Below are 72,089 nucleotides of genomic sequence, written 5' to 3'. Positions count from 1 at the left end.
AAGGAAAGATTACGAGAGGTAAAAAGAGGTCGTGAATCATGAAGAGTTTATTGCAGACAGAGTGGGCATTCCAGAGTGATCCAGAGAGAGGGAGCAGGGTGGTGGGTGTCAAGGGCATGGATTTGAGGTGGGCAAGATTTCAGGTGTTTATACTGGGTTGGGAGCGATAGGAGGGGGTAATAATGGGAGGCATGAGATGTGGGGGTCCAGGATTGGGAGATATGTCTCCAGCAGTGAGGAGAAGCTGAGAGAGACAGCACAGGTGGGAGAAGACGAGTGGGTGGCTTGTTTTGTGTTTTATTAAAAGAGATCTGAGGTTGAGGAGCAGGTCAGCGGAGGAGGTCAGGTGGGTGGGCAAGAGTCAAGAAGAGATTATTACTTGGTTAGAGGGTGCTGGGGCTTGCAGATAGCGAAGGAGAGTGAGCAGTAATGGACACAAAACTGTTAGAGCGCATGTAAGCATGATGAGAGTAAGTGTGGAGGAAAGAGAAAAATTTAGTACATTTAATAACAGTGGTTAGTCGTACCTTCTGTTCACTTCTGGCTCAATTCTGGCATATTTCTGCTGTATCTTTAAAGAGCCATACTTATGGAGCCAGACCACGGTCAGACAGACCTGAGTCTCTGCATTTATAGCAAGCTAACAAGTTTCTTTTGCTCATTTCATCTTCAAAAAGTGTAATGGCTTGTGCAGACAATTGTATTTTTGGTCCTAGTTCGAATCGACAAAACAGATCACACTCAGATCAATGTTATGCAATGGGGCCATGTACTTGTTCAATTTTTGCCTCGAACCGAGACTATCCAAGAAAAAAGTTGCAGTGTGCTCAAGTTTGATCCCATATTCGGATCACACTCAGCCATGCAAGTCAGTGAGTGCGAGAAAAAAATCAGACTACTCTCGGATGACATCTGTGTGCAGTCTGATTTCCGCCGCCTCACAAAATGGAGAAGATGGAGTGTGGTGCTTATAAAAATATGGATATCTTATAGCCTACATATTGTAATATATTGTTTATATGTTTTGATATAGTGTGGTCATTAGACCAAGGGTGGAATGTATTGCAAATAAGAAATATGGTTGTTTAAATCCAAACACTATATATTGCAATATACTATGGTGTAATATCATTGATGCTGAACTTTGATAGTGAGCCACAAAGCGTTTGCTCTGTGTTAATACCGTAAGACAAGGTTGATTGTTCTGTGGTCTTTGAAGCTATGTGTTTCAAAGATTCATTATCCTGATTTGCACACAAGTGACCACTGTGATATTTGCTTTGACACACAGTGATACTGAATACTTTCTCTTTTCTATACCCTGCCAATTGGTGGAATTGGGGGGTTGTTGATGGGAATTCTACAAGGAGCTTTCCAACTAATTCTGTGTGGCATTCTAATATATATAGGGGTAAGAGTTGTGTGGTGTATTCTTACACATGTGCTGGGAAAAATTACAAAGACAATAGGAAAAATAACAACTGTACAGATAATGAATATTTATGCTACTTGAACAAGGAAGTCTTGTGTTCAATAATAGTATGATGCTCGGAGACAAGGGAGACCAAAATGTTTTGATGGTCTCATGTAGCAATGGTCATGCATGACATCAATAATCAAGGACCGATTGTGATATAAATGAGACAAGTATGAGTGTGTGCCTGGGTTACGATAGGTATGCAGCTTTCAGAATAGGTGATTATGGAAGTCATGCTGCCCATATAGCTACCATCTTAGAGCGTTATGCTATGATCATGAAGAGTTAACTTCGTGACAAGCAACATATGTTGAACTTTGAACAGTGCAACATTGATTGCTAGAGGCAAACAGATCTTGGGTTGTAATCAGTAGCAGACAACCTTCAAGCATTGTGCTATTGTTAAGAGACATACCAGTGGCAAATAAATCTTGGGTTGGTGCAAACAAACTTTAAGATTGTAGGAGTCTATAACAAACAGACCTTGAAGTCTTGTGCTGTTCTCAAGACAACAACCAACTATGCAATTGCAAGATACTGATGATTCAGCCTAAACATACTGCACAGATGTAATAGGGGAGGATGTGGAAGTTGTGTATAAAAAGGTGGACCCTGTGTCAATGAGGTAGGGACATTTCCAGAAGGTATCGTGGGTGCACGGTTTCTGTGATGACAAGACCAGAGTATTTCCTTCTCGCTGACACTGTGGTCCCTCCAGTGGAGAAGTGATGTTGCAATACTTGGTAATGTATAGTATTGATGCTTATTTCTCTATGTACTATAATTCATATTAATTGTATGATTCACATGAAAAGAATTAACACAAAATAGGGTAATATTATATCTGCCATTCCATTAATTTGGTGTTTTATGATTTAAATTAATCATTGTATGATAAAACTGTATCCAAGTGGTGCCTTCTTTAAAGCCGTATCAGAACCTTATTGCTAAACAGTTGGCAATACATGGAGACATTTTTATCTCCAGCTTCTCATCTGAGAGAATCAGAGCACAATATGTTGACACACTGATCAGAGTTTGATCAGTGTCATTTGCATAATTATCTGATTCTCTTAGATTAGAGAATATATGGATGTCTGCACCTGCCCTAATAGAAAGTGATCAAGTACTAATATATAGCACAAAAAGGTACCAGTGAAATTGTCTTCCAAAAAAATAAATCTTCACAAAGCTCCATTGACAGAAAAATGTTCAATCCTTCTAATCCATCTATATGGGCAAGCAGATACCTTGATATATCTATAATATATCTATTGATATATCTATAATAATCTACTGTATGTGATTATTGTTATACTGTAATGTCTATTGTCTGTACAAATCCCCTCTGAAATGTAAAGTGCTGCGGAATATGTCGGCGCTATAAAAATAAAATTTATTATTATTATTATATTTTTGCTCTATCTTATTCCAGAGAAATCCATACTTTTGTTAATATGGAAATGAGCTGTTAAGATCTATCAGCCAGACACAGATCTACCAGGTAATCTGCCTATTTTGAATGAAAGGGGTCTTACCAATGTAAGACATGTAATGACTGACAGTCTGCTCTCCTAATCTCACTGCAGAGTGGTGTGTGATTATAAAAACACTTCTTTAGATTCTATCTCCCAGGCAGCCAGTGTGGGGGAAGGGAGCACAGCTGAGCTGAAGCTCTATGAGGAGAGAAGTGTTTCTAATAAGACAAAACTCAGTGAGATCACGATCTCACTTCAAAGCTGTATCTGAGTACAAATAACACCTTCAGCCTCCATTTCACAGGCAACTAGTGTGGGGAAAGGCGAGTACAGCTGAGCTGACAGCACTATGACAGGAGAACAGCAGCTGCAGATATGTTTCTTGTCAGATAAAGTTCAGTTCAGCTGTACTGTGTTAGTTTATAATCACTCTGCAGTAAGATCATCATAACTGAAGACAAGAAGCCAAATTAGGATCTCCATTTGCAAACACATGTTTCTGAATGTTTGCCCCTTACCATACAAAAGCAGGATAACTTATTGGGCTGTGTGAGAGGCCTTTCACAAGTGGTCTAAGGGATACATTTTCTTCTGGGGAGTGCTAAGTTAGTGTAAAAAGTCAAGCCATGCATGCCTCTCTGGGAGCTAAAATATGCACATAGCCTATTCGGAGAGAAAAATAACAGTAACTCTGGTGCCAACTAAGGGTGTTAGGCACCGGGATTCTCCCGGGATAGATCCCAAGCCTTGTCTTACATGTGTTACCAGCCTTTGTAGAACTATATTATATGATGTTGTGATCCTTTAGTGTAATTCTGTATATAATATAATGTGATGATGTGTAGTAATGCTCATGTACAGTTTAGAGAAAGTAAAGTGCATCCTTTTGGGACATTAGAAGAGGGCACCTTAGTACTATAGTTCTTATAGATAATGGTAGGTGTAGTTCCTTTGTGGGCCACTAGATGGGGGCATACTAGTGTGCACTGTAGGTATAGTTTATAGTATGGTTATAGGGGGTTAAGTGTAGGAGGGACTGCCTGGTGGTAAGACAGGAGTTTCTAGGATGTTAGGTCAGATGGGGCCAGGGTGCCCAGAGTGTCCACATGGGCTGTAGGCCCTGGACAACTGGGCAGCCACGTAATATTAAAATATCTGCTGCCCACTTTATCCACGGCCACTGTGCATCATAGCAGTGGGCCAGAACAGGGAAGCAATGATGTGGCGACTCATCGCCTGGGCAGATGCCTTTAGGGCAGGAGTCAGATGGACTGAAGAGATGAAGGAAGTTGGAGCTTTGACGAGAACGGTACAGATGGGCTGGATGCTTTACCAGGGCAGCCAAACCTGCTGACTGATGATTTCGAGTCTGGGGCGAAACAGGCAGAAGGAATTGTCATCATGGCGAGGTTAGATCAGGAAGCCCTGGGGAGCAGTCTAGGATGGTCCGGGCGTGTGCTGCACAGAAGCAACAGCAAAGCAGGGAAAGATGAGGAAACAAGTGAATTCTATGATGTGCCAACTGTGGATGTAACGTGTGAAGTATTACGTAAAGAGAATGTAAAAACGAGAGAAAGAGACATACTATGCACCAGGGATCACCAATATGTACAAATTGTAACATTCTTTATTCAGTTGATCACAGAAAATACGCACCACAAGGTAATAAAAAACAATTAAAAACAAGGACACAAAGCCCCCCATCTGGTGTTACAATCCCCCTGAACACTGAATGGCTGGAAACACAATGTACCTGGTTATAATCCCATGTGAACTAATATGGTCAAATGGACCAAAAAAGATTTTTTATATACAGAGAAATTGATAAGCAATTAATTATATTTATGCAATGGTCACCATATTATGCTCATAAATCCCCCAAAGGCCTGAGGATAAGATATAATAACAATACATAAACAGGGATATAAATACAACTGCTGCAGCAAGGCTCCAATATAGTAGATAATTGTCTGATATAATGACTGGCCACTAGATGGTGTCTGTGGAACCAATATGAAGATAGGACTATGCTGACCTGCAGAGAGCTACATGCAGCAATGAAAGGAAACAATTCTATACACAGCAAAATAAATAGATCAGACCAATAGAATGCCAAGGCATCAGAAATAGATCAATGCAAATAGCTCAATAATAAAAAGAGCCAAGCACGATAAATTCAGCATGAACAGGGTGTTTACCAAACCGGAGGGTTAGGGGGCAGAAGCCCAACACGCGTCGCCACCTCCGTGGCGTCGTCAGGGGCAAAGGTGCTAGTTTAACCAGAGAGCTGAGTATTTATAGCAAAATAATTAACAAACTTACAGCAGCTGCATGGAGCTTTCACATGGAGACATCCTGGTGGAGTTGTGCAATAGCAAGATGGCGCCGAAACCGGAAGTGGGGAATACAGGAAATATAATGGGAAAAAAAAAATCAACAATGTTGTACAGCACGTCTCCCATACCATTATTAGCCTCACCTCCAGCTGCTTAGTAACTGCCTCTGGGCAAGAGCAATCTCCAATGACCGAGGAAGGACAGATATTCACAGTCTATGACAAAAGAGATTGTACCAATATGGCCAATTGGTTAGAAGAGCGCAGATAATAGCTGCTATAGAAACACAGCACACTGAGCCCAGACTGCGCCGACGCCACTACCCAGAGCAAGGACACAGACTGCCACATCCAAGACAGCACAGCATCCCAATAAATGCACGTTTTTCAAATAAAGGAAATATCCATACCACAGTTAGTCCCATGGAGGATACAGCACCATTTTATCACCACATTAATTATTAGTGCACATGCTCATTTCAATCATACATGCGGTGAAGTTTTTCAATGATTTTTATTCTCAATAATTATGCGCGCTGTATAAAGGGTCCATCTTGTATGTTCCTTTATAGCAAAAAGAGTATGTACCAAAGATGTTAAGTGGTCATACAACATGCCTATGTAACATGCCCTGATCAGCAATGTTGTACGTCAGGTCTCCCATACCATTATTAGTCTCACTTCCAGCTGCTTAGCAATTGTTTCTGGGCAAGAGCAATCTCCAATGACCGAAGAAGAACAGATATGCATAGTCTATAAAAAGAGATTGTACCAATATAGCCAATTGGTTAGAAGAGCGCATGTGCCCAGATCCATAGAGGAAGTAGGCAAAAATGCTGAGATGAGCGTGTACAAAGGCACATACGTCACCATATGATTCCAGCTTGACCTGTCAGATAATAGCTGCTATGGAAACACAGCACACTGAGCCCAGACTACGCCGACGCCACTGCGCAGAGCAAGGACACAGACTGCCACATCCACGACAGCACAGCATTCCAATAAATGCACGTTTTTCAAATAAAGGAAATACCCATACCACAGTTAGCCCTATGGAGGATACAGCACCATTTTATCATGTAATGTAAACATAATTTAGATGCCGCATTAATTATTAGTGCACATGCTCATTTCAGTCATACATGCGGTGAATTATTTCAATGATTTTTATTCTCAATGATTATGCGCGCTGTATAAAGGGTCCATGTCCATAATGTATGTTCCTTTATAACAAAATGAGTATGTGCCAAATATGTTAAGTGGTCATACAACATGCCTATGTAACATGCCCTGATCAGCAATGTTAAACGTCAGGTCTCTCATACCATTATTAGCCTCACCTGCAGCTGCTTAGTAACTGTTGCTGGGCAAGAGCAATCCCCAAGAGCCAAGGGAGGACAGATATTCACAATTTATATATCACACCAAAGGGATGGAGGAAGTAGCAAATAAACAAAACAAAAAAAAAATTATATATATATATATATATATATATATATATATATATATACACATATAATGCATTAATACAAATTAGAATAAATAACAAAAAATTATATCCATTCATGAAGTCTAAGAGATAGACCCATGATGTAGAGGCGTTACAACTGTGAGGAGCCGTGTGAAGTATTAAGTAAAGCGAATGTTCACGTTATCCTGGACTGTGCGTCCATTACTGGGGGTGGCCTGAAAGAGGCACCGTCATCGCCTGGGAAGTGCTCAGGGGACCTGAATTTGGAGATGCAGGTATGCTGAGTAGAACAGTACAGTTTTCTGTAGGGGAAGGTCGGGACACAGATGCTTCAGTATCTCTGGTCATGACTATAGTTCTGACCTCCCATTACTGTTGCTCTGGTGAAGTGGCAGCTTCTGATTGGTCCATAGGCAAGGTCCTGTCTGTCTGGACATGAGCCTAGTGTATAAAAGGCTTTCAGTGGCGCACACCGGTATCTTGCCTATTTGCTGTGTGTGTAGGTAGGGCAGTTACCACCCTTATCGGCACACGTGCGTACATAGCACTGCGAGTGTGTTTCTAGACAGGCAGTGTAGGGTGAGAACTCCCGCTTGCACTTAGCAGCTGCATCGGGCGTCCTTAGGCGCAGGCTCAAAAGCCACCATGTGTCAGTGCAGGTTCAATCACCAGTGTGGGGAGGTCAGTTATGTGATGTCTAACAGGGCATAGTTTAGAGTGCTCTCAGTTTTCGTACTGCTCTGTGGAGTAACAGAGTCAGGCGCCTTGCACTCTGTTCACATTGAGTGACGTTTAACTCGGTGTGTTTACGGTGTTTACTCATGGCTACGCTCCACCATTGTCCTCTAGCTGTGGATTCGCCATTGGGTTGCGAACGCACCTTATTATAATTTACATTTGGTGCGTTCCGCCAATCCTAACAGTACACTAACGCCAGGGTTTGGCTAGCATTGGCAGATGATCAGCGGTTTGTCCAGCAGCTTGAGAGCAGGTTGACAACTCTTGAGCGGGCTACCTCAGCTGTGGACTTCGCCGCGATGGTAGCACAAGCAGCCGCCAAAGCCGCTACTAAGGTTGCTGCTGCGGCTACTGTTTCCTCAGCTCCGCGTTTTTCCCTACCCGAAAAATTTTCCAGGGAAAACAAGACTTGTAGAGGGTTTGTGAATCAATGCTCAATCCACCTGGAGTCACTGGCTTCACAATACCCAACAGAGCGCACAAAGGTGGGGTTTATTATTTCCCTATTGTCAGGCAGGGCATTGGAATGGACTACGCCACTATGGGAATGAGATGATCACCTAATCCTTAGCGCCACTCATTTTTTGGGGGCCCTGAAAGAGGTTTTTTTGGAGCCACAAGTAACCTATGATACCGCACTGCAGCTCCTGGCTCTAACTCAGGGTTCATCCATGGTTAGCCAGTTTGCCATCAAATTTCGTACTTTGGCTACTGAGTTGGAGTGATCAGATAAAGTCCTAATTCCTATTTTTGGAGGGGCTTAGCAGATCATTTCAGGGATGCTTTGGCCACTAGGGAGATACCAACTTCCCTGGAAGAGTTAATATCAGTGGCCACTCGCATAGATCTGCGGCATGCTGAGCGTGATTTGGAGCAAGCTCATACTAAATCTAGGGTTCTGTTGGCACTGTGCTTCGCCAATCCCATGTGTCCCCCAACTCAAGTTGACGACCCTCTAGAGCCCATGGACGTCTCTCGAGCGGAGCCAATCTCTCACTCTGTACATCCGCAGCTGACTTGCTTTGCCTGTGGGCAAGTTGGTCACTTTGCCAATAAATGTTACAAACGTCAGAAAGAGTCACAGCGTCAAGTAGCCTTGGGGAGAGGTTCACTAGTTCCTGTTGAGGTGTCACACATGTTGGCTTTTGGGGTTTCTCTGACATTTGGGCTGGCTACTCTCACAGTGCAGGCTTGCGTGGACAGCGGGGCTGAGGGCAATTTCATGTCCGCTACCTTCTCCCAATGGCACGCTATCCCATTAGTTATGCTTCCTAAGCCCATGTCTTTTTGGGTAGCTAATGGGTCTGTTTTGGCAACCCCAATTTCCCGTCGGACAGTACCCCTTTCACTCACTGTGTCTCCAAACAGGAGATAATCTCTTTCTGGTTATTTCAGAGGGTATGGATGAGGTACCTTTGGGGATACCGTGGCTGTGCCTCCATTCCCCCAGATTGATTGGGCAATGGGGAGCATACAAAAATGGGGCAGCCTTTGGGAGTCTGTGTCTGAAGGCCCAGGTACCCCCAGGCAAGTTCTATGTACCATCTAGAGCTTTAGCTGATCAACAAAACCACATCCATGCCTCCCAGCATATGGTGGCTTCTAAGCATGGCAAACATCACAGAGGAGGGAGTGTTAGAGGGGGGGTAATGTTAGGCATCGGGATTCTCCCGCTGCACGGGATAGATCCCAAGCCTTGTCTGGTGCAGCGCTCTCCCATTCGGGCTCGGTCGCTGGGATGACTGCTCAGCACAGACTCCGGACCCAGCGCCTTGCCAAAGCTCATGGTGCATGTGTAGTTGCTGCTGGCTCTCCAGATAAGCCTATGGTGACTACTGGTATACACGTGCAGCGTTGTGCACTGGAGACTAGGTCCGGATTTCACCCTACTGAGCATGTCCATGATGTGGCGCCTTCTCTTTGGTGCTCGGAAGTCAGCTACACTGGTGAGGTGGCAACTTCTGATTAGTCCACAGACAAGGTCCTGTCTGTCTGGACATGAGCCTAGTGTATAAAAGGTTTTCAGTGGCTATCTTGCTTATTTGGTGTGTGTGCGTGCGCATGTAGGTGAGACAGCTACCACCCTGTGAGCACGTGTACTGCTAATAGCACTGCAAGTGTGTTTCTAGACAAGCAGTGTAGGGTGGGAACTCCCACTTGAACTTAGCAGCTGCACCGGGCATCCTCAGGCGCGGGCTCAAAAACCACCGTGTGCCAGTGCAGGTTCAACCACCAGCGTAGTGGGGGGTGAGGTAAAGGGACCCCACTAGCGTCAATTCCTCTATGCTCCTGTGACATCTAACAGGGCATAGCTTAAAGTGCTCTCAGTTTTCGTACTGCTCAGTGGAGTAACAGAGTCGGGCGCCTTGCACTCTGTTCACACTGAGTGACGTTTCTAGGGGGAGGGGGCAGCCATGACACATGCAGGTGCGGGCTAGCCAGGGAGGGGCAAAAAGAAACTAGGCAGCTGATTCGGCCTGGTGGCGGCCGGCGCTGTCCTATATGTCCTCGCCAGCTGCATCACAGTGGACCAGACATGCCCACTGCTCCCTGTGTGCAGCGTCTGCTGAGGTAGAGGGAACATGGCTGCATCTTCTTCCTGCTGGAGAGGAGCTGGTGGATGGGTCAGACTGGAGAAATCAGTGAGTAAGAACTTCAGCTCTCTCTGTGGTGAGGAGGAGGATGTTGCTCACCTCCCGATAAGTCCAGAGCCGTGTGTGTCCTGTATCAGCGGCCACTCTGCTGATGCGCCCAGATTTATTGCAGGAGTCGGGTCACCCTGACAGTGCAAGGTCATCGGCTCCAGCGCCACCAGACTTCAGGAAAGTTCAGTCTGCTGCAATAAATCTCCCTATACTGAGAGTGACCAGAGACTCTATACAGAATCCAGCACTGGAGTGATCAAGCCTGAACCAGGTGACTCGACATCACATGCTATATACATAGCCCTGTATATATGTATATATACAGTGTATGTATGTCCTGGACAAGGTGCAGGATTGATCCATCCAGTGTATATAACATTGTACTGTATATCTGTGCACATAGTATACCACTATAGTATAAAGAATAATCCAGACATCAGCTGTTATACAGTATACACACTGTCATATATCTGTATACATACACCAATGTGTATACTGTATAACAGTATATCAAATGCCAGTCATACTATCTTGTATGTGTTAGGGTATGTTTCCACGTGGCATATGTGGTCTGTTTGGGTATGTTTCCACATGGCGTATGTGGTCTGGATTTGCTGTGGATTGAACGCTGCGTACAGCCGCAGCATTCAATCCACAGCGTCCAGATGTTATAGCATAGTGGAGGGGATTTTATGATCTCCACTATGTGGACATGCGGCACATCTTTCCAGACCACAGCATGCCTATTTATCTTGCGTAGACGCTCCGTCTCTACAAGATAAATAACCGAGTCTATGAATACGATGCGGTGATTCCGCATGTGTTCAATGAACACATGCGGAATCACCGCGCCCTTTGGGGTGGCGCTTTGGGCGGAGCGGGGTTTCCCCTGCGTCCAAAGCGCAGGGATTACGCCCCGTGGAAACTCACCCTTAGGGCCTGTGCACAATTTGCAGATTGTCGCAGATTTTTCTGCACAAATTTGTCACCAAACCCGAAGGGTTTCCCGAAGCCAGCAAAGTGAATGAGAACCCTGAGGTCTCATGCACACATTGCTTATTTTTGCTTGCGGATTTAAATCTGGGGCCGGTATCTCGTTTGTTGTGGGAGGCTGCAGGAATCTGCACCACAAACTCCTGCCTCCCCCCCAGAAAAGTGTGGGTCAGCAGGAGACACGATGTGGCCACAATAATGAAGGCTGGAAAAGTCATCGCTGGCAGGAAGCGTATAGTCCATTCATCACAGACCCTCCATGCACAGCGCAGACCGAGGCCGTCACCCCAACGACTGCACTATTATCTCACCATAAGACAACATGTGCACCATATGGCGGCATCATTTAGTAATGGCATGGTGTTATTATTTCACCTCTGATTTATAGCATTACTTGGTTACTGGGTGATATTATATAGTGGTGTTATTTCAGCACTTCATAGGGGTAAGCACTCTGTGGTGGCTTTCTTTAGGCGCTGTCTGGTTGTATAATAATATATTAGTACTATTTATGCATTCTATAATGGTATTATGTATGCACTACATAGCGGTATTATATTTGCTCTGTATAGTGGTTTTAATTATACCAGCGGTGTAACTACCACTACCTACTACCAAAAATTAGTCCCATGAAATAAGATTTCTTCTAGAAGGAGGAAATATCAGGATGGGGCACCGGATAGTTACACCACTGAAGTTAGACTATACAACATTGCAACCAAGCTATAGTTTTAGAAATGAATAGGGAAAATGTGAATTTGGGTGTAAAATATTTTGGCATGGGGGGCCCCATTTGAAAGTTCGGGACCATAACTTTGTAGTTACGCCATTGTGTGTGTGCGCGTGTGTGTGTGTGTGTGTGTGTGTGTGTGTGTGTATATATATATATATATATATATATATATATATATATATAAATATATAAATCCAACAATGTAGACCAGCTCACTCCTGTGAACCACCTGGAACCTCAGCTGACCTGGTTAATTCCGTTGTGCCCGGATCTGGATGTAAGAGTCCATCCATACAAATGTGAACAACGACAAAGCAAAGTGCAGCAATAACGTGAGCAATCCAGGATGCTGTTAAAAAATTTTTTCTTTTTATTCATAAATCCATTAAAATGCAATGGTCCAAGCAGTTCAAAACAGCAATAATGCAGGAAAGTCGTGCAGATAGGACTACGCGTTTCAGCGGTAGAACCCGCCTTCTTCACGGTCCAAAATCTCAAATCTCAAAAAAAAATTTAACAGCATCCTGGATTGCTCACGTTATTGCTGGACTTTGCTTTGTCGTTGTTCATATATATATATATATATATATATATATATATATATATATATATATAGTTCCACCATGTGAGTATGTGAGTGGATGGGGATTACTCACTTTGCAGGTCTTTAAAGTAAACACCGGCATGCTCAGGGTTAAAAAGAAGCCATTCAGTTTATTACTAAGACAGTTCCAGCAGCCATTTTCACTGTCTGTTAAACATTCAGCTTTAAGAAATGAATACAGATACAGTCTCTTACTAACCCCGGTCAGTATAACACGGACACCTGTCCGTTACCTGCTGGTGTCGGACACATAGGTTCCCTGATCCCTCTTGTCGTCAGAGGTAGCCGTAAACATGGAACAAAATACAGTCTTTTCCTGAACAATACTTCTCACTGACCCCGGTCAGTATCACACACAGTTGTCAAGACCGTTACCTGTTGGTGTCAGCCACACAGGTTTCGAATTTCTCTTGTCCTCAGAGGCATCCGATAAATGTCCATCCACACACACTCTCTTTCTAACCCCGGTCAGTATCACACGGTTTTCAAGACCATTACCTGTTGGCCACGCAGGTTCCCGGATCCCTCTTACTGCACAGGTATCCTGTACACATTTCTCTCTGACCCATGTCAGTATCACACGGTTTTCAAGACCGTCCGCTCTTTTTGACTCGAAGTCGTCGGCACTACTTCCCCGGGCTATGCGAAGTACGAGCCTGTAGCATGGGAGCTCTGTCCACACTGACAGACTCCTAGCACACTCTCGCACCTGTGCTACACACCTTCCTTAGATAGCCTGTAACCACTTCCAGTTGCCAATCACATGGCTAGTCACATGTTCATGACCTCATCACAGGTCTGCAAATTCACAACCACACACATATCTTCAGACAAAATGGGGTACAGTGAGCCCCCTTACCATGGAGTGAGGAACATGGGTAGCCAGACCCTCCCAACTCTCATAGCTACCCGTAGCCTGGACACAAATGTGAACAACTATTTAAAAATCTTAGTACACTTAAGAAAAAAACTCTGGGCTGTCATCCCTGTGACACGCACCTTCCATTAACCACTTGACCAACAGTCACACCACAAAATATTTATGTGTATATATATATATATATATATATATATATATATAGACACACACAGTATATATATATTATATATATGTATATATATATACTAGGGATCCTACTCGCTTAGGTGCGACGGGAGACAACCAAGAGGCACGTTCCTTTTAAAAGTTCACAGGGTTTATTGCTCCATAACCCATAAACCAGCACATAACATAAGGAATAGCCTTTAGCTCAGGCGAAAGCAAGTATAAATGTCCATGATTTCAGGCTCAGTCCTGGAGCCTCAGCAAAACACAGGAGGCTTATCCCTCCTCACATACAGCCAATATACGTAGGCCGCACCGGGTGAGCAGCCTCAGCACGTGGTCTTCAGGAAGGTAGCACACCTTCCTCCACTTAGGCCTACCGGGACCTTCCACATGGACCAATCAGATCCATGCACTCTCTCTCATTTGACCGGACCTCAGGTACCTTATATGGTCCATAACCACACCCACAGATGATCACATGGATATGACCTCACTAAAGGTCCTATTACACACAGCCACACATATACTTTATTATGACACTCTTAAACACACCCCTGGATGGGTTTGTAGGTAACCAGGCATGCCCATCTCTCTAGTTACCTGGAGACTTCTCCCTTATACACTGAAGCAACACCTCAGCAATATCATTGCTGAACAACACATACTGTAAGTCTCCATCCCAAAGCCACCCACTTTGGGATACATAACGGCCATTCCGTATTCTGCCATTCATCCTTTCTCCTGGGACATCCACACAGCACCCCCTAGCGGACTCAGTGGTAACTACACCACATACCTTCCCCCTCTGTTCAAACTTGTGGGGTTGAACACATAACATCACATCAGGGTCTCGCGACCGGGCACTCACTACACCTTTCCCCACAGGTCGAGAGAACCGTCTCCATCAGTCATACGGCCTCGTTCCTACATTAGACCTCCCCCGCCTCCAGCAGTCAGAATATCGGTCATTGGCTTTGACCCTCCAGTCACGGTCTGTCTGCGTCGTCAGACACTGGTTAGTCACCATCCTTTTTCTATCTAAGCGTCTTGTAACAAATGGTACCCCACCACATCTAAGTTTACTTTTCAGTGCCTTAACCTCACAGTTCTTTGCATCTGCTGTCTCTGTAGCAACCTCCAGTTCACACTGTAATCTACAGTGCAACGTATTGGCACATTGAGCCTCTTTCACTGCTTCTTCCATCTGGCGTTTCAGACGCACATCATTTCCCTCCGCCAGGTCTTGGTACTGCTCAGAATTACGCCTTTCATCATCCATTTGCCTTAGTGCAACCTTCAGTTTTTTCTCTGTACGACGTACTTGTTTGCTAGCAGATTGTCGCACTTTAATTTCTGCATCAAGCTGTTCCTCCAGTAGTGCAACCTTTGCTTCTAAGTCCTTATTCTGGCAAGCTAATTGCTGACAGGCATTCTCATACTTCTGAGCATTACTACGTTCTGTCTTCAGATCAGCATCCATCTGGTCAACCTGAAGTGTGGCCTTTCTCAGCTTGTCATTGGCTATTTCAATGTTGCCGTGTTCTTCTTCCACTTCTTCTTCAAGCTGAACAATGCGAGACTCTAACCGCCTCTTTTCTTCCAAAGCCAGAGCACTTTCACCTCTGTTGTTGTCAATCACATCAGCCAGTTCATCTTTTTCCTGCTGTGCTTGTCTTTTAGCACACTCTGCAGCAGCAAGCTCCATCTGCAAACGAATCACCTCTGCTTCCATACTTTTCAGTTTCTTTTTGTCTTCACACTGTTCCTTACTCAGGCCTGGCCACTGTAAGTCTTCGTTCCACTTCTTACAGTTTCTGTTAGTACTCCTACCTCTTCTCTGAGGGACTTTTTCAGACCTTGCCACAATGCCAGGTGACCTTTGAGCTCGAAGACTTCTTTCTCTAGCTCATCCAGTCTGTGCTCCCTTTCTCTCTCAGAGCCACAGTCACCCCTAGAGTCTGAGTCACGCTGATCATCTGAGTCAACCCTCCAGTTACCCTCTGACCGTGTGTCCACTCCAGTCGCCTCATCTCCCAGCCCACCATCTGTCTTGTCACGAGACGTCAGGTCCGTCAGTTGGGCAGATGTACTTCTTTTCCCAGTCAGTTCTACTTCTGACCTGTCCACTTTAAGAGGCGTCACCGTCTCAGCATCCGCTGGCCCCACAGTCGAAACGTTTCCATCGTCCGACCATATGTCATCAAACAACACAAAGTCCCGGCCCCTCTCCAAGTCATAGACTAAGTCTCGTGGTATCCCACCCCCTTTGCACACAACACCTTTGGCCCCCTCAAACATTACTCGGCCTACTGCATAGTTCACCGTGACCCCATGTTTACAGCGAACCCTGGCGTTTTTCTCGGTCAGAGATAAAAAGAGCGGAGTTCCTGTCAGAGTCACCTGACTCTCTGAGTCCAGTCTACCAGAGACTCCTTCCTGGTGCAGCATCACGGTACACACCTGTGACCCATTATTATCTGGAAAATACATTCCACACTCCTCAAAACTCATACAGACACACTGCGGTTCCCCAGACATACCCACTGAGGCAACCAGTGCTGTCATTTCCTGAACCACCCCAATTTGGGTCACCGCCCCCTTTTGGGACTCTACCCCCTTTTGAGCTACCACCCCGATTTGGGCCACCGCCCCCTTTCGGGATTTCCCCATGTCCGTTCTGCAGAACTTCTTATACCACAGTTCACACAGTACAGTTTGTCTTTTTGGGCTGGTACTGGCCCTTTAAGCACGATACCACACCAGTTCCTTCTGGCGCTGCCACAACTACTGCTGTCATAAATCACCGACACCAGTTCCTTCTGGCGCTGCCACAGCTCCTGCTGTCACAAATCACCGACACCACCGACTGCTGTTCACACACAGCGACTGGTGTCCTCTTCGTAACCCCGCCGAGTTACAGGAAGCCGCTTGTCCCCTTCGTAACCCCGCCGAGTTACAGGAAGCCGCTTGTCACCTTCTTGACTCCCACTGAGCCACCGCAGGCTGAGTCAAGAACAGAAGAGAAAAAAAAAAACACACCACAAAAAAAACTCACGTGTCCTGACTGTGTGCTATTCAAGACGTACCGTCTCCGCCTGAGACTGTCCAACACAGTGCACCGGGTGCTATTCAGGGAGCTGACCCTCCTCCCAGGGTTTCCCAACACACCGGCCTCACCAGGTCCAGGGGCTCGGTGGGTGCTATTCAGGACATCCGTCTCCACCTGAGAATGCCCAACACTCACACCTCACCAGGTCCAAGGTCATACCACGTGCTCCAGGGATCCGATTCTTCTCCTAGAACCTCCCAACACTGACCCTCCAGGACCTTGCTCACTGAACGCTCTAGGTACACAGTCTTACTCACTGATTCTGGTCAGTACAACACGGATTCCTGTCCGTTACCTGCTGGTGTCAGCCACACAGGTTTTCGGGTACCTCTTCTCTGCAGAGGCACCCTAGCACAATTCACAGTCTCTTTCTCACTGACCCCGGTCAGTATTACTCACGATTTTCCAGACCGTCTGCTCTCCTGGCTCAGAGCCGCCAGTACGGCAACATGTGCTTTTTGGAACCACTGCCCGCAGTCTGTCACCAATTGTAGGGATTCTACTTGCTTAGGTGCGACGGGAGACAACCAGGAGGCACGTTCCTTTTAAAAGTTCACAGGTTTATTGCTCCATAACCCATAAACCAGCACATAGCATAAGAAATAGCCTTTAGCTCAGGCGAAAGCAAGTATAAGTGTCCATGATTTCAGGCTCAGTCCTGGAGCCTCAGCAAAACACAGGAGGCTTATCCCTCCTCACATACAGCTATTATACGTAGGCCTCACTGGGTCAGCAGCCTCAGCATGTGGTCTTCAGGAAGGTAGCACACCTTCCTCCACTTAGGCCTACCGGGACCTTCCACATGGCCTAATCAGATCCATGCGCTCTCTCTCATGTGACCGGACCTCAGGTACATTATATGGTCCATAACGACACCTGTTGTGAGTTCATTCTCCGGTTCACCAGTTGTGAGTTCTCCTTCCAGACTCCCTCTGATGGTAACAGGAGGTAGTGAGGCTGATTTGATCGGTGGAGATCTGCCACCTGAGAATGAGGATGACGATTGGACCTCAGGAGTCTCAGATTGGATTTAAGACAGCCAACGCCCTATTCAGATGCTGGTGATTCCTTCTGGCTTGTCAGCTCTTGGTTTTCAGCTCTGTTCCAGTCATCTAAAGCTAAGTTTTTCTGCTAATGTTCACACTTGATTTTGTTGGTCTATTCAGTTTTTTGTGTGGTCAGCCAGCCCCAGCTGGGGGCTGTGCTGAATTTCCACTCTTATTTATCAGTATTTTGCCAATTTGCTTTTTGTCACTTACTAGTTTGGTCTCTTTTTGCTCTGTCTCAGAATATTTCAGAGTGCTGATATAGTGGGAGAAGTCTAGTGACTTCAGGGTTAATTTTGCTATCAGAAGTGTTGGACATTATTTTTGTAGGACTTTTTGCAGGTTGCAGACAGTGTCTTTCCTTTCCTTTCTAGTTAGTTTGGGCCCCATTGTTTGCTCAGCCTATTTTCCTGCCTGTGTTTGTGCCTTCATCTTGTTTCACCGTCAATACATGTGTGGGGGCTATCTATTCCTTTGGGGTCTGCTCTGGGGCAGTTAGTTTTCCCCTTTTCATGCTTCAGGCTTATTTAGTCCTCCGGCTGTGACGAAGCATCTAGGAACATCGTAGGTGCGCTCCACGGCTGCTGCTAGTTGTGTGGTAGGATCAGGGATCTGCAATCTGCATAGTTACCAACCTCTCTGGTTTTCTGTGACTTAGCTTGCTTTGCTTTTTTCTCCTCTGTGACCCATTCATAACAGAATCACCAGCCATACCGCAGATTCTAGGGTACTCAAAAGCAGGAAAAAGTTGTTAAAAAAAATAAAAAAGTGTCAGAATTTTTTTTTTATATATTTTTTCCTCTTTATTCTCTCGGGCCGTAGGAGGATTTTTTTTTCTTTTTCCTAATGGAGATTAAGCAATTGTCTGATCGTGTGGAGCAGCTGGCTGCTGAAGTGCAGGGAATTTCCACCTACCTTATTCAGTCACATGCTGCTGAACCTAAGATCCCTACTCCTGATAGGTTTTCTGGGGATCTGTCTAAATTTCTGAATTTGAAGAATAATTGTAAATTATTTCTGGCCTTGAAGCCTAACTCATCAGGGAGCTCTGTGCAGCAGGTTAAAATTGTCATCTCCTTGTTGCGCGGCAATCCCGAGGACTGGGCTTTTTCTCTGACACCTGAAAATCCTATTCTGACTAATGTGGATGCATTTTTTCAAGCCTTGGGGTTGTTGTATGATGAACCTAATACTGTTGATCAAGCTGAGAGAACCCTGTTGGCATTAAACCAGGGTCAAGATTTTGCAGAGTTATACTGTCAAAAATTCCGAAAGTGGGCGGTCCTTACTACATGGAATGATAGTGCATTGGCAGCTCTCTTTCGGAAGGGTTTATCAGAGACCGTAAAAGATTTATGGTGGGATTTCCTGTTCCCTCTGGACTGGATGATTCTATGTCATTAGCCATTCAAGTTGAATGCAGTTTACGTGAACTTAAAACTACACGGGAGGCGCTGCCACCTTTTGAACAAACGTCTGAACCTATGCAATGTGGTGGGGTTTTGTCTAGGGCGCAACGTCAGGAGTTTAGAAGGCGTAATAAGCTGTGTTTTTTCTGTGGAGACGTTTCTTATACTATTTCTGTCTGCTCAAAACGAGAGAAACATTTTGCACACACATTTGCTGTGGGCAGTATACAACCTAAGTTTCTTTTGGCAATTACTCTGATCTGCTCCTTATCCAAGTTTTCCACGAAGGCTTTTGTTGATTCAGGAGCAGTGTTGTTTCTGATGGATTTGGACTGCTAAACGTTGTGGTTTTTCCATGATGCCTCTGTGGACGCCTATTCCTTTGAAGGGTATTGATGCTACTCCTTTGGCGGAGAATAAACCTCAGTTTTGGCCCAGGTGACAATGCAAGTTGCCCCAGACCACCAAGAAAATTGTAAATTTTTGGTGCTGCATAATTTGCATGATACTATTGTTCTGGGTTTTCCTTGCTTGCAAACTCATAATCCAGTTTTGGATTGGAAATCTGGGTCTGTGGTGAGTTGGGGTTGTCAGTGTGTTCTCCTGTTTTCTCCACCTCTCCTCAGTCTCATGATATTCCTGATTATCTAGCCGATTTTTCTGATGTATTTAGTGAGAGCAAGTCTGCGTCTTTGCCTCCTCATAGGACTTATGACTAGTGTTGAGCATTCCGATACTGCAAATATCAGGTATCGGCCGATATTCGCTATATCGGAATTCCGATACCGAGTACCGATATTTTTTCAATATCGGATATCGGAATCGGAAGTTCCCATAATGCAAAGAGCCACTGCTGTGGCTCTGATTGGCTGCCGAAATGATGTCATCATGATGCGCGGTCAGTTCGGGCCTTCCGGGGGGTCTATGCCGACTGCCCGGGGTTCTGTACCAGCCTGCCGGGGGTCTGTGCCGACTGCCCGGGGGTCTGTGCGGACTGCCGGGGGTCCGTACCGGCCTCCCGGGGGGCTGTGCCGGCCTGCTGGTGGTCTGTACCGACTGCCCGGGGGTCTGTGCCGACTGCCCGGGGGTCTGTGCCGACTGCCCGGGGGTCTGAGCCGGCCTGCCGGGGGGCTGTGCCGGCCTGCCGGTGGTCTGTACCGACTGTCCGGGGGTCTGTGCAGGCTGCGGGGGTCTGTACCGGCCTGCCGGGGGGCTGTGCCGGCCAGCCGGGGGGCTGTGCCGACTGTCTGGGGGGCTGTGCAGGCTGCGGGGGTCTGTACCGGCCTGCCGGGGGGCTGTGCCGGCCTGCCGGTGGTCTGTACCGACTGTCCGGGGGTCTGAGCGGACTGCCGGGGGTCTGTACTGGCCTGCCGGGGGGCTGTGCCGGCCTGCCGGTGGTCTGTACCGACTGTCCGGGGGTCTGTGCAGGCTGCGGGGGTCTGTATCGGCCTGCCGGGGGGCTGTGCCGGCCTGCCGGGGGGCTGTGCCGGCCTGCCGGGGGGCTGTGCCTACTGACCGGGGGTTTGTGCAGTATGCGGGGGTCTGTGCAGGCATCGTCTGATGGGACTACAAGTCCCATCGGGCGATGCCTGCTACCATGACGGTGATTGACACATTAGCCAATGATGGGACAGTAGTAGTCCCATCATCCGGCCTATGTGTTGAATGTAAAAAAAAAAAAATACATACTACATGCTACATACATACTACATACATACTACATGCATGCAACATACATACAAACTACATATATACCACATGCATGCAACATGCATACTACATATATACCACATATATACTACATGCATGCAACATACATACAACGTATATACTACATGCATGCAACATGCATACTATATATATACCACATATATACTACATGCATGCCACATACATATATACTACATGCAACATGCATACTACATATAACATATATACTACATGCATGCAACATACATACATACTACATATATACCACATGCATGCAACATGCATACTACATATATACCACATATATACTACATGCATGCAACATGCATACTACATATATACAACATATATACTACATGCATACTACATATATACCACATGCATGCAACATACATACATACTACTAGTGTTGAGCATTCCAATACTGCAAATATCGGGTATCGGCCGATATTCGCTGTATCGGAATTCCGATACAGAGTACCGATATTTTTTCAATATCGGAATCGGAAGTTCACATAATACAAAGAGCCACTGCTGTGGCTCTGATTGGCTGCCGAAATGATGTCATCATGATGCGCAGTCTGTGCACATCATGATGCGCCGTCAGTTCGAGCCTTGCGGGGGGTCTATGCCGACTGCCTGGGGTTCTGTACCGGCCTGCCGGGGGTCTGTGCCGACTGCCCGGGGGTCTGTGCGGACTGCCGGGGGTCCATACTGGCCTCCCGGGGGGCTGTGCCGGCCTGCCGGTGGTCTGTGCCGACTGCCCGGGGGTCTGTGCGGACTGCCCGGGGGTCTGTGCGGACTGCCAGGGGTCTGTACTGGCCTGCCGGGGGGCTGTGCCGGCTTGCCGGTGGTCTGTACCGACTGTCCGGGGGTCTGTGCAGGCTGCGGGGGTCTGTACCGGCCTGCCGGGGGGCTGTGCCGACCTGCCGGTGGTCTGTACCGACTGTCCGGGGGTCTGAGCGGACTGCCGGGGGTCTGTACCGGCCTGCCGGGGGGCTGTGCCGGCCTGCCGGGGGGCTGTGCCGACTGTCCGGGGGGCTGTGCCGACTGTCCGGGGGGCTGTGCCGACTGTCCGGGGGGCTGTGCAGGCTGCGGGGGTCTGTACCGGCCAGCCGGTGGTCTGTACCGACTGTCCGGGGGTCTGAGTGGACTGCCGGGGGTCTGTGCCAGCCTGCCGGGGGGCTGTGCCGGCCTGCCGATGGTCTGTACCGACTGTCCAGGGGTCTGTGCAGGCTGCGGGGGTCTGTACCGGCCTTCCGGGGGGCTGTGCCAGCCTGCCGGGGGGCTGTGCCGACTGTCCGGGGGTCTGTCCAGGCTGCGGGGGTCTGTGCAGGCATCGTCCGATGGGACTACAAGTCCCATCGGGCGATGCCTGCTACCATGATGGTGATTGACACATTAGCCAATGATGGGACAGTAGTAGTCCCATCATCCGGCCTATGTGTTGAATGTAAAAAAAAAAAAAAAAATACATACTACATACATACTACATGCTACATACATACTACATACATGCTACATATATACTACATGCATGCAACATACATACAACATATATACTACATGCATGCAACAAGCATACTACATATATACTACATGCATGCAACATACATATATACTACATGCAACATGCATACTACATACACTCACTGGCCACTTTATTAGGTACACCATGCTAGTAACGGGTTGGACCCCCTTTTGCCTTCAGAACTGCCTCAATTCTTCGTGGCAGAGATTCAACAAGGTGCTGGAAGCATTCCTCAGAGATTTTGGACCATATTGACATGATGGCATCACACAGTTGGCGCAGATTTGTCGGCTGCACATCCCTGATGCGAATCTCCCGTTCCACCACATCCCAAAGATGCTCTATTGGATTGAGATCTGGTGACTGAGGAGGCCATTTGAGTACAGTGAACTCATTGTCATGTTCAAGAAACCAATCTGAGATGATTCGAGCTTTATGACATGGCGCATTATCCTGCTGAAAGTAGCCATCAGATGTTGGGTACATTGTGGTCATAAAGGGATGGACATGGTCAGCAACAATACTCAGGTAGGCTGTGGCGTTGCAACGATGCTCAATTGGTACCAAGGGGCCCAAAGAGTGCCAAGAAAAAATTCCCCACACCATGACACCACCACCACCAGCCTGAACCGTTGATACAAGGCTGGATGGATCCATGCTTTCATGTTGTTTACGCCAAATTCTGACCCTACCATCCGAATGTCGCAGCAGAAATCGAGACTCATCAGACCAGGCAACGTTTTTCCAATCTTCTACTGTCCAATTTCGATGAGCTTGTGCAAATTGTAGCCTCAGTTTCCTGTTCTTAGCTGAGAGGAGTGGTACCCAGTGTGGTCTTCTGCTGCTGTAGCCCATCTGCCTCAAAGTTCGACGCACTGTGCGTTCAGAGATGCTCTTCTGCCTACCTTGGTTGTAACGGGTGGCAATTTGAGTCACTGTTGCCTTTCTATCAGCTCGAACCAGTATGCCCATTCTCCTCTGACCTCTGGCATCAACAAGGCATTTCCGGCCACAGAACTGCCGCTCACTGGATTTTTTTTCTTTTTCGGACCATTCTCTGTAAACCCTAGAGATGGTTGTGCGTGAAAATCCCAGTAGATCAGCAGTTTCTGAAATACTCAGACCAGCCCTTCTGGCACCAACAATCATGCCACGTTCAAAGGCACTCAAATCACCTTTCTTCCCCATACTGATGCTCGGTTTGAACTGCAGGAGATTGTCTTGACCATGTCTACATGCCTAAATGCACTGAGTTGCCGCCATGTGATTGGCTGATTAGAAATTAAGTCTTAACACACAGTTGGACAGGTGTACCTAATAAAGTGGCCAGTGAGTGTATATACTACATGCATGCAACATACATACTACATATATACCACATATATACTACATGCATGCAACATACATACAACATATATACTACATGCATGCAACATGCATACTACATATATACTATATGCATGCAACATACATATATACTACATGCAACCACATTGCTCTGTGAGAAATTTCCCACTCAGCTTTTGCCATAAAGTGAGACTAGGAACTTTTTTTTTTTTTTTTACAGTGGCGGAGGAATACAGGGCAGAAGGATACCTACCTCCCGACACTGGTTTCCTGGAGCCCGTAGAGAACGGTAGCATCAGCTGATGCTGCTGTTCTCCACGCAAGATCGTCGTGGGACACTCGTGGACTTCTGCGGATCAGGGGTAAGTATATTGGTGCTTTGTTATTTTAATATTTATTCCACATATGACAATGGCTTCGGGGATCAAAGTGACAAGTGATGGTGAGTATGTAATCTATGTTATATGTACTGTATGTCTATATATATGTATTGTATGAATGTATTGTATGTAGTATATATATATGTTGCATGCATGTAGTATATATGTGGTATATATGTAGTATGCATGTTGCATGCATGTGGTATATATGTAGTATGTATGTTGCATGCATGTAGTATATATGTAGTATGTATGTTGCATGTAGTATATATGTATGTTGCATGCATGTAGTATATATGTAGTATGTATGTTGCATATAGTATATATGTTGTATATATGTATGTTGCATGCATGTGGTATATATGTAGTATATATGTGGTATATATGTAGTTTGCATGTTGCATGCATGTGGTATATATGTAGTATGTATGTTGCATGCATGTAGTATATATGTAGTATGCATGTTGCATGCATGTAGTATATATGTTGTCTGTATGTATGTTGCATGTAGTATATATGTAGTATGCATGTTGCATGTAGTATATATGTATGTTGCATGCATGTAGTATATATGTAGTATGCATGTTGCATGCATGTAGTATATATGTGGTATATATGTAGTTTGCATGTTGCATGCATGTGGTATATATGTAGTATGTATGTATGTTGCATGCATGTAGTATATATGTAGTATGCATGTTGCATGTAGTATATATGTATGTTGCATGCATGTAGTATATATGTTGTCTGTATGTATGTTGCATGCATGTAGTATATATGTAGTATGCATGTTGCATGTCGTATATATGTATGTTGCATGCATGTAGTATATATGTAGTATGCATGTTGCATGCATGTAGTATATATGTGGTATATATGTAGTTTGCATGTTGCATGCATGTGGTATATATGTAGTATTATGTATGTTGCATGCATGTAGTATATATGTAGTATGCATGTTGCATGTAGTATATATGTATGTTGCATGCATGTAGTATATATGTAGTATGCATGTTGCATGCATGCAGTATATATGTTGTATGCATGTAATATATATGTTGTATGTATGTTGCATGCATGTAGTATATATGTAGTATGCATGTTGCATGCATGTGGTATATATGTAGTATGTATGTTGCATGCATGTAGTATGTATGTAGCATGTAGCATGTATGTAGTATGTATGTAGCATGTAGTATGTATTTTTTTTTTACATTCAACACATAGGCCGGATGATGGGACTACTACTGTCCCATCATTGGCTAATGTGTCAATCACCGTCATGGTAGCAGGCATCGCCCGATGGGACTTGTAGTCCCATCGGACGATGCCTGCACAAACCCCCGCAGCCTGCACAGACCCCCGGACAGTCGGTACAGACCACCGGCAGGCCGGCACAGCCCCCCGGCAAGCCGGTACAGACCCCCGGCAGTCCGCACAGACCCCCGGGCAGTCGGCACAGACCCCCGGAAGGTCCGTACACCCCCCCAAGAGGCTGTACAAGGACAGAAAAGGGTTTTTCTTATTCCGATACGGGAAGTCCCATAGACTTGAATGGGACTTCCGGTATCGGAATCGGCGATACCATCCGATCCGATATTTTAGGGTATCTGATGGTATCGCTCAACACTACTTATGACTGTGCAATTGAGTTGATGCCTGGGTGTAAATTTCCCAAGGGTCGGCTTTTCAACTTATCAGTACCCGAACATGATGCTATGTGATCCTATATTAAGGAGTCATTGGAGAAGGGTCATATTAGACCATCCTCGTCACCTTTAGGTGCTGGGTTTTCTTTTGTGGCCAAGAAAGATGGTTCATTAAGACCGTGTATTGATTATCGTTCCCTTAACTAGATGACGGTTAAATATCAGTACCCGTTACCTCTGATGTCTGATTTATTCTCCAGAGTTAAGAGTGCCTGCTGGTTTACTAAGCTTGACCTCAGGGGGGCGTATAATCTTATTCGCATCAAGCACGGGGATGAATGGAAGACGGCGTTTAATACTCCGGAGGGACATTTTGAGTACCTGGTGATGCCTTTTGGGCTCACTAATGCCCCTTCTGTCTTCCAGTCCTTTATGAATGATATTTTCCGTGACTTTGTGGATAAGTTTTTGATCATCTATCTGGATGATATTTTGATCTTTTCTAGTGATTGGGATTCTCATGTGGAACACGTCCGGACTGTGTTCCGGATTTTGAGGGAGAATTCCCTGTTTGTTAAGGGATCGAAATGCCTTTTTGGTGTACAAAGGATTTCATTTTTGGGATTTATCTTATCTCCATCGACTATTGAAATGGACCCGGCCAAGGTACAGGCCTTTTATGATTGGGTTCAGCCTACTTCTTTGAAGGCCCTCCAGAAGTTTTTGGGTTTTGCTAATTTCTATCGTAAATTTATAGGTAATTTTTCTGGTATTGTCAAACCACTGACTGATCTGTCCAAGAAGGGCGCTGATGTGCTGAATTGGTCTCCTGAGGCTATCTCAGCATTTCAGGAGCTTAAGCAGAGATTTACTTCAGCTCCAGTTTTACGGCAACCTGATGTCTCACTTCCATTTCAGGTGGAGATAGATGCTTCTGAGATTGGTGCAGGAGCTGTTTTGTCCCAAAAAGACAAAGTGACTTCTAAGATGAATCCCTGTGCCTTCTTTCCTCGAAAGTTCTCCCCATCTGAACGCAACCATGACGTGGGGAATCGGGAATTGTTGGCCATGAAGTGGGCATTTGAGGAGTGGAGACATTGGTTGGAGGGAGCTAGACATCAAGTTGTGGTCCTCACCGATCACAAGAATTAGATTTATCTGGAGTCGGCCAAACGCTTGAATCCTAGACAAGCTAGATGGGCCTTGTTTTTTTTCACGCGTTTTAATTTTGTGGTCTCTTTTCTTCCGGGCACTAAGAATGTTAAGGCAGACGCCCTTTCTAGGAGTTTCTTTGCCAATTCTCTTAGTGTGACCGAGCCTACTACCATCCTAGGTGAGGGGGTAGTTCTTTCTGCCATTTCGCCCGATTTGAGACGCGCCCTGGAGGAATTTCAGGAGGATAAACCTGAGCGTTGCCCTATGGGAAAATTGCATCTTCCTGACCAGTGGAGAAAGAGAGTGATGTCTGAAATTCATTGCTCCACATTGGCTGGTCATCCAGGTATTTTTGGTACCAGAGATTTGGTGAGTCGGTCCTTTTGGTGGCCTGCCTTATCTCGTGACGTCAGGAATTTTGTACAGTCCTGTGGGACTTGTTCTTGGTCTAAACCCTGTTCTCATTCTAGTGGGTTGCTGATGCCCTTGCCGGTGCCCAAGAGGCCATGGACCCATATCTCAATGGATTTTATTTCTGATCTTCCTGTCTCTCAGAGAATGACTGTTATCTGGGTGATTTGTGATAGATTTTCGAAGATGGTCCATCTTGTACCCCTCCCAAAGTTGCCATCTTCCGCTGAGTTTGTGCCCTTGTTTTTACAACAGGTGGTTCGGTTACATGGGATTCCTGAGAACATTATGTCCGACAGAGGAGTCCAGTTTGTTTCCTGATTCTGGAAAGCCTTTTGTTCCAATCTGGGAATTCAGTTATCCTTCTCCTCCGCGTTTCATCCCCAGACCGATGGACAGACTGAGAGAATAAACCAGACCTTGGAGTCTTATTTGAGATGTTTTATATCTGCTGATCAGGATGATTGGGTCTCATTTTTGCCCTTGGCCGAATTCGCACTGAACAATAGAGCTAGTTCTGCCACTTTGGTGTCACCCTTTTTCTGTAATTTTGGGTTTCATCCTCGATTCTCTTCAGGGCAAGTGGAATCTTCGTCCTGCCCAGGTGTGGACACTTTGGTTAAGAGAATGCAGCAGATATGGGACCAAGTGGTGGATAAGTTGTCACTCTCTCAGGAAAAGGCCCAGCGATTTTCCAACCGGCATAGGACCATTGGTCCCCGGTTTAAAGTGGGTGATATGGTTTGGTTATCGTCTAAGAATATTCTTATGAAGGTTGCATCTCCTAAATTTAAGCCAAAATTTATTGGTCCTTATAAGATTTTGGAAATTCTTAATCCTGTTTTGTTTCGATTGGCTCTTCCAGTTACGTTCAAGATCCATAACGTATTTCACAAATCTATGTTGAAGAGGTTTGTTGAGCCAGTGGTTCCTATGGCAGCACCTCCTGACCCTGTGTTGGTTGAAGGCAATGTGGAATATGAGATAGAGAAAATATTGGATTCTCGTTTGGTTAGACGGAGACTCCAGTATTTGGTCAAATGGAAGGGTTATTGTCAGGAGGATAATTCTTGGGTCTCTGCCTCCGATATTCACGCCAATAGATTGGTTCGTGCTTTTCACCGGTCCCATCCTGATCGGCCTGGATGAGGGTTCGGTGACCCCTCCTCAAGGGGGGGTACTGTTGTGAGTTCATTCTCTGGTTCACCAGTTATGAGTTCTCCTTCCAGACTCCCTCTGGTGGTAACAGGAGGTAGTGAGGCTGATTTGATCGGTGGAGATCTTCCACCTGAGAATGAGGATGACGATTGGACCTCAGGAGTCTCAGATTGGATTTAAGACAGCCGACGCCCTGTTCAGTTGCTGGTGATTCCTTCTGGCTTGTCAGCTCTTGGTTTTCAGCTCTGTTCCAGTCATCTAAAGCCAAGTTTTTCTGCTAATGTTCACACTTGATTTTGTTGGTCTATTCAGTCTTTTGTGTGGATAGCCAGCCCCGGCTGGGGCTGTGCTGAATTTCCACTCTTATTTATCAGTATTTTGCCAATTTGCTTTTTGTCCCTTACTAGTTTGGTCTCTTTTTGCTCTGTCTCAGAATATTTCAGAGTGCTGATATAGTGGGAGAAGTCTAGTGACTTCAGGGTTAATTTTGCTATCAGAAGTGTAGGACATAATTTTTGTAGGGTTTTTTGCAGGTTGCAGACAGTGTCTTTCCTTTCCTTTCTAGTTAGTTTGGGCTCCATCGTTTGCTCAGCCTATTTTCCTGCCTGTGTTTGTGCCTTCATCTTGTTTCACCATCAATACATGTGTGGGGGCTATCTATTCCTTTGGGGTCTGCTCTGGGGCAGTTAGTTTTCCCCTTTTCATGCTTCAGGCTTATTTAGTCCTCCGGCTGTGATGAAGCGTCTAGGAACATCGTAGGTACGCTCCACGGCTGCTGCTAGTTGTGTGGTAGGATCAGGGATCTGCAATCTGCATAGTTACCAACCTCTCTGGTTTTCTGTGACTTAGCTTGTTTTGCTTTTTTCTCCTCGGTGACCCATTCATAACACACACCCACAGGTGATCACATGGCTATGACCTCACTAAAGGTCCTATTACACACAGCCACACATATACTTTATTATGACACTCTTAAGCACACCCCTGGGTGGGTTTGTAGGTAACCAGGCCTGCCCATCTCTCTAGTTGCCTGGAGACTTCTCCCTTATACATTGAAGCAACACCTCAGCAATATCATTGCTGAACAACACATAAGTCTCCATCCCAAAGCCACCCACTTTGGGATACATAACGGCCATTCCGTATTCTGCCATTCATCCTTTCTCCTGGGACATACACACAGCGCCCCCTAGTGGACTCAGTGGTTACTACACCACAACATATATACACACACTGCATATACTCGAGTATAAACCGAGTTTTTCAGCACAGTGAGGTGTCCAGAATATGGAGGGGGAGGGGAAGCAGGGGAGCAGCTGGTCACAGAGGTAGAAGACGGCTGCTGCAGCTAAAGCCTGTGCCAGCTGCTAAATGGTAATGAACATTCAAGGCACTGGCAATTAATATTCATTTCTCTGTAATAGCATGCACAGTAACAGCCATAGCAGCCAGCTCCTGCAGCTGCCAGGCGGTCACGTGTGCTGCTACTTAAGAAAGGTGAATATTCATTTCTCTTAACCCCTTTGCTCCCAAGGGTGGTTTGCACGTTAATGACCTGGCCTATTTTTACAATTCTGACCACAGTAATAACTCTGGAACACTTCCATGGTACCAGTGATTCTTACATTGTTTTTCTCGTGACACATTGTACTTCATGTTAGTCATAAAATTTCATTCATATGACTTGCATTTATTTGTGAAAAATACGGAAATTTGGCAAAAATTTAGAAAATTTCACAACTTTCAAACTTTGAATTTTTATGCCCTTAAATCACAGAGATATGGCACAAAAAAACTTAATAAGTAACTTTCTCACATGTTTAATTTACATCAGCACAATTTTGGAACCAAAATTTTTTTTTGGTTAGGAAGTTATACGGGTTAAAATTTGACCTGCAATTTCTCATTTTTACAACACCATTTTTTTTAGGGACCACATCACATTTGAAGTCAGTTTGAGGGGTCTGTATGATAGAAAATACCCAAAAGTGACACCATTATAAAAACTGCACCCCTGACGGTACTCAAAATCACATTCAAGAAGTTCATTAACCCTTCAGGTGCTTCACAAGAATTTTTTGAATGTTTAAAAAATGAACATTTAACTTTTTTTCACAAAAAAATTATTTCAGGTCCAATTTTTTTATTTTACCAAGGGTAACAGAAGAAATTGGACTGCAAAAGTTATTGTGCAATTTGTTCTGGGTACGCAGATACCTGATATGTGGAGGGAACCACTGTTTCAGCGCATGGCAGAGCTCAGAAGGGAAGGAGCGCCGTTTGACTTTTCAACACAGAATTGGCTTGACACCATATCGCATTTGCAGAGTCCCTGATGTGCCTAAACAGTGGAAACCCCCCACAAATGATACCATTTTGGAAACTAGACCCCTCAACGAACTTATCTAGATGTGTGGTGAGAACCTTGAACCCCAAAGGGCTTCACATAATTTTATAACATACAGCAGTAAAATTAAAAAATCATATTTTTTCCACAAAAATGATCTTTTCACCCCCAATTTTTATTTTCCCAAGGGAAACAGGACTGCAAAAGTTATTGTGCAATTTGTCCTAAGTACACTAATACCCCAAATGTGGGGGTAAACCACTGTTTGGGTGCATGGCAGAGCTCGGAAGAGAAGGAGCGCCGTTTGATGCAAAATTGGCTGGAATTGAGATTGGGCGCCATGTCGTGTTTGGAAAGCCCCTGATGTGCCTGAACAGTAGAAACCCCCCACAAGTGACCCCATATTGGAAACTAGACCCCCCAAGGAACTTATCTAGATGTGTGGTGAGCACTTTGAACACCCAAGTGCTTCACCGAAGTTTATAAGGTAGAGCCATAAAAATAAAAAAAATCATATTTTTTTCCACAAAAATGATATTTTTGCCCCCAATTTTTTATTTTCCCAAGGGTAACAGGAAATATTGGACCCCAAAAGTTGTTGTGCAATTTGTCCTGAGTAGGTTGATACCCCATATGTGGGGGTAAGCCACTGTTTGGGCGCATGGCAGAGCTTGGAAGGGAAGGAGCACCGTTTGACTTTTTCAATGCAGAATTGGCTGGAATTGAGATTAGACGCCATGTTGCATTTGGAGAGCCCCTGATGTGCCTAACAGTGGAAACCCCCCAATTCTAACCCCAACTCTAACCCCAACACATCCCTAACCCTAATCCTAACCCTAGCCCTAAACCTAGCCATAGCCCTAATGGGAAAATGGAAATAAATACTTTTTTTATTTTACTATTTTTCCCTAAGGGAGTAATAAAAGGGGGTTTGATTTACTATATATAGCGGGTTTTTATGTTTGGCAGCTGTCACATGCTAAAAGATGCTTTTTATTGTAAAAATAGTTTTAGCATCACCACATTTTGAGAGTTATAATTTTTCCAGATTTTGACCCACAGAGTCATGTGAGGTCTTATTTTTTTTGGGATGAGTTGATATGTTTTTATTGGTACCATTTTGGGCATGTGACATTTATTGATCGCTTTTTATTCCAATTTTTGGGACGCAGAATGAACGAAAACCAGCATTTCATGAATTTCTTTTGGGGGGTGCGTTTACACTGTTCCGCATGTGGTAAAATTGATAAAGCGGTTTTATTCTTTGGGTCAGTATGATTACAGTGATTCCTCATTTATATTTTTTTTATGTTTTGGTGCTTTTATACAATAAAAACAATTTTATATAAAAAATAATTATTTTTGCATCGCTTTGTTCTGTGAGCTATAACTTTTTTATTTTCTCGCTGATGATGCCGTATTGAGGCTCGTTTTTTGCGGGAGAAGATGACATTTTCAGTGGTACCAGGTTTATTTATATCTGTCTTTCTGATCACGCGTTATTGCACTTTTTGTTCGGCAGTTGTATACTATGAGTTATTTTTATATGGTTTCAATCAGTTTAATATAATATATACTGTATCCTTCCAGGGAGGTAAGCAAAAAAGGTCACTGAAACTTACTTAAGATAAAGGAATGTAAATTACTTGTCATTTGTTTATCCATCAACAAAGGACCATTGATATTCAAGGCAACTACCCTAATTAGATTGGGTGTGTTAACTTTCCCCATGGATTGTCACCTGGTGAAATCTCCTCTATTTGACCTCAGGGAGTCATCTCATTAGCATTCAAGGACAGATCAAAGCTTTTTAACTAAGACACATTTGGATGCTTTTGGGGGATATATAAAAAGGGGACTGATTAGCAGAGGGGAGAGAGAGAGACAGAGGGATGTGTACAGACAAGAGAGGACACTGAGAAGAGACTATCTGAATAATGCAACGTATGAATAATGCCTGTTTCTTACTAATGCATATGTATTTATAGTTTTATATTTTAATCTTATCATTTATATAGTAAATCAATTTAATAAATTCAGTTCTTGTGTGAGCATTTTCTTATTCATTACAATCCATTGGAAACCTTACAATACAAATTGGTGTCAGAAGTGGGATTGTTTTGAATAAAAATGTTTGCAAAATTGAATAAGTTTGTTAAGAGTAGGAAAGCAGTTGAGAGTAGTGTCAGATCTTTGCCAGAATGGGTGTTACCAGGAAAGTGGACCCCAATGGAACAGGAATGTAACAAATATATGGAGGGACAGCACTTATCAAATCCCCAGGATGTGGCTGCCAAATTTGATCTCTCAAGGTATGATGCAAAAGAGCAGAAAGCTGCAGCAGCCATTGGATGGATCTGTGTGCAAGTGTCTCAAAGCTTACAGGAGACTCTTTGGAATAAAATTCTTGGACTTAAAGTGCGCTGCCAGACAAAATATCAGATCCAAATCATGTAGATGAATTAACCTTTTAATTCCCAATGCATTTAGAAGTCCATAATACTTCTTCCTCAGGGGCCCTGTTGAAGAAGTATTATGGACTTCGAAATGCGTTGGGAATTAAAAGGTTAATTCATCTACATGATTTGCATCTGATATTTTGTCTGGCAGCGCACTTTAAGTCCAAGAATTTTATTCCAAAGAGTTTCATATGGCGGTCCCTGTGTGGACCGTTGGACGTGCAGCAGGCTGACAAACTGATCTTATATGCTTGATTCTCTCCTGGAAAGGGTGAGTATATTTCTTTGTTATCCCTTTTAAATCACCCGGATAAGACCCTATTGTGCTCTTGTTTCACCTATAGTTTGGACAAAGCTTACAGGAGGAGATAGATAATTTGCGTTTAGAGCTGCATACAGTTTTAGAGCAAAGGATTAGCTTGCAATCAGCCTTGAGAGACCAAATGAAACAGCATGACAATATGCAAAGGAATTTTGAAGCTTCTGTAATGAAAAATGTGAATAAGAATAGGCGCAGGAGGAGACAGCAGCCAGTGTCAGATATTTGTACTGCACAGATTAGAACCATGATTGCACGTGAGAAATGGTCAGATTTGCTTGAATGTGATGGCTGTGACAGTGAGACAGATGAGGAAGAAAAGCAAGCCAGACCAATTGTGACTACTAAAATTAGGAGAGAAGTCACACAGCATAGTGGAGATAGGATGGATGCAGGAAATGCAGCTACAGGAGCAGAAGCTTCAATGACTGAGGAAACTAGGAATTATACAGCAGGAGAATTAACAGAATTAGCTACCAGGTACAGGCAGCAAGCAGGAGAACCTTTGTTAGCATGGATTCTCAGATTATGGGATCAGGGAGCCGATACTATAATCTTGAACCGTCTTGAGGCAGTAGGACTTTGTAGTATTTGTATTGATCCTATGGTGCGTCTAAAAATGAGACGTGCAAGGGACACTACAGAGACTTTCTCTTTGCTGAATTTGGAGAGGGATTCTGTGGCACAAGTGTATGACTCTCCCATGGAGTTAATACCACAGACACGATGAGAGACTCTTGCAGATGGAGTTCAGAGATTGAGAGAAATTGCATGCATAGGAGGTATAACTCGCAATCCTTTGCCAGATCTGAATGATCACTTTGCTGTTGTAGAGGATTGGAAGGGACCAGATGCTGCAATATTGACAGTATTGATGAAGAATAAGTTCATAGAAGGTGCCCCAGCTGCTTACAAAGCCCCATTGTTCACTATGTTCAGTGCACTTATGGGAAATTCCACTAATGTCTACACAGCATGCAATTTAATCTCCCAGCTTTCTGCTCTAGAGAGAGCAAAAGTATAAAAAAATATCACAGTAGAGAGAGTAGATCAAGAAAGAAGAAAAGAGGAGGATACCCAAATTAGAAAGAGCAGGAAGGAGTTGTTTTGTGACCTGATAGCTAGTGGGGTTCCATTCCAGGAGATAGATGGGATCTCTACAAGTGACCTGTTGAGAAGATGGCAAGATCTGAGGAGAAAAGGTAAATTGCAACTCGCCAGACCCAAGAGGGTGGCGACTAATGAGATAGGGGGTTGGAAAGATAGAGGTGGTACACCTGATGGAGGCATGCAAAGCCCCCACTGTAACCACCCCTTGCACTCTTCCAATACCATGGCATACTGCACCCCCTGCTAAGATTCCCTCATGGACTAATTTTAAATGCAGATTTTAGATAAAAGTTGTGGAATATCCTGAAAATTGTTGTTTGAACAGTTTTGCCATTTTTTGATGTCCAATGATGTTTGTTTTCGTTCTAGAGTTTCTTAGAGAAATATTCTTTGTCACTGTATGTGCTTTGTGTATTTGTCATGGATATCCCTTGTTAAAATTGGTTAAAATTGGTTCACAGCCAAAGAAAAAATCCACGTGGTATTTTTATTTTTACTTTTTATTTGGTATATTTTTATTTTTTATGAGCTCATTTTCTGAATTTTAATTGTACTGTGTTTAGCATTCTTGGTTTTTAAAGGAATTGTTTTTTTTTCTCTTTTCAGTCCACTACATGTTGGATTGGGGGGTGGGGGGTGTAATTAACCTTTTGTTTGCAGGAGTAAAAGTAGAAACCTTGGCCATTTAATTAACATGTAAATACAGTGCAAAGTAAAATAGTTCATTTCTGCAGTAGTGAAAAAGGAGTCCATCTACCTAATATAAGATGATATTTTATGACTTATTTTTGAGTTTTAACATTTTTTTATTTTTTTGGGAGCTCCCGTGCAAATTGGGTTTTGAAGAACATATATGTTAAATGATTTCAATGAATGCTAGTTTGTTGATGTCAGTCTTTTGTTCTTGATATAGCTTTGTTCACCTACACCTGAGTCATGCAATGCAAATGTGTGGGTACCCAAAGTGTGTGTTTGTCTATATGTAAATGAGAATCTCTCCTGCTTACTGAATGAATGCATTAGGTGAAGCCAGAGTGTGTGTTGATGTAATGTGTATATTATTATGTAAAAATAATAATTTGCTAGAATTGAGTTAATAGCAAATTGGTTTGGGTTCTGTTTTCCTTAACATGTAATTGTACTGATTCTGATTAGTAGTAACATTATTTTGTGATCTCCATGAACATGATTGTACTGGTAATTATGATCATCGTTATCTTGCAAATGTGATTGACATGAATTTGATGTGTTTGATAACTGGTATCTGATATTTTGATATTATGATTTATTTCAGTGTATAAGTCCATAGACATATGATATATTTTATGTAGTAGTTATTATCTAGAGTAGAAATATTTGCTACAGTAGAAAATTTCAAAGGACATTCTGGGCACAATTAATTTGGACCAACAAACCTACAGTAATTTTGTTTGATTCATTTGATCAAGGGGTGGAAAACAAGCCACGAGGACTGAGTTATATTGAACAAGTTATTCTATCTTGGACTGTGAATATATCATGGACTGAGTTATTTTGGACTGTTGCTTTGGACTGAGTTAGCTCTGCCAAGACTTTGGAACTTTTTCAAGTATGACTTTGAATTTCACTTTCCCACAGTGCAGGTTGTGTCTTGTGTGTAGACTGAAGATGTCCAATTGAGCACTGAGACTGAGCCCAGATGATGCTGAACCGTCACCAGGGTGAATAAGGCCCTGAACAGCGGCAGCAATAGAAGATAAAGGTACTCTTATGCTCAGCCATTGGACACCTGCATTGAGGAGATGGCAAGATCTGAGGAGGAGAAGTAAATTGCAATTCGCCAGACCCAAGAGGGTGGCGACAAATGAGATAGGGGGTTGGAAAGATAGAGGTGGAACATCTGATGGAGGCATGCAAAACCCCCACTGTAACCGCCCCTTGCACTCTTCCAATACCATGGCATACTACACCCCCTGCCAAGATTCCCTCATGGACTAATTTTAAATGCAGATTTTAGATAAAAGTTGTGGAATATCCCTGAAAATTGCTGTTTGAACAGTTTTGCCATTTTTTGATGTCTAATGATTAGTGTTGAGCGATACCATCCGATACCCTAAAATATCGGATCGGATGGTATCGGCCCGATACGAAAAAAGTATCGGGTATCGCCGATTCCGATACCGGAAGTCCCATTCAAGTCTATGGGACTTCCGGTATCGGAATAAGAAAAACCCTTTTCTGTCCTTGTACAGCCTCTCGGGGGGGTGTACGGACCTTCCGGGGGTCTGTGCCGGCCTGCCGGTGGTCTGTACCGACTGTCCGGGTGTCTGTGCAGGCTGCGGGGGGCTGTGCCGGCCTGCCGGTGGTCTGTACCGACAGCCCGGGGGTCTGTGCGGACTGTCGGGGACTGTGCCGGCCTGCCGGTGGTCTGTGCCAACTGTCCGGGGGTCTGAGCAGACTGCGGGGGTCTGTGCAGGGTCGTCTGATGGGACTAAAAGTCCCATCGGGCGATGCCTGCTACCATGACGGTGATTAGCCAATGATGGGACAGTAGTAGTCCCATCATCCGGTCTATGTGTTGAATGTACAAAAAAAAAATACATACTACATACATACTACAAACATGCTACATACATGCAACATATATACTACATGCATGCAACATACATACATACTGCATATATACCACATGCATGCAACATGCATACTACATATATACCACATATATACTACATACATGCAACATACATACTACATATATACTACATGCATGCAACATGCATACTACATATATACCACATATATACTACATGCATGTACCGGCCTGCCGGTGGTCTGTACCGACTGTCCGGGGGTCTGTGCAGGCTGCGGGGGTCTGTACCGGCCTGCCGGGGGCTGTGCCGGCCTGCCGGTGGTCTGTACCGACTGTCCGGGGGTCTGAGCGGACTGCCGGGGGTCTGTACCGGCCTGCCGGGGGGGGCTGTACCGACTGTCCGGGGGGCTGTGCAGGCTGCGGGGGTCTGTAACGGCCTGCCGGGGGGCTGTGCCGGCCTGCCAGTGGTCTGTACAGACTGTCCGGGGGTCTGAGCGGTCTGCCGGGGGTCTGTACCGGCCTGCCGGGGGTCTGTGCCGACTGTCCGGGGGTCTGTGCAGGCTGCGGGGGTCTGTGCAGGCATCGTCCGATGGGACTACAAGTCCCATCGGGTGATGCCTGCTACCATGACGGTGATTGACACATTAGCCAATGATGGGACAGTAGTAGTCCCATCATCCGGCCTATGTGTTGAATGTAAAAAAAAATAAAATAATACATACTACATGCTACATACATACTACATACATGCTACATACATGCAACATATATACTACATGCATGCAACATGCATACTACATATATACCACATATATACTACATGCATGCAACATGCATACTACATATATACCACATATACCGGAGGGCTGTGCCGACTGTCCGGGGGTCTGTGCCGACTGCCCGGGGGCTGTGCCGACTGCCCGGGGGTCTGTACCGGCCTGCCGGGGGGCTGTACCGGCCTGCCGGGGGGCTGTGCAGGCAGCGGGGGTCTGTAACGGCCTGCCGGGGGGCTGTGCCGGCCTGCCAGTGGTCTGTACTGACTGTCCTGGGGTCTGAGCTGACTGCCAGGGGTCTGTACCGGCCTGCCGGGGGTCTGTACCGGCCTGCCGGTGGTCTGTACCGACTGTCCGGGGGTCTGAGCGGACTGCCGGGGGTCTGTACCGGCCTGCCGGGGGGCTGTGCCAGCCGTCCGGGGGGCTGTGCCGACTGTCCGGGGGTCTGTGCGGCCTGCCGGGGGTCTGTACCGGCCTGCCGGGGGGCTGTGCCGGCCTGCCGGGGGGCTGTGCTGGCCTGCCGGGGGGCTGTGCCGACTGTCCGGGGGTCTGTGCAGGCTGCGGGGGTCTGTGCAGGCATCGTCCGATGGGACTACAAGTCCCATCGGGCGATGCCTGCTACCATGACGGTGATTGACACATTAGCCAATGATGGGACAGCTGTAGTCCCATCATCCGGTCTATGTGTTGAATGTAAGAAAAAAGAAAAAAAAATACATACTACATACATACTACATGCTACATACATACTACATACATGCTACATACATGCAACATATATACTACATGCATGCAACATACATACTGCATATATACCACATGCATGCAACATGCATACTACATATATACCACATATATACTACATGCATGCAACATGCATGCTACATATATACCACATATACCGGGGGCTGTGCCGACTGTCCGGGGGTCTGTGCCGACTGCCTGGGGGTCTGTACCGGCCTGCCGGGGGGCTGTGCCGGCCTGCCGGTGGTCTGTACCGACTGTCCGGGGGTCTGTGCAGGCTGCGGGGGTCTGTACCGGCCTGCCGGGGGGCTGTGCCGGCCTGCCGGTGGTCTGTACCAACTGTCCGACGGTCTGAGCGGACTGCCGGGGGTCTGTACCGGCCTGCCGGGGGGCTGTGCCGGCCGTCCGGGGGTCTGTGCCGACTGTCCGGGGGTCTGTGCGGCCTGCCGGGGGTCTGTACCGGCCTGCCGGGGGGCTGTGCCGGCCTGCCGGGGGGCTGTGCTGGCCTGCCGGGGGGCTGTGCCGACTGTCCGGGGGTCTGTGCAGGCTGCGGGGGTCTGTGCAGGCATCGTCCGATGGGACTACAAGTCCCATCGGGCGATGCCTGCTACCATGACGGTGATTGACACATTAGCCAATGATGGGACAGCTGTAGCTACATACATGCAACATATATACTACATGCATGCAACATACATACATACTGCATACCACATGCATGCAACATGCATACTACATATATACCACATATATACTACATACATGCAACATACATACTACATATATACTACATGCATGCAACATGCATACTACATATATACCACATATATACTACATGCATGTACCGGCCTGCCGGTGGTCTGTACCGACTGTCCGGGGGTCTGTGCAGGCTGCGGGGGTCTGTACCGGCCTGCCGGGGGCTGTGCCGGCCTGCCGGTGGTCTGTACCGACTGTCCGGGGGTCTGAGCGGACTGCCGGGGGTCTGTACCGGCCTGCCGGGGGGGGGGCTGTACCGACTGTCCGGGGGGCTGTGCAGGCTGCGGGGGTCTGTAACGGCCTGCCGGGGGGCTGTGCCGGCCTGCCAGTGGTCTGTACAGACTGTCCGGGGGTCTGAGCGGTCTGCCGGGGGTCTGTACCGGCCTGCCGGGGGTCTGTACCGGCCTGCCGGGGGTCTGTGATGGCCTGCCGGGGGGCTGTGCCGACTGTCCGGGGGTCTGTGCAGGCTGCGGGGGTCTGTGCAGGCATCGTCCGATGGGACTACAAGTCCCATCGGGTGATGCCTGCTACCATGACGGTGATTGACACATTAGCCAATGATGGGACAGTAGTAGTCCCATCATCCGGCCTATGTGTTGAATGTAAAAAAAAAAAAATAATACATACTACATGCTACATACATACTACATACATGCTACATACATGCAACATATATACTACATGCATGCAACATGCATACTACATATATACCACATATATACTACATGCATGCAACATGCATACTACATATATACCACATATACCGGAGGGCTGTGCCGACTGTCCGGGGGTCTGTGCCGACTGCCCGGGGGCTGTGCCGACTGCCCGGGGGTCTGTACCGGTCTGCCGGGGGGCTGTACCGGCCTGCCGGGGGGCTGTACCGACTGTCCGGGGGGCTGTGCAGGCAGCGGGGGTCTGTAACGGCCTGCCGGGGGGCTGTGCCGGCCTGCCAGTGGTCTGTACTGACTGTCCTGGGGTCTGAGCTGACTGCCAGGGGTCTGTACCGGCCTGCCGGGGGTCTGTACCGGCCTGCCGGTGGTCTGTACCGACTGTCCGGGGGTCTGAGCGGACTGCCGGGGGTCTGTACCGGCCTGCCGGGGGGCTGTGCCGGCCGTCCGGGGGTCTGTGCCGACTGTCCGGGGGTCTGTGCGGCCTGCCGGGGGTCTGTACCGGCCTGCCGGGGGGCTGTGCCGGCCTGCCGGGGGGCTGTGCTGGCCTGCCGGGGGGCTGTGCCGACTGTCCGGGGGTCTGTGCAGGCTGCGGGGGTCTGTGCAGGCATCGTCCGATGGGACTACAAGTCCCATCTGGCGATGCCTGCTACCATGACGGTGATTGACACATTAGCCAATGATGGGACAGCTGTAGTCCCATCATCCGGTCTATGTGTTGAATGTAAGAAAAAAGAAAAAAAAAATACATACTACATACATACTACATGCTACATACATACTACATACATGCTACATACATGCAACATATATACTACATGCATGCAACATACATACTGCATATATACCACATGCATGCAACATGCATACTACATATATACCACATATATACTACATGCATGCAACATGCATGCTACATATATACCACATATACCGGGGGCTGTGCCGACTGCCTGGGGGTCTGTACCGGCCTGCCGGGGGGCTGTGCCGGCCTGCCGGTGGTCTGTACCGACTGTCCGGGGGTCTGTGCAGGCTGCGGGGGTCTGTACCGGCCTGCCGGGGGGCTGTGCCGGCCTGCCGGTGGTCTGTACCAACTGTCCGACGGTCTGAGCGGACTGCCGGGGGTCTGTACCGGCCTGCCGGGGGGCTGTGCCGGCCTGCCGGTGGTCTGTACCGACTGTCCGGGGGTCTGAGCGGACTGCCGGGGGTCTGTGCCGGCCTGCCGGGGGTCTGTGCCGGCCTGCCGGGGGGCTGTGCCGGCCTGCCGGTGGTCTATACCGACTGCCCGGGGGTCTGAGCAGGCTGCGGGGGTCTGTGCAGGATCGTCCGATGGGACTACAAGTCCCATCGGGTGATGCCTGCTACCATGACGGTGATTGACACATTAGCCAATGATGGGAGTAGTCCCATCATCCGGCCTATGTGTTGAATGTAAAAAAAAAAAAAAAAAATACATACTACATACATACTACATGCCACATACATACTACATACATGCTACATACATACTACATGCATGCAACATGCATACATACTACATATATACCACATGCATGCAACATGCATACTACATATATACCACATATATACTACATGCATGCAACATACATATATACTACATGCAACATACATACTACATATATACTACATGCATGCAACATACATATATACTACATGCAACATGCATACTACATGCATGCAACATACATACCACATATATACCACATGCATGCAACATGCAAACTACATATATACTACATATATACCACATGCATGCAACATACATATATACAACATATATACTATATGCAACATACATACTACATATACACTACATGCATGCAACATACATACTGCATATATACTACATGCATACTACATATATACCACATGCATGCAACATGCATACTACATATATACCACATATATTCTACATGCATGCAACATACATACAACATATATACTACATGCATACTACATATATACCACATATATACTACATGCATGCAACATACATATATACTACATATATACTACATTCAACATACATACTACATATATACTACATGCATGCAACTTACATATATATTACATGCAACATGCATACTACATGCATGCAACATACATACTACATATATACCACATGCATGCAACATGCAAACTACATATATACTACATGCATACTACATATATACCACATGCATGCAACATGCATACTACATATATACCACATATATACTACATGCATGCAACATACATACAACATATATACTACATGCATGCAACATGCATACTATATATATACCACATATATACTACATGCATGCAACATACATATATACTACATGTAACATGCATACTACATATATACTACATGTATGCAACATACATATATACTACATACATGCAACATGCATACTACATATATACCACATATATACTATATGCATGCAACATACATAAATACAACATATATACTACATGCATGCAACATGCATACTACATATATACCACATATATACTACATGCATGCAACATACATATATGCAACATGCATACTGCATATATACTACATGCATGCAACACACATACTACATGCATGCAACATACATATATACTACATATATGCTACATGCATGCAACATATATATAATACAAATATACTACATGCAACATACATACTACATACATACTACATATATACCACATGCATGCAACATGCATACTACATGCATGCAACATACATACTACATATATACTACATGCATACTACATATATACCACATGCATGCAACATACATATATACAACATATATGTGTATATATATATATGTATGTATATGTAGTATGCAACATGCATACTACATATATACCACATATATACTACATGCATGCAACATACATATATACTACATGCAACATGCATACTGCATATATACTACATGCATGCAACACACATACTACATATATACTACATGCATGCTACATGCATACTATATATACCACATATATACTACATGCATGCAACATACATATATACTACATATATGCTACATGCATGCAACATATATATAATACAAATATACCACATGCAACATACATAGTACATACATACTACATATATACCACATGCATGCAACATGCATACTACATGCATGCAACATACATACTACATATATACTACATGCATACTACATATATACCACATGCATGCAACATATATACAACATATATGTATATATATATATATGTATGTATATGTATGTATGTATATGTATATGTAGTATGCAACATGCATGCTACATATATACCACATATATACTACATGAATGCAACATACATATATACTACATGCAACATGCATACTACATATATACTGCATGCATGCAACATACATACTACATATATACCACATGCATGCAACATGCATACTATATATATATACCACATATATACAAGATTCAAGATTCAAAGAAGCTTTATTGGCAGGACTAAATATACATTAGTTTTGCCAAAGCAGGTGTACAGAAGGGGATAGGGACTGTAGGGATGTTGGGAAGGGGCTGTAGGAAAGGTGGATGGGGCAGATCCAGGATGGGGCTATAGAAGTCCATGGCATAGGGTAGGTGGATGGGGGCATGGGGGCAGATCCAGGATGAGGCTATAGAAGTCCATGGCATAGGGAAGGTGGATGGGGGATTGGGGCATATCCAGGGTGGGTGCCATAGAAGTCCATGGCATATCATAGTTCTCTTTCTCGCAGTCTATGGCATTCGCTCACATATTGCGCTGCTATCTCCACTGCTCTCTCTTCTTCCCCCAGCAGGATGTATGTTTTCTCTTCCTCCTTCATGGTGGTGAAATCTGGGAAGAGATGTGAGAGTCTCCTGAAGTGAATGTCTCTCACTGCTGAGTACTTGGAGCAGTGTAGCAGGAAGTGGTACATGCTACATACTACATGCATGCAACATATATATAATACATATATACTACGTGCAACATACATACTACATACATACCACATGCATGCAACATGCATACAACATATATACTACATGCATGCAACATACATACATACTACATATATACCACATGCATGCAACAGCCACAGCCCCCCGGCACAGCCCCCCGGCAGGCCGGTACAGACCCCCGGCAGTCCGCTCAGACCCCCGGACAGTCGGTACAGACCACCGGCAGGCCGGCACAGCTCCCCGGCAGGCCGGTACAGACCCCCGCAGCCTGCACAGACCCCCGGACAGTCGGTACAGCCCCCCGGCAGGCCGGCACAGCCCCCCGGCAGGCCGGTACAGACCCCCTGGCAGTCGGCACAGACCCCCGGACAGTCGGCACAGACCCCCGGTATATGTGGTATATATGTAGTATGCATGTTGCATGCATGTAGTATATATGTGGTATATATGTAGTATGCATGTTGCATGCATGTAGTATATATGTGGTATATACACTCACTGGCCACTTTATTAGGTACACCTGTCCAACTGTGTGTTAAGACTTAATTTCTAATCAGCCAATCACATGGCGGCAACTCAGTGCATTTAGGCATGTAGACATGGTCAAGACAATCTCCTGCAGTTCAAACCGAGCATCAGTATGGGGAAGAAAGGTGATTTGAGTGCCTTTGAACGTGGCATGATTGTTGGTGCCAGAAGGGCTGGTCTGAGAATTTCAGAAACTGCTGATCTACTGGGATTTTCACGCACAACCATCTCTAGGGTTTACAGAGAATGGTCCGAAAAAGAAAAAAAATCCAGTGAGCGGCAGTTCTGTGGCCGGAAATGCCATGTTGATGCCAGAGGTCAGAGGAGAATGGGCAGACTGGTTCGAGCTGATAGAAAGGCAACAGTGACTCAAATTGCCACCCGTTACAACCAAGGTAGGCAGAAGAGCATCTCTGAACGCACAGTGCGTCGAACTTTGAGGCAGATGGGCTACAGCAGCAGAAGACCACACTGGGTACCACTCCTCTCAGCTAAGAACAGGAAACTGAGGCTACAATTTGCACAAGCTCATCGAAATTGGACAGTAGAAGATTGGAAAAACGTTGCCTGGTCTGATGAGTCTCGATTTCTGCTGCGACATTCGGATGGTAGGGTCAGAATTTGGCGTAAACAACATGAAAGCATGGATCCATCCTGCCTTGTATCAACGGTTCAGGCTGGTGGTGGTGGTGTCATGGTGTGGGGAATTTTTTCTGGGCACTCTTTGGGCCCCTTGGTACCAATTGAGCATCGTTGCAACGCCACAGCCTACCTGAGTATTGTTGCTGACCATGTCCATCCCTTTATGACCACAATGTACCCAACATCTGATGGCTACTTTCAGCAGGATAATGCGCCATGTCATAAAGCTCGAATCATCTCAGATTGGTTTCTTGAACATGACAATGAGTTTACTGTACTCAAATGGCCTCCTCAGTCACCAGATCTCAATCCAATAGAGCATCTTTGGGATGTGGTGGAACGGGAGATTCGCATCAGGGATGTGCAGCCGACAAATCTGCGCCAACTGTGTGATGCCATCATGTCAATATGGTCCAAAATCTCTGAGGAATGCTTCCAGCACCTTGTTGAATCTCTGCCACGAAGAATTGAGGCAGTTCTGAAGGCAAAAGGGGGTCCAACCCCTTACTAGCATGGTGTACCTAATAAAGTGGCCACTGAGTGTATGTAGTATGCATGTTGCATGCATGTGTTATATGCAGTATGTATGTATGTTGCATGCATGTAGTATATATGTTGCATGTATGTAATATGTATGTAGCATGTAGTATGTATGTAGTATGTTGTTTTTTTTTTTTACATTCAACACATAGGCCGGATGATGGGACTACTACTGTCCCATCATTGGCTAATGTGTCAATCACCATCATGGTAGCAGGCATCGCTACCATGGGACTTGTAGTCCCATCGGACGATGCCTGCACAGACCCCCGCAGCCTGCACAGACCCCCGGACAGTCGGCACAGCCCCCCGGCAGGCCAGCACAGCCCCCAGGCAGGCCGGTACAGACCCCCGGCAGTCCGCACAGACCCCCGGCAGGCCGCACAGACCCCCGGACAGTCAGTACAGACCATCGGCAGGCCGGCACAGCCCCCCGGCAGGCCGGTAGAGACCCCCGGCAGGCCGGTACAGACCCCCGGACAGTCGGTACAGACCACCGGCAGGCCGGCACAGCCCCCCCGGCAGGCCGGTACAGACCCCCGCAGCCTGCACAGTCCCCCGGACAGTCGGTACAGACCACCGGCAGGCCGGCAAAGCCCCCCGGCAGGCCGGTACAGACACCCGGGCAGTCGGCACAGTCCCCCGGTATATGTGGTATGTATGTAGTATGCATGTAGTATATATGTGATATATATGTAGTATGCATGTTGCATGCATGTGGTATATATGCAGTATGTATGTATGTATGTTGCATGCATGTAGTATATATGTTGCATGTATGTAGCATGTATGTAGTATGTATGTAGCATGTAGTATGTTTTTTTTTTTTCTTACATTCAACACAGGCCGGATGATGGGACTACTACTGTCCCATCATTGGCTAATGTGTCAATCACCATCATGGTAGCAGGCATCGCCCGATGGGACTTGTAGTCCCATCGGACGATGCCTGCACAGACCCCCGCAGCCTGCACAGACCCCCGGACAGTCGGCACAGCCCCCCGGCAGGCCGGTACAGACCCCCGGGCAGTCCTCACAGACCCCCGGGCAGTCGGCACAGACCCCCGGGCAGTCGGCACAGCCCCCCAGCAGGCCGGTACAGACCCCCGGCAGTCCGCTCAGACCCCCGGACAGTTGGTACAGACCACCGGCAGGCCGGCACAGCCCCCCGGCAGGCCGGCATAGACCCCCGCAGCCTGCACAGACCCCCGGACAGTCGGTACAGACCACCGGCAGGCAGGCACAGCCCGCCGGCAGGCCGGTACAGACCCCTGGCAGGCCGCTCAGACCCCCGGACAGTCGGTGCAGACCACCGGCAGGCCGGCACAGCCCCCCGGCAGGCCGGTACAGACCCCCGCAGCCTGCACAGACCCCCGGACAGTCGGTACAGACCACCGGCAGGCCGGTACAGACCCCCGGGCAGTCGGCACAGACCCCCGGACAGTCGGCACAGCCCCCCGGTATATGTGGTATATATGTATGTTGCATGCATGTAGTATATATATGGTATATATGTAGTATGCATGTTGCATGCATGTGGTATATATGCAGTATATATGTATGTTGCATGTATGTAGCATGTATGTAGTATGTATGTAGCATGTAGTATGTATGTAGTATGTATGTAGCATGTATTTTTTTTTTTTTTTTTACATTCAACACATAGGCCGGATGATGGGACTACTACTGTCCCATCATTGGCTAATGTGTCAATCACCGTCATGGTAGCAGGCATCGCCCAATGGGACAGACCCCCGGGCAGTCGTCACAGACCACAGGCAGGCCGGCACAGCCCCCGGAAGGCCGGTACAGACCCCCGGGCAGTCGGCACAGACCACCGGGAGGCCGGTACGGACCCCCGGCAGTCCGCACACACCCCCGGGCAGTCGGCACAGACCCCCCGGCAGGCCGGTACAGAACCCTGGGCAGTCGGCATAGACCCCCCCGGAAGGCCCGAACTTACGGCGCATCATGATGCGCACAGACCGCGCATCATGATGACGTCATTTCGGCAGCCAATCAGAGCCACAGCAGTGGCTCTTTGCATTATGAGAACTTCCGATTCTGATATTGAAAAAATATCGGCACTCGGTATCGGAATTCCGATACAGCGAATATCGGCCGATACCTGATATTTGCAGTATCGGAATGCTCAACACTACTAATGATGTTTATTATTATTATTATTATTATTATTATTTATTGTTATAGCGCCATTTATTCCATGGCGCTTTACATGTGAGGAGGGGTATACATAAAAACAAGTACAATAATCTTAAACAATACAAGTCATAACTGGTACAGGAGGAGAGAGGACCCTGCCCGCGAGGGCTCACAATCTTCAAGGGATGGGTGATAATACAGTAGGCGAGGGTAGAGCTGGTCGTGCAGCGGTTTGGTCGATCGGTGGTTACTGCAGGTTATAGGCTTGTCGGAAGAGGTGGGTCTTCAGGCTCTTTTTGAAGGTTTCGATGGTAGGTGAGAGTCTGATATGTTGTGGTAGAGAGTTCCAGAGTAGGGGTGATGCGCGAGCGAAATCTTGTATGCGATTGTGGGAAGAGGAGATAAGAGGGGAGTAAAGAAGGAGATCTTGTGAGGATCGGAGGTTGCGTGCAGGAAAGTACCGGGAGACGAGGTCACAGATGTATGGAGGAGACAGGTTGTGGATTGCTTTGTATGTCATGGTTAGGGTTTTGTAATGGAGTCTCTGGGCAATTGGGAGCCAGTGAAGGGATTGACAGAGGGGAGGAGCTGGGGAATAGCGGGGGGACAGGTGAATTAGTCGGGCAGCAGAGTTTAGAATAGATTGGAGGGGTGCGAGAGTGTTTGAGGGGAGGCCACAGAGCATGAGGTTGCAGTAGTCAAGGCGAGAGATGATGAGGGCATGGACTAGGGTTTTTGCAGATTCTTGGGTGAGGAATGAACGGATGCGTGAAATATTTTTGAGTTGAAGTCGGCAGGAAGTGGAAAGGGTTTGGATATGTGGTTTGAAGGAGAGATCAGCGTCAAGGATTACTCCGAGGCAGCGAGCTTGTGGGACTGGGGAGAGTGGGCAGTCATTTACTGTAATTGATAGGTTCGTAGGGGGGGTCACGTGAGATGGGGGAAAGATGATGAATTCTGTTTTGTCCATGTTGAGTTTCAGATATCTAGTAGAGAAGAAGGATGAAATAGTGGACAGACATTGAGGGATTCTGGTTAGTAGGGAGGTGATATCTGGTCCAGAGATGTAGATCTGTGTGTCATCAGCATAAAGATGATACTGAAAGCCATGAGATTCTATGAGCTGTCCCAGGCCAAAGGTGTAAATAGAGAACAGCAGGGGCCCAAGGACTGAACCTTGTGGGACTCCGACAGATAGGGGGCGAGGTGAGGAGGTGGTGTGTGAGTGGGAGACGCTGAATGTCCGGTCTGTTAGGTATGATGAGATCCAGGAGAGGGCCAAGTCTGTGATGCCGAGGGATGAGAGGGTCTGTAATAATAGGGAATGGTCCACTGTGTCAAAGGCAGCCGACAGGTCCAGGAGGAGGAGGACAGAGTAGTGTCGCTTGCTCTTGGCAGTTAAGAGGTCATTGGTGACCTTAGTAAGGGCAGTTTCAGTGGAGTGGTGTGACCGGAAGCCAGATTGTAAGCGGTCGAAGAGGGAGCGAGAAGAGAGATGGGAGGACAGTTCAAGGTAGACGTGTTGTTCCAGTAGCTTGGAGGCGTATGGGAGAAGTGATATAGGGCGATAGCTAGATACAGAGGATGGGTCAAGAGAGGGCTTTTTGAGGATAGGTGTGATGGAGGCATGTTTAAAGCTTGAGGGGAAAACACCAGTTGTTAGTGACAGGTTGAAGAGATGGGTTAGGGTTGGGATGAAGACTGTGGTGAGGTTTGGGATGAAGTGGGATGGGATCGGGTCGAGTGCACAGGTGGTGAGATGTGATCTTGAGAGTAGAGTGGAGAGTCGATCTTCTGTAATGGTGGAGAAGTTGGTTTTGAAGGTGGAGGGCTGGGAAGTCGGGAGGAAGGGCTCTGGGGGTTGTTGACCAAAACTGTCCCTGATGTTATCAATTTTCTGCTTGAAAAATGAGGCAAAGTCTTCAGCTGAGATGAGTGGGGAGGGAGGAGGTGCTGGGGGGTGGAGGAGAGAATTGAAGGTGTTGAATAACTGTTTAGGGTTGTGAGACAGGGAGGATATGAGAGATGAGAAGTAGGTTTGTTTAGCTGTGGCGAGTGTGGTCTTGAAAGTAGTGAGGGACTGTTTGAATGCGATGAAGTGCTTGTTGGAGTGGGATCTTTTCCATCTGCGCTCAGCAGCCCTGGAAGCTCGCCTCAGCTCTTTGGTCAGGCTGGTGTGCCAGGGCTGTCTGTTGATTTTGCGAGTTTTGGTATGTGTAAGTGGGGCAGCGGATTCCAAAGCTACAGCTATTGTGGTGTTATATAGAGCGGCAGCGTCATCCGCATTGTGTAAGGAACTTATATCTGTAAGAGGGAGGAGGGATTCAGAGAATGAGTGTAGGTCAAGGTGTTTAAGATTCCTGCGAGGGTGTGAAAGTTTGTGGGGTGGGGATTGTAGACATGGAGTGAAGAGGGAAGAGAATGTGAGCAGGTTGTGGTCAGAGAGAGGAAGAGGTGAGTTAGAGAGGTTAGATAGGGAGCAGAGGCGGGTGAAGATGAGGTCCAGTGTGTGGCCATCTTTGTGGGTGGCTGTAGAAGACCATTGAGTGAGGCCGAAGGAGGAAGTGAGAGATAGAAGTTTAGTGGCAGCTGAGAGGGAAGTGTCGATGGGGATGTTGAAATCGCCCATGATGATAGTAGGGATGTCCGCGGAAAGGAAATGAAGTAACCAGGTGGTGAAGTGGTCAAAGAAGGTGGTGGCTGGCCCTGGGGGGCGGTAGATGACAGCCAGTTGGAGGTTGGAGGGGGAGTAGATGCGCACAGAGTGCACCTCAAAGGAAGGGAGGGTAACAGAGGGTGACAGTGGGATTGGGGTGAAGGAGCAGGTATCTGACAGGAGAAAACCAACTCCTCCACCATGTTTGCTGCTGGGGCGGGGGGTGTGAGAAAGGTGGAAGCCGCCATACGAAAGTGCAGCAGGAGAGGCTGTGTCAGAAGGGGTGAGCCAGGTTTCGGTGATGGCGAGGAAGGAGAGTTTGGTAGTAACAAAAAGATCATGGATGTAGGAAAGCTTGTTGCAGACAGAGCGAGCGTTCCACAGAGCTCCTGTTAGTGGGACTGGGGAAGCGGGGGCTGGGTGAATGGGTATAAGGTTGGAGAGGTTACGGAAGGTTGTGATAGAGTGTGGATGGGAGGTAGAAATGACTGTGGGAATGTGGTGAGGAGGACCAGGATTTGGGGAGATATCGCCAGCAGTGAGAAGGAGCAGAGAAAGTGTTAGCAGGTGGGAGCAGGAGAGGGCATGAGGGGGCTGTCTGTGTTTGGAGACAGAGGATTGTATGTTAAGGAACAGTTTTGAGGCGGAGGTGAGGTGGATGGGGAGGATTGAAGAAGAGATGAACAGTTCCTTACTAGGAGTAGGGATTAGGGGAATTAACAGAAAGTGAAGGATTATAGGGGTGAAAGTGAAAACAAACAGAAACATTGTTTACAGTGACTGTGTCCAGTTACCTTCAGTTCCCTTCTGGTTCACTTCTGGTTTTAATTCTTAAATTAATCTTCACACTTCTAGCACACACTTATAGGAATCACAATGCAGACTGAAGTCTATGCAGACTTGTGCTCTGCAATATATGTACAACTAAGTGCAGTCAGGTGTGAAGCAGAGAGGAGTGGTCTCTGCTCATTTTGGTCAGACAATTAAGAGTGGACCAGATGTATATGATCAAGCCAGAGTAAACAAGGTCATAAATAACACTGGGGTAAGCTGGGGTTAGCTGAAAGGCATACCATGTGAATGCTAGGTGCAGAGGCAAGTCTATGTGCAAAGCTGGGTGATGCACTGTGTGTCCTTCATAGACAGACAGCAGGAGAGCAGGAGAGCTGGGTGGATGGACATACCATGTTTGTTTTCGTTCTAGAGTTTCTTAGAGAAATATTCTTTGTCACTGTATGTGCTTTGTGTATTTGTCATGGATATCCCTTGTTAAAATTGGTACACAGCCAAAGAAAAAATCCACGTGGTATTTTTATTTTTACTTTTTATTTGGTATATTTTTATTTTTTATGAGCTCATTTTCTGAATTTTAATTGTACTGTGTTTAGCATTTTCGTTTTTTAAAGGAATTGTTTTTTTTTCTCTTTTCAGTCCACTACATGTTGGATTGGGGGGTGGGGTGTGTAATTAACCTTTTGTTTGCAGGAGTAAAAGAAGAAACCTTGGCCATTTAATTAACATGTAAATACAGTGCACAGTAAAATAGTTCATTTCTGCAGTAGTGAAAAAGGAGTCCATCTACCTAATATAAGATGATATTTTATGACTTATTTTTGAGTGTAACATTTTTTTATTTTTTTGGGAGCTCCCGTGCAAATTGGGTTTTGAAGAACATATATGTTAAATGATTTCAATGAATGCTAGTTTGTTAATGTCAGTCTTTTGTTCTTGATATATAGCTTTGTTCACCTACACCTGAATCATGCAATGCAAATGTGTGGGTACCCAAAGTGTGTATTTGTCTATATGTAAATGAGAATCTTTCCTGCTTACTGAATGAATGCATTAGGTGAAGCCAGAGTGTGTGTGTTGATGTAATGTGTATATTATGTAAAAATAATAATTTGCTAGAATTGGGTTAATAGCAAATTGGTTTGGGTTCTGTTTTCCTTAACATGTAATTGTACTGATTCTGATTAGTATATACCTACAAAAATAAACGAATAACCCCAAATACAAAACCAAAATGTATGGAATAATAAAATATTTTATTGAATACTATTTAAAAAAACAAGGGATAAAACCAGCAAAATAGACAGATATAATACCATAAACATAAGGCGTTGGAGAGGCATTGGGCACTTTATACTGGTATATATATCTTATTCACATATTATGTATTTTTATTCAGATGTATCTGCTCACTGCACTTTATGCTTTATTCTATGAAGATTGTATGTTATTTAATTACATTTGCCCTGTGTCTACCATGTAACGCCTTATGTTTATGGTATTATATCTGTCTATTTTGCTGGTTTTATCCCTTGTTTTTTTAAATAGTATTCAATAAAATATTTTATTATTCCATACATTTTGGTTTTGTATTTGGGGTTATTCGTTTATTTTTGTAGGTATAATCAGTTATATTATGAATATCCCCTTGTGATATTTACCGGGTGAGGGATCTCACCAATTTGTTGATATTGATTCTGATTAGTAGTAACATTATTTTGTGATCTCCATGAACATGATTGTACTGGTAATTATGATCATCGTTATTATGCAAATGTGATTGACATGAATTTGATGTGTTTGATAACTGGTATATGATATTTTGATATTATGATTTATTTCAGTGTATAAGTCCATACACATGATATATTTTATGTAGTAGTTATTATCAAGAATAGAAATATTTGCTACAGTAAAGGTCATTCTGGGCACAATTAATTTGGACCAACAAACATACAGTAATTTTGTTTGATTCATTTGATCAAGGGGTGGAAAACAAGCCACGAGGACTGAGTTATATTGAACAAGTTATTCTATCTTGGACTGTGAATACATCATGGACTGAGTTATTTTGGACTGTTGCTTTGGATTGAGTTAGCTCTGCCAAGACCTTGGAACTTTTTCAAGTATGAATTTGAATTTAACTTTCCCACAGTGCAGGTTGTGTCTTGTGTGTAGACTGAAGATGTCCAATTGAGCGCTGAGACTGAGCCCAGATGATGCTGAACTGTCACCAGGGTGAATAAGGCCCTGAACAGCAGCAACAATAGAAGATAAAGGTACTCTTATGCTCAGCCATTGGACACCTGCACTGAGGGGTTAATGTCATGAAGGGCAGGGACAGATTGCTCTTTAGAGTCTGTTCTTTTGCTAACCAGGGAAAGTAGTGAAGTCACCCCAAAGTGATGAGGGCATAATACTCCCCGTGCTTCCCTGCAACAGAGACCCATAAAAAAATTGCAGACATGAAGATCCAAAGAAAGAAGATTTCAACAGACATTTGATATTTCAGCACCTGCTGGTCCAATGTTGTTTTTGTTTTGATTTTTTCAGTTTTAAGCCCAGGATGTTGTTTTTTTTACCAAAACGGTTTTCTATTGGTAGCAAACTATAATATATATATATATATATATATATATATATATATATATATATATAGGAGCAATGCAAATAATGATAAATGGTATAGTTTAGTGGCAGGTTAATTAATTAAAGTGACTGAAGCCAATGGGTGGAATGTATACTATGAGTTATTTTTATATGGTTTCAATCAGTTTAATATAATATATACTGTATCCTTACTTCGAGGGAGGTAAGCAAAAAAGGTCACTGAAACTTATTTAAGATAAAGGAATGTAAATTACTGGTCATTTGTTTATCCATCAACAAAGGACCATTGATATTCAAGGCAACTACCCTAATTAGATTGGGTGTGTTAACTTTCCCCATGGATTGTCACCTGGTGAAATCTCCTCTATTTGGCCTCAGGGAGTCGTCTCATTAGCACTCAAGGCTAGATCAAAGCTTTTTAACTAAAGGGGGTTTTACACTAAGCGATATCGCTAGCAATATCGCTAAAACGTCACTGGTTTTGTGACGTTATAGCGATATTGCTAGCGATATCGCTATGTGTGATACTTACCAGCGACCGGCTCCCCCGCTGTCCATCGCTGATCGCGCGAGAATGTCCGGCTCCATTTCTCGTCGGGCGCTTCCTGCTGAGACTTCCTGCTGTGACGATGAGCGACGCGTGGAGGCGGGCGGGAGGACGTCTGGATCGCTGTGTGTGAATGGTAAGTATCGTGCGCTGCGTCGCTGCTGCATCGCTGTGAGATCTTTCTGTATGAAAGCTCACTAGCGATCATTTAGCGATGCACCAGCGATCCTGACCGGGTCGGATCGCTGGTCGGATCGCTGGTGCATCGCTAAATGTAAAAGGGCCTTAAGACACATTTGGATGCTTTTGGGGGATATATAAAAAGGGGACTGATTAGCAGAGGGGAGAGAGAGAGACAGAGGGATGTGTACATAGGAGAGAGGACACAGAGATAAGACTATCTGAATAATGTAACGTATGAATAATGCCTGTTTCTTATTAATGCATATGTATTTATAGTTTTATATTTTAATCTTATCATTTATATAGTAAATCAATTTAGTAAATTCAATTCTTGTGTGAGCATTTTCTTATTCATTACAATCCATTGGAAACCTTACAATACAGCGGTATGATGATAAAGCATAGTTTTTGCCTTGTTTTTTTTTTGAAGGGGTTAACTAATGGGACCGTTTTATAGGGTAGGTCGTTACGGACGCGGCAATACTAAATATGTGTATTTTTAATGTTTTTTTTATTTACGAAAAAAGCAATTGGGGAATTATTTTTTCTATTTAGGAAATTTTTAAAAATTATTTTTACGCTTTTTTTTTTTACTTTATAATATAGTCCCAATGTGGGACATTTTTGTAAAGTGTCAGATCCCTGATCTGACACTTTGCAGTGGACTGTGTCAGATCAGTAATCTGTGTCAGATCAGTAACTGCAGGAGGCTTTCTCAGCGCCTGCTCTCAGCAGGCACTGAGAAAGCCGCCTCCCTGCAGGACCCGAAGGCCCCCGGTGCCATATTGGATCTGAGGGCCTGCAGCGAGGAAGCCTTCGGAGCAACGCGAGCCTCCTCCCTGCGCGATTCTTCCCTATGTCTCTGGTACACTGCAATCATGTTTGATCGCAGTGTGCCAGGGGTTAATGTGCCGGGGGCTGTCCGTGACCGCTCCTGGAACATAGTGCCGGGTCTCAGCTGTGAGAATCAGCTAACATGTGGCCACGATCAGCGGTGCTCCCCCCCGTTAACACCGCTGATCGCATGTGACCTACTATTCTGTCCATGGGACTTAAGTCCCAGGTCACACGGATGGAATAGTACGTCTAATGTAAGGAAGGGGTTAAGTAGCGGCACACGTGACCACCCGGTGGCTGACACTGGGCGCGATACTTAATACTCACTGCCTTCCATGCATATAGTTCCGGCGTGGTAAGAGGTGAGTATTCAAAGCAGCTGTTGGCAACGGAACAAGATGCTGCATTGAGCGCAGGAAGGTAAGTGTAGTAGTTAGAGTTGAGCGAAACGAGTCGAAAAAATTCAAAAGTCGCCGACTTTTGGCAAAGTCGGGTTTCATGAAACGAAACCCGACCCTAGGATGAGGTCGGCCACGAGGTCGGCGACTTACGCGCCAAAGTCGCGTTTCAAAAGTTTGTTTTGCGCTCTTTTTCAGCCAATCAGGATCCACGGACACTGTGGGCAACGTGATGATATAGGCACGGGTCACCACCATCTTTCAGAAGGGCATGCAAGTGATTGGCTTGCTTTGGTGGGCGTCACAGGGGGTATAAAAGGGCGTGCACGCCGACCGCCATCTTACTTCTGCCGATCTTAGTATAGGGAGAGGTTGCTGCTGATTCTGTAGGGAGAGCGTTAGGCAGGGAAGAAGACAAAAAAACTGCTTCTGCTGCTAGCGATTTGGCCTGCACAACACACCAGTCACTGTGTGTGCAGTGCAAGGGGAGGCTATATAGTGGTGTATCAGTGGTGTTGGTTGTTGGGCTGCCTTCTAAGGCTTCCTGACATTCCTGCATTGCTGTTTAACCACTGCTCCGCAAACTGCTTTTTTAAAAGCAATCCCAATTTTTTTTTTTTGTCCTGCTGAGAAGACAAAAAAACTGCTTCTGCTGCTAGCAATTTGGCCTGCACAACACACCAGTCACTGTGTGTGCAGTGCAAGGGGAGGCTATATAGTGGTGTATCAGTGGTGTTGGTTGTTGGGCTGCCTTCTAAGGCTTCCTGACATTCCTGCATTGCTGTTTACCCACTGATCCGCAAACTGCTTTTTTAAAAGCAATCCCAATTTTTTTTTTTTGTCCTGCTGAGAAGACAAAAAAACTGCTTCTGCTGCTAGCAATTTGGCCTGCAAAACACACCAGTCACTGTGTGTGCAGTGCAAGGGGAGGCTATATAGTGGTGTATCAGTGGTGTTGGTTGTTGGGCTGCCTTCTAAGGCTTCCTGACATTCCTGCATTGCTGTTTACCCACTGCTCCGCAAACTGCTTTTTTAAAAGCAATCCAATCTCCCTTATCCTCTACTCACTTTTGTCACAGCTGTGCCATCGAGCCTGTCACATAGCGCTCAGATATTCATTGGGCCTCACACAATCCAAAAGTGTCCAGTGTCCAAAAGTGTGTGCAGAGATTCAAAATCTCCCTTATCCTCTAGTCACTTTGGTCACAGCTGTGCCATCGAGCCTGTCACATAGCGCTCAGATATCAGTGGGCCTCACACAATCCAAAAGTGTCCATCCAGTGTCCAAAAGTGTGTACAGAGATTCAAAATCTCCCTTATCCTCTAGTCACTTTGGTCACAGCTGTGCCATCGAGCCTGTCACATAGCGCTCAGATATCAGTGGGCCTCACACAATCCAAAAGTGTCCATCCAGTGTCCAAAAGTGTGTACAGAGATTCAAAATCTCCCTTATCCTCTAGTCACTTTGGTCACAGCTGTGCCATCGAGCCTGTCACATAGCGCTCAGATATCAGTGGGCCTCACACAATCCAAAAGTGTCCATCCAGTGTCCAAAAGTGTGTGCAGAGATTCAAAATCTCCCTTATCCTCTAGTCACTTTGGTCACAGCTGTGCCATCGAGCCTGTCACATAGCGCTCAGATATCAGTGGGCCTCACACAATCCAAAAGTGTCCAGTGTCCAAAAGTGTGTGCAGAGATTCAAAATCTCCCTTATCCTCTAGTCACTTTGGTCACAGCTGTGCCATCGAGCCTGTCACATAGCGCTCAGATATCAGTGGGCCTCACACAATCCAAAAGTGTCCATCCAGTGTCCAAAAGTGTGTGCAGAGATTCAAAATCTCCCTTATCCTCTAGTCACTTTGGTCACAGCTGTGCCATCGAGCCTGTCACATAGCGCTCAGATATCAGTGGGCCTCACACAATCCAAAAGTGTCCATCCAGTGTCCAAAAGTGTGTGCAGAGATTCAAAATCTCCCTTATCCTCTAGTCACTTTGGTCACAGCTGTGCCATCGAGCCTGTCACATAGCGCTCAGATATCAGTGGGCCTCACACAATCCAAAAGTGTCCAGTGTCCAAAAGTGTGTGCAGAGATTCAAAATCTCCCTTATCCTCTAGTCACTTTGGTCACAGCTGTGCCATCGAGCCTGTCACATAGCGCTCAGATATCAGTGGGCCTCACACAATCCAAAAGTGTCCATCCAGTGTCCAAAAGTGTGTGCAGAGATTCAAAATCTCCCTTATCCTCTAGTCACTTTGGTCACAGCTGTGCCATCGAGCCTGTCACATAGCGCTCAGATATCAGTGGGCCTCACACAATCCAAAAGTGTCCAGTGTCCAAAAGTGTGTGCAGAGATTCAAAATCTCCCTTATCCTCTAGTCACTTTGGTCACAGCTGTGCCATCGAGCCTGTCACATAGCGCTCAGATATCAGTGGGCCTCACACAATCCAAAAGTGTCCATCCAGTGTCCAAAAGTGTGTGCAGAGATTCAAAATCTCCCTTATCCTCTAGTCACTTTGGTCACAGCTGTGCCATCGAGCCTGTCACATAGCGCTCAGATATTCATTGGGCCTCACACAATCCAAAAGTGTCCAGTGTCCAAAAGTGTGTGCAGAGATTCAAAATCTCCCTTATCCTCTAGTCACTTTGGTCACAGCTGTGCCATCGAGCCTGTCACATAGCGCTCAGATATCAGTGGGCCTCACACAATCCAAAAGTGTCCAGTGTCCAAAAGTGTGTGCAGAGATTCAAAATCTCCCTTATCCTCTAGTCACTTTGGTCACAGCTGTGCCATCGAGCCTGTCACATAGCGCTCAGATATCAGTGGGCCTCACACAATCCAAAAGTGTCCATCCAGTGTCCAAAAGTGTGTGCAGAGATTCAAAATCTCCCTTATCCTCTAGTCACTTTGGTCACAGCTGTGCCATCGAGCCTGTCACATAGCGCTCAGATATCAGTGGGCCTCACACAATCCAAAAGTGTCCAGTGTCCAAAAGTGTGTGCAGAGATTCAAAATCTCCCTTATCCTCTAGTCACTTTGGTCACAGTTGTGCCATCGAGCCTGTCACATAGCGCTCAGATATCAGTGGGCCTCACACAATCCAAAAGTGTCCATCCAGTGTCCAAAAGTGTGTGCAGAGATTCAAAATCTCCCTTATCCTCTAGTCACTTTTGTCACAGCTGTGCCATCGAGCCTGTCACATAGCGCTCAGATATTCATTGGGCCTCACACAATCCAAAAGTGTCCAGTGTCCAAAAGTGTGTGCAGAGATTCAAAATCTCCCTTATCCTCTAGTCACTTTGGTCACAGCTGTGCCATCGAGCCTGTCACATAGCGCTCAGATATCAGTGGGCCTCACACAATCCAAAAGTGTCCAGTGTCCAAAAGTGTGTGCAGAGATTCAAAATCTCCCTTATCCTCTAGTCACTTTGGTCACAGCTGTGCCATCGAGCCTATCACATAGCGCTCAGATATCAGTGGGCCTCACGCAATCCAAAAGTGTCCAGTGTCCACAAGTGTCTGCAGAAATTCAAAATCTCCCCTGTCCTATAGACACCTTGTACCTTGTTTTACATTACTATATAGTTTGTTGGATTTTGTCTACATTTCTACCAAAAATGAGGAAGGCTGGTGGAAGAGGCCGTGGAATTGGGCGGGGGTTGGCAGCTGGTAATGATGGTGTTGGTGGTGGATCTGATGGTAGTGGCAAGAGCAAAATAGAACCGAATGCAGGAGGTGCTGACCCTGCGTCATCGTCTGGCTACATAAGGCCTCGAACGCTTAGTTTTCTAGGAGTTGGCAAACCGCTTTTAAAGCCAGAGCATCAGGAAAAAGTTTTGTCTTACATTGCTGACTCAGCCTCCAGCTCTATCGCCTCCTCTTCTTCAGTTGTAAAAAGTAAAAGCACTGAGTCGTCATTGGAGGCTCATGTTCATGAACCACACCTTTCCTTGTGTCCTTCACCCCAACCAAGATTGAAGGATGACGCAGGCCATACTACTGATTACTCCATGGAGCTGTTTTCACATACCATGCCTGGATTATCAAGTGAAATGGTGAATTACCCAGGCCAAGATGAATCTGACATGGAGTGCACTGATGCACAGCCGCTGATGGATGATTCTGCTGGTACATTCACTCAGAGCACTACATTGTCCTCGCAGTGTACAGAGCCAGATTCTGACCCTGATGAGACTCAGGTGCCCCTTCCCGCACACTATACCACCATACACGGTGATACAGAGGAAGGTGCACATGACATAGAAGAGGAGGTGATGGATGACCCAGTTGTTGACTCAGATTGGCATCCATTGGGGGAAGAGGGTGCTGCTTCCAATAGCTCAGATGAGGAGCATCCACAGCAGACATCGACATCGCAACAGCTGTTATCTGGCAGGCCCGGAGCACTCCAAAGACAGGTTCCAAACATCAAAAGAGTCGCTGGACAGCTTGTCCAGAGGGTCAAAAGATCACAGCGTGCTAGGCCGCAAAATGTCTGCCAAAGTAGGAAGAGTGCAGTGTGGCACTTTTTTGAACAAAATCCTCATGATCAGGCCAAGGTTATCTGTAAGAAGTGCGCAAAGACCTTTAGCCGAGGGAAAAATCTGAAAAATTTGAATACCAGTTGCATGCTTAGACATTTAACCAGCATGCACTTGCAAGCGTGGACACAACACCAAACCTCGTGCCACATGTGCAACTGATCACAACGAAGGTAGTCAGCAACGCTACATTGTTTCCCCCACTGTAAGCCCACCGGTTAGCACAGCAGCAAATGTTGAGGTGTCGTTGCAAGACCACAGCAGTCAGGGAATCCCACTGTTATATCAACGAAAGACTGATTCTAGGCCATCAGAAATAACACCAACTCCATCACCATCATCAACCCTCTCTCAGTCCGCCCTGTCCACCGCTACTTCCACCATATGCAGCTCTCAAGTCCAGCTCACCCTCCCAGACACTATGAGTAGGTCAAGAAAGTACTCAGACTCTCATCCGCGTACACTGGGTTTGAACGCCCACATTGCCAAACTAATCTCGTTTGAGATGATGCCCTTTCGGTTGGTGGAAAGCACAGCTTTCCGCGAACTCATGGCCTATGCAGTACCACGCTATGACCTACCCAGTCGCCACTTCTTCTCTCGCAAAGCCATCCCAGCCCTCCACCATCATGTGAAAGACCGCATTGTCCATGCACTCAAGCAGTCAGTGAGCGGAAAGGTGCACCTCACAACTGATGCATGGTCCAGTCGGCATGGCCAGGGCCGTTACGTGTCCATCACTGTGCACTGGGTTAATGTGGTGGATGCAGGGTCCACAGGGGACAGCGGTGGTGGGACAGTGCTGCCTAGCCCACGGTATAGGAAACAGTTGGCTGTAGGCGTTCGACCCTCCTCCTCCTCCTCCAGAAGCGAAAGCTCGTCCACAGAGCGCAGTCGTACGAGCACTCCATCTGCAGCTGCCACTGTTGCACACGATGTGTCCCCCTATCAAGCAGCTATTGGAAAGCGTCAGCAGGCTGTGTTGCAGATGATGTGTTTGGGCGACAGACACACCGCCGAGGTGCTGGCCGAGTACTTGAAGCGACAAACTGAGTCATGGCTGGGCAGTGTACATCTTGAGGCAGGCAAGGTAGTTAGTGATAATGGCCGTAATTTTGTGGCAGCCATAGCCCTTTCAAAACTCAGCCACATACCTTGCTTGGCTCACACCTTGAACCTGGTGGTGCAGTGCTTCCTCAAAAATTATCCGGAGTTAACAGCCCTGCTCCAGAAGGTGCGAAGACTGTGCGCGCACATCCGCCGGTCGCCTGTACACTCCGTTCGTATGCAGAAGCTGCAGCGATTGCTCCACCTTCCCAACCACCGCCTCATTATCGACATTGCAACAAGGTGGAACTCCACCCTGCACATGGTGGAGCGGCTGTGCGAGCAGAGGCAGGCCATAATGCATTTGTGGGAGGATACACGGCCAGGCACTTTGAGAGCAGACATGGAGTTGACAGGTGTGCAGTGGTCGAAGCTGAAAGACCTTTGTAAAGTCCTTCAGTGTTTTGAGGAATGCACATGGCTGGTAAGCGCAGACGACGCCATCCTAAGCATGAGCATCCCACTTATGCGTCTGCTCATGCAAACTTTGACGCACCTTAAGGAGCAGGCGTCTGCAGCCAATGTTGATGAGGAGGAAGAGGAGGAGGGAATCCTTGATGACATTCAGCCATTGTCTGCTCAGGGACCTCTCCTGGACGAGGTGGAGGAAGAAGAGGAGGAGGGGGATGATGATGGGGATGATTACTTAGGGGAGGAGGATGCATCTCGTGGGGCAAGTGAAAATGTTGGAGTGGCAAGGTCTGGTACAGGGTTTGTGCGTGACTGGAGGGATGTGGATTTGCCAGAAAGTGCTCCTCCACCCAGCACTCGCAGTGCATCATTGACACCAGGAACATTGGCCCACATGTCAGATTATGCCTTGCGGATCCTAAAAAGGGACCCCCGCATTGCCAAAATGATGAACGATGACGACTACTGGTTGGCCAGCATCCTGGATCCACGCTATAAAGGCAAATTACAAAACATCATGCCACAGGAGAACCTTGACCTAATATTGGCTAATAAACAAGCAACTCTGGTAAATCGGTTGCTTGAGGCATTCCCAGCACACAGCAGCGGTGATGGTTCTCACACGAGAAGTACGGGCCGGGGGCAGCTTGGCAGAGGTGTTCGTGGTGCACACAGCAGAAGTGGCGTTGGAGACAGGGGTTTCATGACAATGTTGTGGACTGATTTTTCAAATACCGCTCACACAACTGGTAATACTGCATCGATGGAAAGTGACAGGAGACAGCAGTTGTCAACTATGGTTACAAACTACTTTTCCTCCCATATCGATGTTCTCCCACACAGGTCATTCCCCTTTGACTATTGGGCCGCTAAACTGGACACCTGGCCTGAATTGGCCCAATATGCCTTACAGGAGCTCGCTTGCCCAGCTGCAAGTGTGCTATCGGAAAGAGTCTTCAGTGCAGCTGGATCAATCCTGACAGAAAAAAGGACCCGTCTGTCAACCCAAAATGTGGATGATCTAACCTTCATTAAAATGAACCACGCATGGGTTTCCAAGGATTTTGTCCCACCTTCCCCTGATGACACATAGGGTGACAGAAAAATGGCTTGCTTTGGTCCACCTCTTCCTGGTACTTCACCTATTTCGCCTTTTGCATCAGCTGAATGTACAACATCAACATATGCCACTTTCTAAAACTCCCTAACTGTGCTGCCTCCCCCCCCATGGCCGGGGTCACCACCTAGCGCACGACACCGTGCGAGTGCCGTTGCCCTGGACAGGTGGGTAGGCCGACTCTTGGGCGCGGGCACTGGCACAGGGTCCCTCATAGTGCAATCAAGTGTCTCTGACGGTGGTGGTGCACACCCGCCGTCAGACACACCGCTGTACTATGAGGGGCCCAGTGCCAGTACCGACGCCCACGAGTGGGCCCCCTTGCTTGGGCAGGGCCCCAGCATTTGCAATCTTTACCTCTCCCTGCTCCTCCGCTGTGTAATCTGGGCCGTCAAATCCATACTGTGCCTGACACCGTCTGAGCCTGCCTCCTGATGTATAGACATATATTTTGAATGTGTACGCTATCCATACATGTTATCCGGGGATACGGTACCCTTTCTAACCTTTGTGCAATCACGTGCAATCCATACTGGGCCTAACACCGTCTGAGCCTGCCTCCCGAGACATATATTTTGAATGTGTACGCTATCCATACATGTTATCCGGGGATACGGTACCCTTTCTAACCTTTGTGCAATCACGTGCAATCCATACTGGGCCTAACACCGTCTGAGCCTGCCTCCTGAGACATATATTTTGAATGTGTACGCTATCCATACATGTTATCTGGGGATACGGTACCCTTTCTAACCTTTGTGCAATCACGTGCAATCCATACTGGGCCTAACACCGTCTGAGCCTGCCTCCTGAGACATATATTTTGAATGTGTACGCTATCCATACATGTTATCCGGGGATACGGTACCCTTTCTAACCTTTGTGCAATCACGTGCAATCCATACTGGGCCTAACACCGTCTGAGCCTGCCTCCTGAGACATATATTTTGAATGTGTACGCTATCCATACATGTTATCTGGGGATACGGTACCCTTTCTAACCTTTGTGCAATCACGTGCAATCCATACTGGGCCTAACACCGTCTGAGCCTGCCTCCTGAGACATATATTTTGAATGTGTACGCTATCCATACATGTTATCCGGGGATACGGTACCCTTTCTAACCTTTGTGCAATCACGTGCAATCCATACTGGGCCTAACACCGTCTGAGCCTGCCTCCTGAGACATATATTTTGAATGTGTATGCTATCCATACATGTTATCTGGGGATACGGTACCCTTTCTAACCTTTGTGCAATCACGTGCAATCCATACTGGGCCTAACACCGTCTGAGATTGATAGATGGGGCCCACCATACACTGGAACATTCCAAAGGTGGACATCAGACACTGGAGCAGCATTTACAGGGCCCATTATACACTAGAGCATTAGAAATGGGGCCCATTATGTTTGGAGCATTATTTGGGCCCATAAGACAGTAGAGCTTCATCCATGGGGACCAACATATACTGTAGCATTATGTGGAGCTCATCATATACTGTTTCAAACATTATATGGGACCAATGATTTTGTATGGAGAATTAGATGGGCCTCGTCATGAGATGTAAAAAGTGAGGTATTTTTCATTGTACTATACCGCTATTTCTCTGCCGTATCGGAGCATGATGAGTTGTGGTATGTGTTAAAGGGGCGCTCTTTCGCCCAGGGCACATGAAAACCTGGAGCCAGCCCTACCCCCCCACAGTCTGTAGCCAAATAACCCCCATTTTTCAGTGCGTAACTTGTATTATGAAGTTAATTAAGGTTGACAAGCTTAAGTAAGAAGAATTGATGCTTTTGGCATTCAAATGGGCACTGTTGGTGTGTTTCCTGTCCTCCTCTCACTGCCGACTTTTATTCCCCATTGACTTACATTGGGTTTCGTGTTTCGGGACGACCCCGACTTTTCCCTATAATCGGACGATCTTGCTCGACCCGACTTTTGGAAAAGTCGGGTTTCACGAAACGAAACGCGACCCTAAAAAACCAAAAGTCGCTCAACTCTAGTAGTAGTTTATATTTTTTGTTTTTTCATGGGGGCCAATCATATCAGGATAGGGATGGAGCCACGCATAATAGAGTAGGGATGGGGTCATGCATATAAGGGTAGGGATGGAGCCATTCATACACGGATTTGGATGGAGCCATGCATACACAGATAGGGATGGAGTCATGCATACAAGGATTACGATGGAGTCATGCATACAAGGATAGGGATGGAGCCTTGCATACAAGGATAGGGATAGGGCCATTCATACAAGGATAGGGATGGGGCCAGGCATACAAGAATACGGATGGAGCCAGGCATACAAGGATAGGGATGGAGGCAGGCATACAAGGATAGGGATGAGGAGCCTTGCATACCAGGATAGGGATGAGGAGCCATGCATACAAGGATAGGGATGAGGAGTCATGCATGCAAGGATAGAATCATAGAATCGCAGAGTTGAAAGGGACCTCCTGGGCCATCTGGTCCAACCCCCTGCTCAAAGCAGGATTTGCTAAATCATCCCAGTCAGATGGCTGTCCAGCCTCTGTTTGAAGACATCCATTGAAGGAGAACTCACCACTTATCGTGGCAGCTTGTTCCACTCATTGATAGGGATGAGGTGCCTTGCATACAAGGCTAGGGATGAGGAGCCCGTACCTACGAGGATGGGGATGAGGGGACAATGCATACCCGGCTTATACACGAGTCAGTAAGGTTTCCCAGTTTTTAGGTAATATTAGGTGCCTCGGGTTATACTGAGGTCGGCTTATACTCGATTATATGCGGGCTAAATATATACAGCTCTGGCAAAAATTAAGAGACCACTTTCAAATGTTTAGTTTGTCTGATTTTTCTCTTTATAGGTATTTTTGAGTAAAATATAAATTGTTCTTTTAGTCTATGAACTTCTGACAACATGTCTCCGAATTTCCAAGCAATAAATTTTGCATTTTTTCTCTGACAAAGAAAAATGGTCAAAATTAAAAAAAAAACAACACTGCTTTCATACTTCAAATAATGCAAAGAAAACAAGTTTATAATCATTTAGAAACAACAATACTAATGTTTTAACTCAGTAAGAGTTCTGAAATCAATATTTTGTGGAATAACCATGATTTTTAAAAACAGCATTCATACGTCTCGGCATGCTTGCCACCAGTGTTTCACACTGCTTCTGGCGCAAAAATATAAGCAGTTCTTCTTTGTTTGTATGGCTTGTGACTATCCATCATCCTCTTGATTACATTCCAGAGATTTTCAATGGGGTTCAGGTCTGGAGAATGAGCTGCCCGTGACTGGGTTTTGATGAGGTGGTCTCTTAATTTTTGCCAGAGCTGTATATATATATATATATATATATATATATATATACAGTATATACTCGTGTATAAGCCAAGATTTTCAGCACATATTTTTGTGCTGAAAACACCCCTCTCGGCTTACATATGAGTCATTGCCGGCGGGGGAGCAGAAGACATCATGCTTACCCTCCTGGTGTCATCTCTGCATATCATTCCCTGCATCTCGGGCGCCGGCATCTCTCTTCCTGTCTTTCTTCCAGTGCTGAGCGGTCACGTGGTATCGCTCATTAAAGTAATGAATATGCACGCGTCTCCACTCCCATAGGTGTGGAGCGCATATTCATTACTTTAACGAACGGTATCACTGACCGCTCAGCACTGGTTGGAAGACAGGAAGAGAGATGTCGGCGCCCGAGATGCAGGGATTAATATGCAGCGCCAGAAGGGTAAGTAGGACTGGGGGAGGGTGAGCCATGCGATATTCACCTGTTCCCGTTCCACCGCCATGCTGTGCCTTCCGGGTCCTCTGGCGGTGACATTCAGGTTAGAGGGCGTGATGAAAGGTTTAGTGCACGCTGTCTGCCTAAGCATCCACTGCAGAGAGCCAGCGATGCTGAGGAGCAGCGGGCAGCGATGAGAGGTGAGTATGTCATTTTTTTTTTTTTTTTTTTTTTAATCGCAGCACCAGCATTATATGGGGCATATTTTAATATGGAGCATCTTATGAGGCCATCATTAACCTTTATGCAGCATTATATGGGGCATATTTTTGTATGGAGCATCTTATGGGGCCATCATTAAGCCTCCGTCAGAGACAGGCCCATACGAGCAAGGTCTTTTCACCTTGCACCCAACACACTAATGACACAGCTGGACTTCCTTATATCTGCCATATCACTCTCCGTGGTTGGGATATGTGAGCAGCCATTGCCACCCATCTCTTTGACTGTTTGTAAACCCAGTCGTGGATACGCTCTATTTACTCTCTCAGCACTATAAGTGCTGGATCCTGCTTTTATGGGCTTACATCACTGAGGTTACCTGCCTTGATGATGCATATATCCCCTTGAGGACCTGTCCGGCGACCATCTTATAGTACTGAAAAATGAGGTTTGTATGTTTGCAATCAGATCACCATGTTGGCACCCAAAATGAATGCAGCAGAGGTCTCCAGACATAGATCACAACATTGATATCTGGAAATATGCAAAGTCTATCCAAAAAAGGTTATTGAAGGCAAGTAGTGGTATACCAGGTAGACGTATTCAACAATGGATAAATAACATTTTAAACTATTTCTAGTAGAAGGGAAAGACGTGACCACAATGATGAGTTTTTCAAACACATAGTCAACATTTATTTTTGGCGTGATGGATGCCATTGTAAATATTTTGCTCATGCAGAGCTGGAAAAATTCAGCTGAAATAAAAAATTATGATTGCCTGAAGAAAGCATGGCTTTTTGCACAATTGAGAAAGAGTTTGCAGTCTGCATTTGGTCACAGACATCACACACCTCGTTAAAATTTGTTACACAGGTTCCTTTGAAGCTTTTGATAGCTAGATCCTAAGGTATAGGACCAAGAACCACTTTAGCATTACAGGGGTTGTCACACAAACAAAGTACATTTAAACCAATAGTTCTGGGAATAGTATTTTCCAGAACTGGATGGGTTAAAAAAATTCCTGTGCAGAGATAACACTTTTACATATTTTCAAAATTTTTCCGGTTCTATATCTAATCTATTATAATCAATGAGTTTGAGTATTGTGTGCTCTATTTAAAATCCTTTTTGGATATACAGCATTTTTAAGTCTGTAAATTAAATGCTTTGTTTTTTGAGTGTAATCAAAGGGGTCACTGCAAACAGAAATAGAGATAGCGAGCACTAGCACTTACTGCGGCCAATTTACAACACAAAAGTCTGGGTCTCCATTGACTTTTATGGGGTTCAGGGACTTTTCAAAGTTCAGGTACAGTTCTGGTACTCAAACTGGACTAGGTACTAAAGTTCAGTCGAACCCAAACTTCCACGAGTCCGCTCATACCTATCCAGCTGATATGTGCCCCTAACAGCCATGGGTGGAATTACATGTTAAATTGCATTGTCAATCTTTGACAGTGGCATTTAACATGCTCACACCGGAAGCACGTCACTAACTCCACCTATCGGCACTTCTGTCATATGATCGTGGTGTGCGAATGGGTTGGCATGACAACTGGTGGTCTGCAGGAGAGCCCTGTGATTTTCATTGCCGATCTGCTATGAGCACCACCCTGTGGTCGGCGTTCATAGCAGTGTCATTCAAAAGTACAACTTGCTCGCCCCGCAACAAACAAACCCTCACATGGCCATGTTGATGGAAAAGTAAAACAATTATTACTTGGTGAAGAGGAGCAAAAAAACAAAAGCGAAAAAATAGAAAATGGCCCGGGGTGAGCGGGTTAATAAATATTGTTATACAATAATACCAATGATATAATCTGTAAACTCAATAAATAAAACTTCCTACATAATATTACCTTCATGTAATAAACAGGATTATTCCACACATAAATGAAATTCACTCTAAGAAAATAAGAACATACCGTCTCTTCAAATTCAGTGCTGTATACTGTATGTCACTGGTCAGCGGACAATAGTCCCCGACAGCTAGTGAAGATGGACGTCACATCCCATCATCTGAACTTTAGTTGACTTCTCTCATCTTTCATGTTGTTATCATAAATATGCTGATGATTTTGTAATTTATCCTGAATTCTTTTTGTCTGCTGTGTGCTGAAATGGAAGAGATATCCAGACAAGTTTCCCACCTTAGCAGTTTGCAGCTTTCACTCGGGGGAGCTAGCTATATATGGACTTATACTGATCCCATTACTTTCTATGAGTTTTAAAAATATAGATGTAGTAAGCTCCCCCCTAGTGACTGCTAATGGGACCACAATTTTATAATTTTATAATATGGATTTATGGATGGAGGTGTTCTGCTGAAGCTGGTTATATTGGACATTCTGATGTTTGTTTGAAGCTCTACAGTCATTATTTTTGTGAGCTGTCAGTTGGTAATGTTAATGGGGGAAGTGAGTTGCCACCATTGGCACCATAATGCAGTTAGTCTTAATGTGCTGTGTGATAGATCGACTTGCTCGGAGGTAGACACAAGAACACTGCCTCTTTAAATCTTCCACTGGTTTATTACATACATGCGGCATAAACCAGTGCGAGGTAAAAATAAACACAGTCCTTGTGGCAAAACGGGAAAAGAAAACAAAATGGTATATAGTCTGTGTAGCTGCAGGGATCTGCCTGCTCAGGAATACCAAGAACATGTGATTCAGCTTACTATAAACACATAACTGAACCCTGAATGACTCAGAAGGCTGGATATTTACCTTCTAAACCTCACCCTTGGGTGGAGATATGGTGAACAGCCTCTCACCCTCTCTTCAGTTGTTCACTTAGAAACCTAGCCCTTAAAATGGCCAATTAACCCCTCTTAGCATTTTGTGTGCTGGAACATTTTCCCTAAGTTCATATCACTGAAGCTAACAACCTCGTGATGCATCTCCCATCCAGTACTTTACAAAGTCACAGCTGTTAAAGTGAGCACTATGGATGCTGTTTTTCCCTGTCACCAGTACTTGTAGGCATAGGTAAAACAGAAAAATAATGATTCCATATATCTTTATAGGAATCCAATACAAAACAATGTGTCACATGTTTTAGGTGTGGTATTACCTATATTAGTCCTTGTAATATTATGAAGAACTGTAGTCATTGTCACAAATTTTGAAGTGGACGGGAAAAAGGACAAACTGATATTCTAAAAGTACAGGGATTGGACTGCCGATGACAGGTGGAAGAATGACTACAGGGAGAAGAAAAGATGAGGTGCATTAGGAGTCTTTCATCAAGCTAGCAGTAAAGCATCTTGAGACCATTCATGTGTGTGGTTGCTTTTCATCCAATTGAGTAGGCTCGCTCAGAATTTTTCCTAAGAGCATTAGAATCATAGAATCGTAGAGTTGGAAGGGACCTCCTGGGCCAACTGCTCCAACCCCCCGCTCAAAGCAGGATTCGCTAAATCATCCCAGTCAGATGTCTGTCCAGCCTCTGTTTGAAGACTTGCATTGAAGGAGAACTCACCACTTCTCGTGGCAGCCTGTTCCACTCATTGATCACTCTAACTGTCAAAAAGTTTTTTCTAATATCTAATCTGTGTTTCTTCCCCCATTCAGTTTCATCCCATTGCTTCTAGTCTTTCCTTGTGCAAATGAGAATAAAGTTGATCCTTCTACAATGTGACAGCCCTTTAGATATTTGTAGACAGCTATTAAGTCTCCTCTCAGTCTTCTCTTTTGCAAACTAAACATTCCCAAATCCTGCAACCTTTCCTCATAAGACAGGGTTTGCAGACCGGTCACCATTCTGGTCGCTCTTTTCTGAACTTGCTCCAGTTTGTTGATGTCTTTTTTAAAATGTGGTGCCCAAAACTGGACACAATATTCCAGATGAGGTCTGACCAAAGAGGAGTAGAGGGAAATAATGACTTCATGTAATCTAGACTGTATGCTTCTGTTAATACATCCTAGAATTGCATTTGCCTTTTTTGCTGCTGCATCACACTGTTGACTCATATTCAGTCTGTGATCTATTAGTATACCCAAGTCTTTTTCACATGTGCTGTCACTTAGCCCTATTCCTCCCATTCTATATATGCTTTTTTCATTTTTATTGCCCAGATGTAGTACTTTGCATTTCTCCCTGTTAAAAACCATTCTGTTAGTTGCTGCCCACTTCTCCAGTTTATTTAAATCTTTTTGAATCCTCTCTCTCTCTTCTCTAGTATTAGCTATCCCTCCTAGCTTTGTGTCATCAGCAAATTTAATTAGTTTACCCTCAATTCCTTCATCTAAATCGTTGATAAAGATGTTGAACAATACAGGGCCCAGGACAGAGCCCTGTGGTACCCCACTTGAGACATTCTTCCAACTGGATGTGCAGCCATTTACGACCACTCTTTGGGTCCGATCACTAAGCCAGTTATGAATCCACCTAACAGTTGCCTTGTCCATTCCATACTTAGTCATTTTTTCAATAAGGATTGTATGAGAGACTTTGTCAAATGCTTTGCTGAAGTCAAGATATACTATATCTACAGCATTTCCTTGATCCACCCAATCAGTGATACCGTCATAGAAGGAAATTAAGTTAGTCTGACATGACTTATTAGTTACAAACCCATGCTGACTCTGTTTAATCACTTCATTCTTATCCAGGTATTGACATACATGTTGTTTAATAATTTGTTCAAAGATCTTTCCTGGTATAGAAGTCAGACTCACCTGCCTATGGTTGCCTGGGTCCACCTTCTTCCCCTTTTTGAAGATAGGAACAACATTTGCTCTTCTCCAGTCTTCTGGCACTTCTCCTGTTCTCCAAGAATTTTCAAAGATTATGGAGAGGGGTTTAAAAATTTCTTCTGCTATCTCCTTCAGTACTCTGGGGTGTAATTCATCTGGACCAGGAGACTTGAATTAATTTAGGTTAGCTAAGTGTTTCCTCACTATCTTT

The sequence above is a fragment of the Dendrobates tinctorius genome, unplaced genomic scaffold (assembly GCF_039654945.1).
Source record: "Dendrobates tinctorius isolate UK_male_01 unplaced genomic scaffold, ASM3965494v1 ptg000243l, whole genome shotgun sequence".
Lineage (NCBI taxonomy): Eukaryota > Metazoa > Chordata > Amphibia > Anura > Dendrobatidae > Dendrobates > Dendrobates tinctorius.
Note: the sequence above shows the minus strand (reverse complement) of the source record.